At 42.2% G+C, this 72,089-nt stretch overlaps 1 protein-coding gene across 1 annotated transcript; it reads right to left on the bottom strand.

The window, feature by feature from the left end:
• Positions 1-33,727: 33,727 nt before the first annotated feature.
• On the bottom strand, positions 33,728-71,290 carry cyp26b1 (cytochrome P450, family 26, subfamily b, polypeptide 1). The gene is made up of 7 exons (XM_086276016.1): positions 70,018-71,290; positions 52,101-52,325; positions 40,403-40,521; positions 40,006-40,162; positions 39,489-39,644; positions 37,642-37,926; positions 33,728-36,707 (listed from the first exon to the last, which is right to left on the bottom strand). The coding sequence occupies exons 1-7, from the start codon at positions 70,219-70,221 to the stop codon at positions 36,315-36,317; spliced, it is 1,539 nt and encodes a 512-aa protein (XP_086132142.1). The 5' UTR covers positions 70,222-71,290; the 3' UTR covers positions 33,728-36,314.
• Positions 71,291-72,089: the final 799 nt, after the last annotated feature.

The raw sequence follows: 72,089 nt of genomic DNA, 5'->3' as shown, positions 1-72,089 counted from the left end.
ACAAAGCAAACCAAGCTTGAAGTAAACAGGGAGTTAACTTTAAATAAATTCACAATGTACTAAAAAAGAGGAGCAAAAAAAGGTTTTATAGATTAAACGGATACAAATAAATGCACTGGGCATTTAAATTTGTAGCTGGTGTCTCCAAAATTCACAGACATGGAAGAAAAAACTTGTGTGTGCAGTAAACTTTGCACTTGTGGAAGATTTTTAAGCTGATTATTTAGAGCAAACAAGTAGCCAGTCCAGTAGGATTCCTGCCTCCTGGAATCAATGTTGGGGAGAGCCTTGGGCAGACCGTGGTTCAGCACCCTGGACAGCGGTCATCATATAAACTAAATATTTTGGAAGGTTTGGAAGGATTTCCTGCTTTATTTGTATTTTTTATTTGTATTTTATTTTATGCTGTCCAATCTATGCTTTTACACACACAAACCTGCATGTTATATTTAAATACCCTCTACCCTCAGCCGGTCACCGCAGACAGCCGCCTCACCCTGGAGCCTGGTTCTGCTGGAGGTTTCTTCCTGTTTAAAGGGAGTTTTTCCTTCCCACTGTTGCCAAAGCAAGTGCCCATAGGGGATCATCTGATTGTTGGGGTATCTCTGTATTATTACCTTACAATATAAAGCACCTTGAGGGGACTGTTGTGAATTGTGATTTAGCACTATATAAACAATAGTTTAATTAATTGGAAATGAATTGGAAGAATTGCTTGACTTAGCACAGGAACAAGATCCACTTAAAACAGGAAGATTAATGCTTAAAATGTTAACTAATAAGCTTGTGCCAATGTAGTAGGCCACAGTGTTGTTTGTTTGTTTGTTTGTTGGGTTGTTGGGCATGCTACACTAAGCTAACCAGATGCTGACTGTCCAGTCTTATTGAACAACGTGAAATACAAAAATGAGAGAGAAGAACTTCATGACTGAACACATCATTAAAATCCTTTAATTGCTGTTATCAACACTACAAGAAAGAAAGAAAAAAGCCTTACTGTAATAGTTCTGCTAATGGCAGTTAAACATTAGCTAACTACTTCCTTCTCATTACAGAGGCTTCCATTCAAGCTGTCTCTCTGCTCTGTTTGTGTTGGCACGGATGCCAGAGGCAGCACAGATGCAGTGAAATAAATTATGAACATGTACCTCAGTGACAAGCTTTCAACACTTGGCAGTGTTAAGATCTTGACTGCCTGAAATCTACATCAGTGAGAATCGTCAGTTTCATCCATTATAGGGTTCAAATTGATATTTTTTTCTTAAAACTTACTTGGCTTGTTTTAATTTACCTGGGCTGCCCGCCTGGATATTAGCCCTGTATGGGAAGCCCTGGTTTTGTAACTGAACTCTTTAAATGTCAGCACATGACAAGCTTACACATGAGGGTGAGATTTGTCTTGGCATAAAGTCAGATAAAGTTAAAAGACAAAGACTCTTCTTTTTGTAACAATGACACAGTTTGTAGATTTTTGTAATCTTCTTTAATAACTGGCACAAATTTGAGGTATGATACAAAACTATGGAAAACCACTTGGCACTAAAAGTTAAGTGAAGATGTTTTAAGAAACTTGCACTAGCTTACATCATTATTTGGTATCGCAAACCTTATCTTTTGAAACAGTCTCCTCAGAGCTTGCCAGATTCCTTCTTGGCAGAGTCACTCACTGTGGTGTTTACACCAGTAATACACTTCCGTGATTTTTCCCTTTGAGAATCCTAAACATCTACATTAAATATAGTTTTTGCACAGAAATGTACATCTTTGAATCAATCTTAATGCCATGTGGGACTTCACCAGGAAAATGACAGTGGTGGTAAATTTTTCACTAGCAGCTGCTGTTTATGTAGGCCACCATTCGCTGTTGTGTGAGTAGGTGTATGTAAAATGTTTGACCTTTTCAAAAAGAAGGCGGTATCGCCAATATGTCAACCAGGAAAGTGAAGGAAAAGCTTTCTGCAGATGGGGGAGGTTTTGCTAAGTAATATATTTTAACTTAAACCATGATATTCTCCTAACCTAAATGAGGAGTTGTATTGCCCGAATCTAAGTAAACAAAAGCTGAGATTCGCAGTAAACCATCTGGAAAAATCAAGAAAACTGAGGAAAAAAAGTGAGCACTCTATCCACAAGTCAAATAATAGAAACTCATTGTTTGAGGATGCTGACAAAAACAGAGCAACACTTCAACGGAAAATCTTTGTCATAACTTACAGCGTAACTGGAAACTCCTGACGCTGTAACCTTCCATGTAACGAGATGTGCCCCTCCTGAAAAATTCAGCTGGGGGTTTCCAGTTACTGTATAAGTTCCTCCAGAAGTCTAAATCAAGCTTAAGTCTTCATGTGGGTCTGAGATCTGATTATTGTTTAGCGTAACACTAGATATTAAGAAACATTTTGTTTTTTACATTCATGTTTGTCGTAGGGGCAGCACGGTGGAACGGTAGCTACTACGGTGGTACTGTTGCCGCACAGCAAGAAGGTCCTGAGTTCATTCCACCATCAGGCCGGGGTCTTTCTGTGTGGAGTTGCATGTTCTCCCCGTGTTTGCGTGGATTCCCTCCCGGTGCTCCGGCTTCCTCCCACCGTCCAAAGACATGCAGTTAGTGGAGATAGGTTAATTGGTTAATCCAAATTGCCCATAGGTGTGAATGAGAGCGCGAATGGTTGTCTGTCCCTGTGTGTTAGCCCTGACTCTCCATACTTGGCGTTATTTGGTCAGATAGTCAACATTTACATTTACCTGGCAATGAATGCCATTAAAGAAAGGTCATTCCAGATCAAATATGACATTTGGTGAGTGCTAAAAAATCACAGCTAGAGGATGATCCTGGTAAGAAAGAAATGAGACATTTTAAATGTTATAACTTGTTCTGAGTGCTCTCCTGTCCCACGTGGTGATATGGCTTTTTTCTCCCATAATCACATTTTTCTCGTTTTCTCTAGTGAATTCTCAGGACATAGATAAGCATCCAGAGACTGTGATGCTTCTTTCCATTACTCTGCATTAACTTTATTAACTTTTTATACTGATGCCTACAGTTAGTCATAAAAAATGCTTTGGAAAAAAAGAGAAGAAAGATTTTGGCTTTAGATTGTGACACGTTGAGTGGGTTTTCAATTGATTTAGTTGCTGGTTTAAAGTAGGGTTAAATGTGGTTTGCAGCCCTTAAAATTTGATTTGGCTATAGCCCCAGTACTTCAGGGATCACGAGTGCTCAAAAATGTGCCAAATTTCAACCCACCACTATATATTTGAGGGCCTGTTACTTGGCACAGCTTCATTATATATACTAAAGTTATTATACAAAAAGAGCAGCGGATTTGAAGGGGCTCAGGTGAGAAGTGTTCACTGATTTCTGTGGTATGATCACTTTTTATGCCACTCGTACTTTCCTCCCTTGCGAATCTAGGTTCCTCTTGATTCATTTCAGAAATCGCTTATTAAACATAGGCTTGTTTAATATTCTAAGTCCATGCTATTAACTAAAAGTAGAAAACTCTTCAAGTTCAAACCCTTAAGAGTCATAAAACTGAAACTGTGGAATAGTGAGCAGTTAAGATTTTGGCTGAATACTAAGCTCATTGTTAAGATAAATGTGGAACACATGTAAAAAATAAATAAAGTAAAAACTCTGCTGCTAGTCATAGCAGCCCGTTTCTATACATGTTTCCCCTTCCACCATGAAGTGGAGAATTTACATGGCTGTGCTTCAAAAATTGCCCAATTACCAATTAACGTTGCTCTTTTTTAACTTACACAGTACTACAGCATAAATTCTTAATTACTTCAAAATGCAAGAATTTGATGCACAAGTTTGAATTTATTTTAGATTTTCTCGTATCCATACATGGTCAAAAGTATAAATACAGACTCAAGCATATACATACACCCCCTCTTATATTTGGTTAAATATCCTTTAGTCAGTTGCAACTTGACCAAATGCTTTTGGTATCCATCAACAAGCTTCTGGCAGTATTCTGGCTGAATATTTAACCACTTTTCTTGGCAGAATTGGTGGAGTTCTTTTAAACTAGTTAGTTTCCTGGCACAGACCTGGCTTTTCAGTAGGGTTGAGGTCTGAACTTTGGGAAGTCCATTCCAGAAACCTAGTGGGCCATTTCTAAACAACTGCACATTCCGATGTCATCAGTTCAAAGAGTTATTCGAATGTGTCACCACTTTGCCATGGTCTGCTAGAAGACCCAAACTGTCACCCTCAGATGATAGAAAATTGGTTAGAGTGTTCAGAAACCACCAAGGCCTGTCATGAAGTGGAAAGTGCTGGAAAACAGTACTTTCCAGCATCACTGTCCACAGTAAAGCCAGTTTTGCATCATTGTGGACCAAGAGGGTTCCAACCAAGAAATTTTAAGTGACATTTGTAGCTGCCCACATGGACAAGGCAAATATAGAATATTTAAATATGAAAAATGTTAAAATCAAGATTAAAGTATTTGGCCACCATCATAAGAAGATAGAACTTCTTATGAACTACTTCAAATTCTTCAACTTCACCTCAAATCATTAGCAAAATGGTTGAAACAATTGGGTGTCCCAGCAAACATCTGGGATGACTATCATCCCAAAGCCCTGACCTCAACCTCATTGAAAATTTGTTGATTATGTTTGAAACCTGGGTTTGTGTTAGTAAACCAAACAATTTAAATGAACTCTGCTGATTCTGCCAATTAGAGTCAATTATATTCAGCCACAATTATCCCAGGAGCTTATTGATGGCTACTAAAAGGGTCTGGACCAGGTGCAACTTGCTAATTTAACCAAATATCAGTATGTACAGTATATACTTGGACCTATATGCATACTTTTGACCCAGTCTGGACTAGAGAAATCTTTTAAAAAATTCAAGTTGTGGACCCAGTTCTTGTTTTGTAAAGTCATTAAAAGAAATGAAAGCAGTTCAGCTACTTTCTGTCATTCTTTTTTTTAGCCATGACAGGACACGTGGCTGTCAAAAAGTGCATTCAATCATTGGGAGTTTGCCCATTTTAGTAATCCTCTTTGTCCTCAGAGGATTACTCAGTAATTACTTTTGTAATTTTACTTTTTTCGTAGAACCAAAATAAGATTCTTAATTTATTTTTTTTTAAATTGTCTGATTATGTGTGGTTAAATGGGAGAGGAAGACGAAAACATGAATAAATCTCCTAAAGGTTGCCAAGTTTGTCCAGCTGTCAGAAGGGCAATGTTGCGAGTCCAGACCAGAGCTTGATTCATTCTCCATCCATCATCGTAGTATTTTCTTGTTGGGTAAGACTGAGGTTAAACCGTGTGGGAACCACAAATGAACCGCTCCAAAGTTTGTTTATGACTGCACAGAGACCACTTCTTTTAAAGGTTCTTGAAGCACTTGTTTAGGTCCGCACCCAACTCTGAGACAGCAAGACTAAACAATGCTGGTTTAAAAATACCCTTAACCTGGTTGTAGTCCAAACCATGTCCTTCCCTTTGGGGTCTACGGTAGCATAGTGGCTAGTACTAACTCTTGATGTTAATTATTTTGTCAACACAGACAGGTACAGGTGGATCTCAACCATATTTACTGCCCTGTATGTATGCTGGACTATGCAACAGTTGCTCTTCAGCCCTCGAAAAGGCAAAGTGTGGGAATTAAACATTTTTTTCTTTTATTCGTCATTTTTCTTCTAATGAACAACAGTGCTGCTCTTCTCCTTTTCTCCCCTTCTGCATTTGTCTTTCTCCCTCCTCCTTCTACTCATTTTCTATCTCTTTTTCCTCCCTCTGTGTCTTGTTCTCTTTTCCATAATAATTAGCTCCCCTCCAGCCTGACTTCAAACCCTGTGGTCGGAAATCTGCATTCCGAGGCTGAGGAAGACGAGAGGAGAAGGAGAGAGTTGGACAGAGAGAGAGAGAGAGGGCTGAGGGCTGAAAGAGGCCATTGTTTCTTCATAAAAGCAGATAAGAACCCAGGAACTAGAGGGCAAGTGTAGTCAAAATAGTCCATGTGTGTGCATGATGGCACTGATAAAGAAACTGACTTTTCCTCAACAATTTAGATGTTAATGGGTTGATGTGGAGGTTGCTGACAGGGCCAAGACACAAATTTGATACACACCTCCTGTTTCCTGTATTTTTGGTCATCTTTTCCCTCTTTTTCTTATTATTGTACTCCTGTTTTATTTTTTCTTCGTGTCTCTTCTTGCTTTGCCCACATTATTCCCTTTCTTTTGCCAGTTTACGCGACTCTTTTTTGCTACTCTAGTTTCCTTCCCTCTTGATTCTATTTTCTCTGGTGTGTGTGGACTTATATAAGATATCTGTAGCTGTCATGGCATCAAAAATTGAGTTTGACATTTTGGCCATTGCCAGCATGCAATACGATATTTGGGAGAAAGGTGAAGCCACAGTATCTGTAATCTACAGTGGTATTAATTAGGATGTTAACTACGACTTTCAAAATAGAAGTTTAAAACAAGACATGCATGGCTCCGACTGAGAAACCAGGGGCACTCAAACATTACAGTAAATCATACCCTACTTTGTCATTTGTTTCACTCTAAATGAGACCACAGTTTAATAAAATGTTCCATGTGCTGTATAAAGAATACATGAAATTTGTTGTTTTAAACCCAAACTATGATCATTGTGTCATTAAATATCTGATGTTTATGCTCACAGTGGGTATTGACACTTCTTAGAGATAGAGTCACATACTGGATGCTTAAAAGCTTTAAATATTTAACCACAATAGAATCAATCTCACTCATAACCGTGGTTTGTGTTCACTCTGCAGTTTTCTCCGCCTTCCTTTTTGTACTTTCTTACAACCTGTTTTCTATATCATGCGTCATCATGTGTTCTTTTTATTATCTTGTTATATCCCCTTCTCATCAACCTTCTCTTCTCCCTCTCTTTCATTTCCCTCTTTTCTAAATCCTTCTTTTTTTTGTCATCTTTTTGTCATCTTTTGCCGTATCGTTTGCTTCTTCTTGCTTCTTAATTTTCTTTGACGTTTTCTTTTTCTCTCTGTAATTTATAACCAAACTACTGTTCCCCCGGCTTCATCTCTTCTCTCACTCCTCCATAAAAGAATAGTTTATTAAACATTTAATCTATTTTATCTTTAATCTAGGATGCATTTTAAAATTTCAGTGCTTATTTGTTTTACAGCATGTATTACATGATATAGAGTATTAACCAGCAGCTTTCATTGATCGGTGCTACAGTCGTCTCCCTGGTGATATCTTAGTGGTAAAACAATACCAGATTCAGCATTTTATTACTAACTTGCTCTATTGATTATGGATACATTTGACTTCTCTCTCATCCTTTGGGGTTCCAGTAAGACTGTAAAACAAATCGTTAAGAATATTTAGAAAGGGATCATGTTTCTTTTAATGGGTGGCAATCAGTCATCACTCATCATACAGCTATGAACCGAGACCATCCAAAGATTAACTTCTTTATATTCAGTCCATGTCAACCCATATTAAATTGAATTAAAAATGAAAACATCAACACTACCTCCTGCTCTGTCATGAGTATCAAATGGATATCTTGTTTGGTAAATGGTAAATAGCCTGTATTTGTATAGCGCTTTACATAGCGTGCGAAGCTGGTGATCATCAGGCAGGCCTCAGGATTTGGAAGGTTTTAAATTAACCTACATATCTTCATAGAGTCAAGGTTTTATGATTAAAGAGGTGACAACCCCTATCCCAGCAACCAGTTTCACCAACCTAGGATTGATTCACCAAGGCCTGCAGATGCACTCCAGACTCCTATGTGGCTCTTCCTGAGCTTGGCCAAGTCCCATGAGCCAAGGCCTGGATATGAAGTGCTTCCCAGCAAACCCCTTCCTGGTGCCTGACAACACTGATCCAGACCAGGTAACTTGTTATAGCTTTTTGTCAAAGCAGTCTTTTTGTCAGGGTCCTGGGTCATTTGACCCAGCTTTTTTGTGTTTATCATTATTATGATATTATGTTCTGGTTTATTCTGATTATGTATTTGGATTTAGACTTAGAGTTCTTGGGGTTTTGGTTCTGTGCTTCCTTTGTGTGCCCGTGTGTCCCCTCCCTGTTGCTATGTCTGAGGTCTTCTGTCAAACTCGTGTCTGTGCATACCTGTTGTTGTTTTTCCTGTTTTACTTTGATAGTCTCTGTCCTGTGTGTAGTGTGTCTGGTTTTGCTTCCCCTTGTCTCATCAGCTTTGGTTAGTCCCAGCTGTGCTCTCCTTCTGTGTCTCATGCCCTCGTTATCCCGTTTTTTGAACAATAATTTTTAAAAATATTTCGTCACGTCATTATTCGGGCCGCAAGTAGAGGTGACATGGTCCACGAGATTGAGATACAGGCATTAGAGCCTCTTAATGTGTGTTTTGTTTGGGTTTCCACTAGTGTGGACTTATTAAAAATAGAGAGGGGACAGCCTAACATATGAAATAGTAAAATGTGTAATCCATTTATTTCAACAAAGTAACTGTATTCTGAATACCACCTTTTTAAAAGGTAACTGTAACGGAATACAGTTACTCATATTTTGTATTTTAAATACGTAACGGCGGTACATGTATTCCATTACTCCCCAACACTGGTTATAGTTACTAGTTACTTCTTCAAAAAAAGTAGTTGAGTTAGTAACTGAGTTACAATATTATAAAAGTAACTAATTACTAGGAAAAGTAACTATTTTGTTACTTTAAAAAATGTTTAACCCCTTAACCAATCATACCCTTCGACTACTTTTGATTTTACCACTTCACCCTTAAAAACTGTTTATCTTACCTTGTTTGGTATCATTCTCTTCAGCACAACCTCACATGTCTGAAGTTATGGTTATTTTTTCATTTTGACACATTGTATTAACACAATTGATCTAAAATCAGACAAAAAAAACATAAAATCAGAGTAGAAGAAAGTTATATTTTTTACTGTAAAAACCACAAACATTAGCAAATCATATTTCATAAGTTGAAATGCAAATATAAATTTTACATTTTAAATACCTATGCACAAGTTTTGCAAACAACAAATTTATATGCAGCTATTTACCCAAAAAGGCAACCAAGGCATTTTTTAATAAACATTTCAAACTATGTACAGAACAATCAGGCATTCTGCATCAAATAAGATGCCAAAAACTAATTTCTGGCCACTATAAGATAAAGGAGCACATCACAAGCCTGATACCTGCAGGCCTTAGTAACTTTTTGGCAGCAACTGTGACATTCACTATTAGAGTTTTCTTAGAAACCGCAGTTTTTACCATTTCTTTCTGCAGTAAACATGATGATAGTATTCAGGAGAAACACTGCATATATTTTTAATCAAAACTCTGGTTTTACGTAGCCTATCAATACAATTTAAACATAGTTAAACATAGTTTGAAGTTCACCCTTTTAACACAAAAATGGAGACTCGGGTTGTCTTGGGTTGACATAACATCTTGTTGCTATGTCATTTTAAATTGGTCATGGGATTGGTTCACCATAACTACTTTATTCTTCCTCAGCCTAAGGTCCCAGTAAGCTGAAGACAGTCTGCGTGTTGAAAAATAAAAACGCACCCTTAACCGCATTTTCTTGTTAGCAAAGGTAATGGCGTTGTAAAGATCGAAACTGTAATTTATTAGATTACTAATTACTGTAAAAAGTACAGGCATTAGTAACGTCATTACTTTTAACACTGTTATTCCCATCACTGGTTAAGATGCCTATAAAAAAACCTTTTCTCCATATAGTTTATCTATGGATTCACTACACATAAACCTGTAAACAGATATGCATCCATATAGCAGATTTTTTTTTCCACTGATCAATAGTGTGATGACATAAAACTTGATACTGACTCCATTACCACCTTCATCAATAATTCATCATCGACCAGCAGTTTCTTGGTGAAACCGTCCATGTGTCTCTTTTTGTCTTGCAGATGTCCAAGATTAATATACAGTAGACTGATGCTTATAAAATAAACTTCTTCAGGAGTTCAGGAGTTTTTGTCATTATATAAAAGCTGTTTTGGTTTTTTTTGTTTGTTTTGTTTTTTTCTTTCGCCTGTCCCGTTTGGTTCTTTTGCCATCAGAATTCTTGTCTAAAGGCAAAGAAAGATGCTCTTACTTTACCAAGTGGACCATCCCGGCCTTGCCGTATCAGTCCATTTGATTGACCTTTGTTTTTATTGTTTATTTTATTTTATTTTCAGTTGTTACATACGGGACAGACGTGACTGGGGGAAGGGAAAGGGGGGAAGAAAGAGAGGAAGGGAAAGAAAAACAGCAGAGAAGAGGAACAGTGATAAAGGGCACAAAACAAAAATAGAATAGAATAGAATTCAACTTTATTGTCATTGCACATGCACAGGTACAGGGCAACGAAATGCAGTTTGCATCCATCCAGAAGTGCTTTAGTGATATAGATATATTACAATATATATTAGCAATAATATAGATATGTAAGTATATTACAGAAATGGGTCTATTATGGTATGTTATAATGTACACGGTATGAAGTATGTTGTGAATATTCTATAACTATAGGTATGTACAGGCTGTAAGCTATGTACAGGTTATGAACAGGATATAAATATGAAAAACTATACAGAATATGAAATAAATAACTTTACAGACATCTGAGATATGCAGCTATACAGAAATGGGAACTATGCAAGTTGTAAACAGTTGTAGGGTTAAAAATTATCGAATGTACACAATGATTATTTACACAGAGCTATACAGTAGTGCAGTTAAGATAAGTGAGATATAATTCCTACAGAGGCTATATAAAGTGCTAGTGGTTGTGAGTGGTGGTTCAGTCCATGTTATTATTGTGTGTTTGAGGGTACAGTTGTCCATTGTGGGTGTGTGTATGTTCAGTTCATGTGTTAACGTGGGTCAGATGTCAGGAGGCAGAGTTCAGGAGTCTGACAGCTGTGGGGAAGAAGCTGTTCCGGTACCTGGTGGTCTTAGTCCGGATGCTCCTGTAGCGCCTCCCAGAGGGCAGGAGGGTGAAGAGTCCATGTGATGGGTGACTGGGGTCTTTGATGATTTTCCCAGCCCTTTTCAGACACCGCTTCCTGTAGATGTCTTTTATGGCAGGAAGTGGTGCTCCGACGATGCGCTGGGCAGTTTTCACGACCCTCTGCAACGCCTTCCGGTCCGAGGCAGAGCAGTTCCCGTACCAGACTGTTATACAGTTGGTCAGGATGCTCTCGATGGTGCAGCGATAGAAGTTCACCAGGATGTCTGAGGACAGGTGGTTCTTCCTCAGAGTCCTCAAGAAGAAGAGGCGCTGGTGAGCCTTCTTGTCCAGCTTGGAGCAGTTGGTCGTCCAGGTGAGATCCTCGGAGATGTGGACTCCCAGGAACTTGAAGCTGCTCACACGCTCCACAGCCGTCCCCTTAATGTGGATGGGTGGATGTGGGTCAGCATTCCTCCTGTAGTCTACGATGAGCTCCTTAGTCTTCTCGGTGTTAAGCAGCAGGTTGTTTGTGTCGCACCACTCAGCCAGACGATCCACCTCCTCCCTGTAGGCGGCCTCATCGTTGTCACTGATGATGCCAATCACCGTGGTGTCATCTGCAAACTTAATGATGGTGTTGGGTGGACTGTCCCGGGCTCTGTGGGGCCGGGAGGCGCTGCTGCACTGGGCCCCGGTCTGGATGGGCCTGGGCCCCCTTTCCCTGGCGGGTCGCGGAGTGTGGGAGTGCCTACTGGGGTCAGCGGGGGAGCTGGCCCCAGGGATGGGTTACCTGCCCCTCCCTTCCTTCCCTCCCCATCTCCAGCTGCCTCCCTCTTCCCGCTCCACCACAACCACCCACACATGCAGGGCCTTGGAGTAGGGGTATGTCACCAGGGTGCAGAGGAGGCTACTCCCCCTCTGTCCCCTTCTGGCTGCCTCTGCCTCAATTTTATCCCACAACTTAGACATTCACATTATTCACACTCTCATAAAACATACATATAGGATCTTGGGGGTGGGCACAATCACGGAGTCCAAATTACCATCAGGGTGTACACCTCACCCCTGGCGTCGTTGCCCACCTCTCAATTTTAAATACACGTAGACATTGAGGGCTATCAGGAGGGACCATGCGCTTACCTGCTGCTCCTTGGCAGGTAGCTCCATGCCCTCCTGGGTTTTAATTGCACCTTAGAACACACATGCATCAACACTACAATGAGCGGGTGGAGGGAGGTTTGGAGTCTTCTCCCACCCCCATTCTCTGCGGCCTGCTGGAGCGGGAGGGCTAGGTGGAGTTGGCCGTCCGACTGCGGTCTGGAGTGTGGGGCCTCCCTGCTGCTGCGGAGTCGGGGTGGTCTGCCTCTCCCCACCGCAGGGAAAAGGGTAACACCACCTGGGTCTGGGTGCAGTTCCCCCCTCCAGGGGCAAGGGTACCTAGACCCGGTTTGTAGAGTACGCTTGGGGAGTGTGATCGTGTGTACAGCGTCTCTTTATGTCTGTCTCCACGTTGGTTGAGTGTGGAGTGAGTGCATATGAGAGCATGAGGGTGGGAATGGATGTTTGTGTCTGTGTGTGCCTGTATGTCTGTGTCTATATGTCAGGTTGGGTATCAGACGCCACCTCTCTGGGGACACCTCAGGCCCTCCAAGGTTTGGAGGCCTATCTCCACCTACCACCACTTCCCCTGCCGGTGGCGGACTCCCTCAGGTGTCGGTGCATTGGTGGTTCTTTGTGTCTGGGGGTGGGCGTCCAGGTACACACCGGCTCACTCCTTGGTGGCCGCTCGGGCCCCTTCGGGGGTGGGGTGCCCCCGGCCTCTTGGCCTGTGGCTCGGTCACTCAGGCACAGCTGGCGGCCGGCGGAGCTCACGGGCGCGTCACTGCAACTCCCCCTGGCTTCTGCTCCGCGGCTGCTGAGTGAGCCCTCATCTGGGACTCTCCTCAGCTCTTACTGGAACAGTGGCGCGGCTGCCCCTCTGTTAGTCTTCCATGGTCTCTTGTGTTCTGGGGGCCTCTGGATGTCTGGAGTTTTGATCTCCTCCATACCTGCTTCACACCCTGGAGGACGGGGCTGTGGCCCCCCCACACTCCCTAGCAGATCGTTACATGGAGAAACCTTTGGAATACAAGCGCGCTGATCCACACAGGTATGCACACGGGTGTTCACTGCTCGTAGACCCAAATTACACCTTTCTTGGCTGCTACTTCGAAGCACATCTGTCCTGCGTGCTGCACAACAACATTGAATATTTAGTATTTACTGCTGTTTACACTTAGCTAGATTAATGCGATGGTGTTGTGTTTAGTATGTTGCTTTGTTTGTTTTTTTTTGGTCTTTTTTTGCTTGTTTTCTATTCTTCTCTCAACAGGTGATCCAGGAGATTTTTATTTTTTTTCTCCCCCCCTTTCTCACTGTCCCTCTCCCCTTCTGTTTTTCCTTTCCTTCCTCTTTCTTTCTCCCTTTCCTATCTCTCACTCATGTCTGTCCCGTCTGTAACATCTGAAAATAAAATATAATAAATAATAAAAACAAAGATCGACCAAATGGACCAATACAGCAATGCCACGATGATCCATTTGGCAAAGTAAATCCATTGGGTATCCTTGTTGGTCTTCAGACAACAATTCTGATGGCTAAAGAACCAAATGGGACAGGCAAAAAAAAAAAAAAAAAAGATGGTGTTGGAACCATCAGCAGGTCTGCAGTCGTGGCTGAAGAGGGAGTAGAGGAAAGGGCTCATCACACAGCCTTGTGGTACACCGGTGTTCATTGTGATGGTAGATGAGCAGCGGTTATCCAGCCGGACATGTTGGGGGCAGTTGGTCAGGAAGTCCAGTTACCATTTGCAGATGAGGCAACTGATGCCCAGGTCTGTCAGTTTCCTGATGAGTTGTGAGGGGTGGATTGTATTGAATGCTGAACTTAAGTCTATAAACAGCATTCTGGCGTAGGTGTTGTTGTTGTCCAGGTGTGAGAGGACAGAGTGCAGTGTGATGGAGACTGCATCCTCTGTGCTCCTGTTCTGGCGGTATGCGAATTGGTGGGGGTCCAGGGTGGGGGGGAGACAGGATTTGAAGTGTGCTAGGACCAGCTGCTCTAAGCACTTAGTGATGATGGGGGTGAGTGCTACTGGGCGGTAATCATTGAGGCAAGATGGGTTGGAGTTTTTGGGTATCGGGACGATGGAGGTGGATTTGAAGCAGGCCGGTACCACAGCGTGGGCCAAGGACAGATTGAATATGTCTGTGAGCACTCCTGCAAGCTCCTCAGAACATGCTCTGAGAACATGCCCGGGGATGCCATCAGGACCTGCAGCCTTGTGGACATTGATCCTGCTCTCTCCCCCACATCACACAGTGTGCTTTGAGGTGTAGTTTGTGTCTGTGAGCACCCGTGTGTACACCTGTGAGCATGAGTGCGCTTGTATTTAAAAGGTTCCTTCATGTAATGATCTGCTAGGGGCCACAGCCCCGTCCTCCAGGGCATGAAGCAGGCATGGAGGAGATCCAGGCTCCAGACATCCAGAGACTGTCAGAGCACAAGAGTCCAACACAGGGACCAACAGAGGGACAACTGTGCCACTCTCCCAGAAAGAGCTGAGGAGAGCCCCAGATGAGGGGTCATACAGCAGCAGCAGAGCAGAAGCCAGGGGGGGTTGCAGTGACATGCCCGTGACCTCCACCAGCATCCAGCTGTGCCAGAGTGGACCGAACCCCAGGCCCAGAGGCCCCGAGCCACAGGCGCCGGGCCCTGACAAGCAGCCACCGGGAGTGAGCCGGTGCATACCTGAGCTCCCAGCCCCGGACACCAAGAACCACCAATGCACCGATGTCTCAGGGTGTCAGCCACTGGCAGGTGGAGTGTTGTTGGGGGGGGGGGGTCCATACCTTGGTCCATACCTTGGAAGGCCTAAGATGTCCCCAGAGAGGTGGCGTCTAATACCCGACCTGAGGTGGCGTCTAATACCCGACCTGACATATAGACACAGACAAACGGGCACACACAGATACAAACATCCACCCATGCACACATATGCAAATACTCAGCACTCACCCAACGTGGAGACAGACGTAAGTAGACACTGTACACACAATCACACTCCTCTGTTTTCTGAAGTTTTACATAAAATAGAGTTACATGGCACTGTTCATAACATTTGAAAGGAAGCCTGCATTATGTCAGTAGTCTGAAGTGTATTACCCACTGTGAGATGATGGATCACAGTTGGCTTTCATGTCAGGTCAAAGGGTTTTTTATATGAAAGCGTCATCAAATCTTGAATACAGGGAGTGCAGAATTATTAGGCAAATGAGTATTTTGTCCACATCATCCTCTTCATGCATGTTGTCTTACTCCAAGCTGTATAGGCTCGAAAGCCTACTACCAATTAAGCATATTAGGTGATGTGCATCTCTGTAATGAGAAGGGGTGTGGTCTAATGACATCAACACCCTATATCAGGTGTGTATAATTATTAGGCAACGTCCTTTCCTTTGGCAAAATGGGTCAAAAGAAGGACTTGACAGGCTCAGAAAAGTCAAAAATAGTGAGATATCTTGCAGAGGGATGCAGCAGTCTCAAAATTGCAAAGCTTCTGAAGCGTGATCATCGAACAATCAAGCGTTTCATTCAAAATAGTCAACAGGGTCGCAAGAAAAACCAAGGCACAAAATAACTGCCCATGAACTGAGAAAAGTCAAGCGTGTAGCTGCCAAGATGCCACTTGCCACCAGTTTGGCCATGTTTCAGAGCTGCAACATCACTGGAGTGCCCAAAAGCACAAGGTGTGCAATACTCAGAGACATGGCCAAGGTAAGAAAGGCTGAAAGACGACCACCACTGAACAAGACACACAAGCTGAAACGTCAAGACTGGGCCAAGAAATATCTCAAGACTGGTTTTTCTAAGGTTTTATGGACTGATGAAATGAGAGTGAGTATTGATGGGCCAGATGGATGGGCCCGTGGCTGGATTGGTAAAGGGCAGAGAGCTCCAGTCCGACTCAGACGCCAGCAAGGTGGAGGTGGAGTACTGGTTTGGGCTGGTATCATCAAAGATGAGCTTGTGGGGCCTTTTCGGGTTGAGGATGGAGTCAAGCTCAACTCCCAGTCCTACTGCCAGTTTCTGGAAGACACCTTCTTCAAGCAGTGGTACAGGAAGAAGTCTGCATCCTTCAAGAAAAACATGATTTTCTTTTTTTTTTTTTTGTTATTCTCTTTTTATTAAACAACCTATATAAACACAAATAATCCAAAATAAACATATAATCAAGAACAGACGTAAATTAAAAAATAAATAAATAAAAATAAGAAAAACAGACGGGTGTACCCTCTAGTGTGTATGTACTCGCACACACATATTCACTCACACACCCATATTCTTAAGCATACATACACATACCTACTTACATATGTGTTCACTTGTAGTCTCATACATACTAACATATACATATAAACACATAACGATTCAGAAATGTGGCATATATAGTTACAGAGATTCAAACAAGATCGGGTCTCCTTAACCGGATGTAGTGTTTCCATTTACCCCAAATTTCACTAAATATATCAAACTGGAGTCTTTTAATGAAGGTAATTCTTTCCATTTTAAACATCCCATGTACAGTCTCATGCCAATCACCCAGTGATGGAATTTTCGCACTAAGCCATTTCTTGGTAATAATTTTACGGGCAGCCAAACTCAGGATACCATACAACTGCTTAGACATTTTATCTACATTTACTGAGTATAAATATCCAAACAAAAGTTCGTCCCAATTAAAGGGAAGCTGCATACCAAAAATAATCTGCAACTCAGAGTGGATCAATACCCAAAAAATGTTGATCCTTGGGCAAGACCAGAACAGATGAAAATGTTTTACTCCTTGGGCCCCACAATTTCTCCAGCAATTAGAGTGATTAAAATAATGTTTACTTTGTGCAGGGGTAATAAAAAACCTACAGATACTCTTCCAACCGTAACATCTCCATGTATTAGAACTAGAAATTCTCCACTGAAAAGCGCACTGCTCATACCAAATGTTATCTGATATTGCTATATTTGTTTCATTTTCCCATTTTTTTTTGATGTAGGTAGTATTCCACTTCTTAACCTCTTGTATACCCTTGTACAATCTTGAAATCACCTTAAGGCCTGTGTCATGTGAAAAACATGATTTTCATGCAGGACAATGCTCCATCACACGCGTCCAAGTACTCCACAGCGTGGCTGGCAAGAAAGGGTATAAAAGAAGAAAAACTAATGACATGGCCTCCTTGTTCACCTGATCTGAACCCCATTGAGAACCTGTGGTCCATCATCAAATGTGAGATTTACAAGGAGGGAAAACAGTACACCTCTCTGAACAGTGTCTGGGAGGCTGTGGTTGCTGCTGCACGCAATGTTGATGGTGAACAGATCAAAACACTGACAGAATCCATGGATGGCAGGCTTTTGAGTGTCCTTGCAAAGAAAGGTGGCTATATTGGTCGCTGATTTGTTTTTGTTTTGTTTTTGAATGTCAGAAATGTATATTTGTGAATGTGGAGATGTTATATTGGTTTCACTGGTAAAAATAAATAATTGAAATGGGTATATATTTGTTTTTTGTTAAGTTGCCTAATAATTATGCACAGTAATAGTCACCTGCACACGCAGATATCCCCCTAAAATAGCTAAAACTAAAAACTACTTCCACAAACATTCAGCTTTGATATTAATGAGTTTTTTGGGTTCATTGAGAACATGGTTGTTGTTCAATAATAAAATTATTCCTCAAATATACAACTTGCCTAATAATTCTGCACTCCCTGTAATCTTCTGAGCCAAAGTGAATATGCTATATGTGCAGTCAAGCTACTGTACTGCACATGAGTGCCGCTGTGTGTGTGCGCCTGTGTTTTGCTTCTATCTTTCTGAGGTCCAATTTGTGTTTTAGATCCTTTTAGGACATTTTACTTGCTTTTGTTTTCGAGGATTAAGACTTAGTTTTACAGTGACAGACGTGATGTTCATCTAGGGGGATGTTTTCTATAATCACGGGTCCCCACGAGTGTATAAAGCCAAAGATAGCTGTGTGCCTGAGCTTGTTCTTTGAACTCAGTTTGACTCTGACACCTGCTGAGCATTAGACGCATCATCACGAGTTCACCTGGAGTGCATGACCCCACACATGTGTACACACCTGCAGTAATCCCCACAGTTTATCTCCCGTTTGATCTTCCCATCAGCACCCACGCCGCTTATCGCATTCTCTTTCACATTTTCTTTTCATTCATTAAATATTTACTTCCTTCTCATTCCTTATTTTCTATTTCTAAATCTATCTCTCCGCTTTGTTATACTTACTGTACCAGTCGATCACGTTATGCAACAATTTCTTCTTTCTGTCATTGTTTTGTTTCTCGATGAGTCACACCTCTTCTCTCACTTTCTCTTTTTCCACGACAGTAAAAAAACGGATTAAATAAACCAGGGAATTTAACAGAACCCTACTGTAGTATGTGACCAATGTCAAAGTGAAAGTAGCTTCTTGATGATATGTGTGGCCAGTTTCGACACACTGGAACTTTCTAGAAGTCAGCGGCCGGGCTTCCTGTGGTCCACTGTAAAATGGCACACAGGAGTATCATTTTAGGAGCCTATGAAAAACAAATGTTATTGTATTGCAGACAGGAATAAAATTGTTGTTTAGTTTAATGTTGACCACACAGAATGTGACTCTCACTGGTCAGTTTCTTTTTTTAATCAACCCACCACAAATATTTGAATGACTAGTGGATGAACTCCCCTGACTTAGTGCAAGTTCACTGCTCAGTAAAATTAAGAAACCCTTGATCATCCCAGTGTAACGCAGAGTCAGTTAAATTTCAGGGCTATAAATCTGTCTCTTCAGGAAGCATAAATCACAAAAACATCAATTTCAGCTGACATGTCAGCAGGTTCACTCGAGTGCCAACAGCAAGACAAACCTATGTCCAGTCAAGATTGCTCTCTTCTTAGCTTGCAGCCCATTCAGACCACTTTTTTGACCAAACTGTCAGAAACAGACTCTATGGGGTCAGCGCAAGATCCCAACATCCTTCACTAGGACCTCTGCTCAAACTCCAGAACTGACTTGTCTGTGATTGGTGCCCATTCTCTTCACAGATGAGAGCAGGTTCACACTGAGCACATGGACAGATGTCACAGCCACCTGCAGACTCTTTCACCTGTGCGAGTTTCTTCAGTGAACGTTTGAAACGTGGCACTATGTTGTGTTTTATTCCCGTAAAGCCTGAACCATGAAATCATTTTCTCTGTTTATTTTAAACAAACAAAAATATATACAGCAGGTTGGATTAAGGTTCAAAAACACAGATAATTACACTGATGATGTACAGGTATCAGATATTATACACTTGGCATTACAGGCTTGATAATGCATTTAGCATCAATGAAGGGAAAGCATTAAACTCAGTGAATTCAGTCTTTGTTATAATCAGTCATATGCCTTTTTAAATTCTTTATATTTTAAATAGCTGGCATGAAATGCATCATTTAAATTTGAATACAGTGCATTACTATCAGGACTGAGTCAATATTCCAACATATCCATGGAAATGACTAACCGTCTGAGGTCAAAGTGGCAACCCTATTCATTCTTAAGGCTAACTCTAACTCTAACCGTAGGCATTGAGAATATGAACTTTTTTTTATTGTTATTAACTTGCTCTCCCAATTCTGGGTATTTTGGGAACAAAACGTATGATGACTTAGACATCAGAGGGTTAAAACATTAAGAGGAAAGTGAGGAATTCTACCAAATTTTCTGAAACCATCACATATAAATTGGTGTTTATGGGCGAAGGAACTTGACCTCTATTTTTAAAAGTTTCTTTGATTTAACTTGATTAGAAATTCTCATTACAACCATGGGTATAATCCATATTTTATGCAGTGGAACTGGAAAAGAAAATGAAGTGAGGGAGTTCTGGCCCGTGTACACAGAGCTGATGAATAGAAAAACACTGGGTGCAGCCTTCTCAGATGGGAATTTCTGAAGAAAAAAATTACGCGAATAAACCTGAAAGTACAAGACGTGCAGAACCCCAGGCTGAATAGGGCGAACTGCCAAATAACTTCCTCCTCATTTCTTTCTACACCATTTACAGAAAGAGCTTCACCTTCATGATAAAAACAAAGGGAAAACCGCAACGTGTCAAATCTATAAATAGTCTGATGAGGTACCAGTGTTCAGTTGCAAGAAGCAAGTTTCTCTGGAAGCTCTTCCCACTCCAGCTGGATGTGCAGGACTTGCTTTGCCAGCCCAAACTCTTGGCTCGCTGTGGACAGTTTAAAAAAGAAGTGACAAAGCAGGAGCAGTTCTCACATGTTTGACAGGCCATCACGCAGGGAAACCCCACATTCAAGCAAGGAGGAAAAACTCACACACCTCATACATACCAGAATACATGCCAACTGACAATTCAGCCTGCCAGGAAATATTGACACTTGTTCAAACGCACGTGCCCGCACAAGCAGAATCACATGCCTAGAATTAAAGAGAGGCCTAAAGTGTAATTACACCCATAATTTCTTGTTCACCTTATTTTCCACCAAAATGTCATTATTCGCTTTTTGTCACCAACCACCAATTTAATTAAATCTCAGTCACTACAGATGTCAGTATTTGATTAGCTCTTACATTTCCTCTTACCAGCCAGCAGTCCCGTACAAACAAGTCCTGCAGCTTCCAGCTGCAGACTCATTTAGTTTCTAGTGAAAAACCCCTGAAGTTTACTGGAAGCATTGCTTGCAAGAAACTGGATAAGCTAAATGTGATTTTTCTTAACCCCCTACAGGATGTGTCACTTTATAAACTTTGACAAGCAGTTTTGCCCTGGGCTGTACCTTCTCACTTGAAGCTGCTGATACCTGCTTAAGCTTATGTGTGTTTCCTGCAAATTAACATAGTGATACTAAAGTAATGCTCATAGGCTACAATCTCTTTGCTGGGCCACATCAACTCGTTTAAAACCATTGCTGAGCAACATTAAAACATTAAAAATTAACCCATTATCTATTAAAATAAGCCTCCACTTTGCGTAGTTTAACTCTGTGCTCTTCGTCATCCTCCCAACACAACAAAGTGTGTAACAGACATGCCGGTCCACCTTGTCCTTTTAATGCTTTGTGTCTCCAAAGGTGAAATGTACACGCATGCAGAAGTTGCAGTAACAACCAAGGCAGATATTTTATTTCAAGCCAACATGAAAATGGTCACAGGAAAGTGTTTAAACAGAGTGTTTATTAACACATTTACATCTATATACATATTAGCCACTTAGCTTAATCCAGTGGTTCCCAAACTTCTTTTGCTTGGCCCCCTTTGTTTTACAAGAAAATCTTCGTACCTTTGTTGTTGTAATTGTTGTTGTTGTTTTGACTGTGTAAGAATATTCGACATTGCTATCAATACATTTTTTTTAAAAATGCCTCTCTGTGCAAAATGGGTTTAAAAACATAAACAACTGTGGGATACTGTTTGTCTGTGACTTAAACAGGGGGAACAAATTGTGGCAGGATCAGCCTGATATTATTTGTATGCCACTGTAGCTTTGCTGTATAAAGAGCAACAATCGCCAAACTTTCATTATAGGAAGTGTTTGTGAACTAAAAATCAAGAATGTGGGGTACTGTTTCCCAGTGATTTAAGCAGCCCAGCGCGTGCTCCTGACGCAGGGGAAACAAATTCTGTCGGGGGATACCTACCTTGGCACCACCGTTGTGCAGGTGAAGCCAATTGCAAGATATGCTTCGTCATGTTTTCTAGTCTTTGGTTTGGATGAAGTTGGTTTGGAAGCATATTTGGCGATAATTCATCTTCTGCTTTGCATTTGTGTGGCAGCCCCGTTCATTATGCTAGCACTGTTCAAGCATTCTTTTTTTTCATTCATACCGCACCCTCCCTGCAATGGCTCTGCGTCACCCACTTTCGGAACCACTGGCTTAGTCGATTCTGACGAAAAAGACTCTGGAATGTACTTCATACGTTCTTAGTTCACTACTAACTTTGTGGCTTTAAATATATTATCTCCCCCTACTGGAAATGTACACAGTGGACCAGTATGTCTATTACACATTTGGCCATGATACTGGATTGCATTTGATCTGACAGCCTACACTCATATGACAAACGCCGGTCAGAGTGTCTGAGGACAATTGCAAAGTTTCCCAAATTATTTACTTGTCACCTGTCCACTTTTTGGACCTACGATGAAGCAAAGGATTCAACTACAAGTCCAGTTCCAACCATACAGTAAGTTATGATCTGTTAAGTTACTTTGCTTTGTCAATCTTTCCATCCACCCCTGCATCGTTTCTAAGCAAACTTTATGCTGCTGTATGTATGTTAACTGATGCTCACATCTAAAGGCAAAATAGAAAATTTGCAAATTACTACCACAAACCATAAATGATGGGGAGGTCAATATGCATTATGTTTGATCAGAAACAAAAGTAAACATTGAAATGTGCATAAGACAGCCCGGCACGAAAAGTCATTCAGTCACAAACTTTGTCTTTATCTTCAACTTTGTTTGTGGATTGTCTTAAAAATTTCATCATCCAACCTACAGAATCAGGATTTGTCTTAAAGTCCTGCGCGAAGTTCATCATTGCTGTTATTCAGTTGTTTTAGCACATGATCCAGTCTTGACATGGGCGGTCACTCTTTCACTTTCACAGCACTCCCACTCTGTTTACTCAGGCTATGCACTAGCTGGTTGTTGCCCGTTGTTAGTATTTGTGATGATCCGTCATACCTGCAGCTAAGGATTCAGCTGTGTGCTGCCACATCCTGTCCACTGGATAATAGCTGAGGTTTAATCCTCAAGAAAAGATGAGAGTCACAGCTAAGAGAAGTCTCCCTTTCACCCTGAATTTTCCGTATTCTGCCATTCCCTCTGTTGCTTTCTCTCCAACTTGCATTTTAGTTTGCTGTTTCTTTTACCCAGCAAGAGACAGAACAGACATACATTTTATTCAGGAAACCAGACACAGGGGAGGTGCAGCTGTGTTATTGCAAATCCAACCAAACCAAATCTTTTCCATTGAGGTGTGTAATATCAAAAAATTGCTCATATCATAAGTTTTGATGATTATTAAGTTATTTTTAAATGTAATAATAGCTATAAATGTAAAGAAAATATATAATTTCCATCCTGGTTTAGCCCCGTTTTAAATTATTATTTTTTATTTAAATAAATTTCTTTACACACCAGTCATGGTAATTAGTCAGAAAAATTCCCAGCCAGGGGATTGCAGTTTGTGTGCCATTTGGAATTATTTTTTTTACTTGCTCATTAGGCTTTGCTCACTTTTTACTTTTGGTTTTACAGGATCAGTGGGTTTAAGCACAAAAACATTCAGTCACAAACTTTGTCTTTATCCAGGATAAAACAGGATTATTGTTGTTTATGGACCATTAGCATTATACTCGGATTGTACCATAAAGTGGCACAAATGTCCAAAATAAGGCTGTGCCACAATCGTATCATCCATGAAGACACCCATAATAATGTTTGCACAATAGGAGAGTGTCATAGTGTTGCTATAGTAATGCCATGGGTTTGTACACCTCTGCCTCCAGAACCGAGTTTCAACCTCTGATGAAGATTTATTTGGCAAAAACGCACCATGCAGTACAATCAGGCTATGTAGGCACATGAGGAGGAGATGAGAGGAGCTCCTGATGTGCGGCCCACGAATAAACAAGTGGTTTAACCAGGCATCACTGGAGCATCAGCAGCCAGCACGGGGAGTGCTAAGACATGGGAGCGGGGAGCACAAAGACACGGACTTTTCAGGGAGGACACGACACGGGAGTCAGGGGAGAGCACGGGGATTTATTGTTGTTTTTCCATTCACTGTGAATAAACGCACTGCTGATATTCAGAGCTCCGCGCCTGGGTCCTCCTTCCTCACTTCCCCACGGTTGGCCATCGTCAACTGTGACAGCATCTGGTAGTTAGACTCTGTAACACAGGAAGAGCAAATGATGGATACAAATAAATGATGCAGGTGCATAATGGACAAGCAGGACTTCAGGCTGCTTGACCCAAGATATAACACCACAGGTGTCTATAAATGGTAAAATTCAATGCATGGTAAAAATACGGAAAAACATCCGTAAATAACCGATAGGGAAAATTCTTTCTTTTTAAAAACGGTACATTGTACTGTGTTTTCTTCTATTTGAAATCAAGATCAGAAAAGTCCAGTTTAAAAATATGTATCTCAAAGTATTTATCAGATATTTGTACTGAGCCGGTACAACTCCCAGGACGTTCTGAATGGATATTATTGTCATTGGTCGTAGTCATGTTGAAGAGCAGGTGTGCTCGAAACGCCTTACGCTACTCCTCAGTCTCTCAGAACCAATGAGACATGGGGAGTGGTTGCTCCATGATCGGAAGGTCGGGGGTTTGACTCCACTGAATGGGTATCCTGAGGTTCCCCTGACCAAGATACCGTCCCTACAGCTCCCCGGTCGCTGCATTGGTGGCTGCCCACTGCTTCACTGGGTGAATGGGTTAAATGCAGAGGAGTTATTTCCCTACGGGGACCAACACACACACTTGCATCCTTGCAGATCCACAAAGTGTAATGCTTCCTTTTGATCTATGTTTTTGCCTCTTTGCACATCTTTTTACATCTTAATGTCCCCAGAAATAAATCTTAAAATGAATATTACCTACAGGTCGCAGCACACGACGAGCACATGGCCCTTCCACGAGCCTTTTTATGCTGGAGGTTTCTTCGTGTAAAAAGGGAGTTTTTCCTTCCCACTTTCACCAAATGCTTACTCATAGGGGGTCGCCTGATTGTTGGGGCTTTTTCTTGGTCTCTACCTTACAATATAAAAAGGCTTGAGGTGGCTGATGTTCTGATTTGGTGCTATGTGAATAAAACTTAGTTGAACTGATACAACACACAAAACCCATGTGGTTAGGTTCAAAAACAATATTATGGTTTGCACATTCGAAAAATGACGCTGCCCAGTACATTTTAATGGGACGTCACTAGTACCTTGTGTATTACACAAGTCTAGTCACCTTGTGTATTACAGCACTGATGCCAAAGGACACCTTGTGCGAGACGCTAGGGGTTTTGACACAACAACAGGATCTGACGCCCTGGGAAACTGTGCAGTTTTGGAAACTGAAGGAGAATGGCTTCCAGGTGGTGCAGAAGACTGGAGAAAAAGGTTTTAATGTTCGCAAGCTGATTTTTTTCTTTTCTTTCTGTTGGAAGCATTTTTCAAAAACACTTTACCTTTTAAGCACCGCATTCACAACACTGTGTAATGGTATAAAGACAATAAAATGAAAAACAAATACAGATCACAGAACTTTCCTCCATTCATGAAAGCCATCAAATTATGTCCACACAGTCTGACCAACAGGACACAGGGAAACACACACACACACACACACACACACACACACACACACACACACACACACACACTGTTCCCTTGAAGTGGTTCATCTTGGAGTACTTACTGTGGCAAACAGACTCTCCTGGCAGCAAAACTACAAACAAACAGAACCAAACTCCTTGTTCTTCCCACAAGCTGTGTGTGATTTGATGCGTGTATCCCAACTGTAAAGCCGGTGTTACTTTCAGTCATATGTCATGTTGTTTGTGAACATTATCATTTTTTTCCAAAACTTCCTCGTACACTTGTGTGTTCTTCTTTGGTGACCATGTAAGTGTGTGTAGCTTGCATCTCTCCAACCCTAATGTCTTTGAAGTGGGTGTAGGTTTTTACATGTGGACTTATTGTAGTAGCTTTCTCCTTGTCTTCCTCTCTCTTTCTCTCTTCTGTCTTCCATCAAGCCAGAGAAAAACTCTGGTTTTTTCTTGATGTTCACAAACCACAGTGATCTGCTGGCAGGGGAATAAAAACAGATATGGAAGCAGTGAGACGTCACTCAATCACACAATCACAGTGCTGAGACCCTGAACCAGATCATCGTTTTCTGTGTGTTCCCCAACATAACAGTTCTCAGTCCCACTGTTAGGCCCTCTTTGAAGAGTCCAATACTGAAGTTGAATATTCACAACAGAAGACACACAAGAGATTACAAAAAGCTTTACTATTTAATCTAGTGGGCAGCTAAGCATTGCTTCCCTGTGGCTTTTCAAATGAGAGTCAGCTTTTCATGGAGCATGTTTACATGTACGCGGGAGATCTGACTCTGTTTTCTAGTTCCAGTAACAGTTCCAAGAACAATGTTCAAGGAAAGAGCCACCATTCATCTCTGCATCAAGAAAGCGAGGCTGCTTAAGGGAACGTTCGAGTAGGGTTTAATCAAGTCTGCGGTCTTTTTAATGTTGGGCGTCATTTATTTATGAAAGCATCCAGCTTGTTGACGATTTGTTACCAACAGTATCGCGTTTCACCCATTAAGCTGCTCATTGCTGCTTTCACAATGCTTACTTAGCTAAAATCAAATGAATCTTTCCTCTAAATAACACTGCGGTCCCACACTACACCCAAATTTGATTTTTATTTAGATCTGACAGATGTGAACACCAAAAAGGTTCCTGATGGAAAGGCTAATCCCCTCTTTCTAATCACTATCACTTATGCTGCCTTCTTCTTTCTCAAGTTCAAGTTCAAGTTCAACTTTATTGTCACTTCAACCATATACAGTTTAAAAATACACAGTGAGGCGAAACAACGTTCCTCCAGGAACCAAGGTGCTACAAGACAAGTTAGTGCAAAAAAAAAAAATAATATATAATATATCTAGTAATAATATTGTGCAAAAGAGCATTTACAGGTTGGTGTGTGCGATGGTTTGGTGGTGTAGGTCAGTGTGTTTGCGCTTGTGTTGGTTAGTCAGTCCCGTCTCAATGTTTTGAGGTATTTGAGTTAAGCTGAGTGATAATGTTAGTGTATGTGTGTATGTGCGTGTTTATCAGTCAGTCCCTTTTTGCTGAGGAGACGGATGGCTTGTGGAAAAAAGCTGTTGCACAGTCTGGATGTGCGTGCCCGAATGCTTCGGTACCTTTTTCCAGATGGCAGGAGTGTAAAGAGTGTGTGAGAGGGGTGTGTCCGATCAGCCACAATGCTGGTGGCTTTGCGAATGCAGCGTGTGGTGTAGATGTCCTCAATAGAGGGTAGAGAGACCCCGATGATCTTCTCTGCTGTTCCCACTATCCGCTGTAGGGTCTTGCGGTCTGATATGGCACAGCTCCCAAACCAGACAGTGATGCAGCCGCTCAGGATGCTCTCAATAGTTCCTCTATAGAAGGTGGTCAGGATCGGTGGTGGAAGCCGGGCCTTTCTCAGTCTTCTCAGAAAGAAGAGACGCTGTTGGGCTTTCTTGTGCAGGGAGCTGGTGTTGAGGGACCAGCCGAGGTCCTTCTCCAGGTGTACGCCCAGGAATTTGGTGCTGTCAACGATCTCCACAGAGGAGCCGTTGATGCTCAGCGGTGAGTGGTCGCCTCGTGTCCTCCTAAAGTCAACAACCATCTCTTTTGTCTTGTCAACATTCAGAGACAGGTTGTTGTCCTTACACCAGTCCGTTAGTCTCTGCACTTCCTCTCTGTACGCTGACTCGTCGTTCTTGCTAATGAGACCCACCACAGTCGTGTCATCAGCGAATTTAATGATGTGATTTGAACTGTGTGTTGCTACACAGTCATGAGTCAGCAGTGTGAACAGCAGAGGACTGAGCACACAGCCTTGTGGGGCCCCAGTGCTCAGTGTGGTGGTGCTGGAGGTGCAGTTCCCGATCCATACTGACTGAGGCCTTCCGGTCAGAAAGTCCAGGATCCAGTTGCAGAGGGAGGTGTTCAGGCCTAACAGGCTCAGCTTTCCGATCAGTTGTTGGGGGATGATCGTGTTAAATGCTGAGCTGAAATCTATGTACAGCATTCGGACGTGTGAGTCCTTCTTGTCCAAGTGTGTCAGGGCAAGATGGAGTGCAGTGGAGATGGCGTCGTCCGTTGAGCGGTTATGGCGGTATGCAAATTGCATTGGGTCCAGTGAGGGGGGCAGCAGGGTCTTGATGTGTCTCATGACGAGCCGTTCGAAGCACTTCATGATGGTGGGTGTAAGTGCGATAGGGCGGTAGTCATTGAGACAGGACACAGAAGACTTCTTGGGCACGGGGACGATGGTGGTGGCCTTGAAGCACGTGGGGACAACGGCACTGCACAGAGAGATGTTGAAGATGTCGGTGAGAACATTTGCCAGCTGATCAGCACATTCTCTGAGCACTCTGCCTGGGATGTTGTCTGGTCCAGCAGCTTTACGTGGATTGACTCTGCGTAGAGTTTTCCTCACCTCAGCTGTAGTGAGACACAGGACCTGGTCGTTCGGAGGAGGGGTGGTCTTCCTCGCCGCCACGTCGTTCTGCCTGTCGAACCGAGCATAGAAGTTGTTAAGCACATCTGGGAGGGAGCCGTCACTGTCACAGGCAGGTGGTGTCGTCCTGTAGTTAGCGATGGCTTGTAAGCCCTGCCACATGCGTCGTGTGTCGCCGCTGTCCTTGAAGTGGTTGTGGATTCTCTGGGCGTGTGCGCGCTTCGCCTCTCTGATGGCCCGAGAAAGTTCAGCCCTCGCTCTTCTAAGCGCCACCTTATCTCCCTCTTTGAAGGCAGAGTCTCGGGTCCTTAGAAGTGCACGCACTTCCGCAGTAATCCACGGTTTCTGGTTGGGTCGTGAGATGATGATCTTGGAGACAGTGACGTCATCGGTGCACTTGTTGATATAGCTGGACACTGATGATGTATACTCCTCCAAGTCAGTGAAGTCGCCGTAAGTTGCAGCCTCTCTAAACATGTTCCAGTCAGTGCTCTCAAAACAGTCCTGAAGAGCAGAGATGGCTCCTGCTGGCCAGGTTTTCACCTGCTTCAGAACCGGTTTTGATCGCCTGACGAGTGGTCTGTATGCTGGAATTAGCATAACAGAGATGTGGTCTGAGTAGCCGAGGTGGGGGCGGGGCTCTGCCCGATATGCGCCGGGGATGTTTGTGTAAACAAGATCCAGCGTGTTTTCTCCCCTCGTTGCAAAGTCCACATACTGATGGAATCTAGGAAGCACTGACTTGAGATTTGCATGGTTGAAGTCCCCAGCAATAATAAACAGTCCATCCGGGTGTGTATTTTGCAGTTCACTGATCTTTGTATACAATTCCCATAGCGCTTCCTTAGCATTAGCGCTAGGTGGAATGTACACTCCGATAATGAAAACAGTGGTGAATTCCCGTGGTAAGTAAAAAGGTCTGCATCTAACAGTCACAAACTCTGTTTGCCACAGCGGATCATCTGCTTCTGTCTTTCTCCGGCTCTAGCATCTAACTTTGTCACAGCAACCCTTTTGCATGACTTCCTTCACTACATCCATGCTCTAGATATGTCCAAACCATCCCAGCCATCCCTCTTTGTCTTCGAGCTGCTCAACCTCTGATGTATTCCTGTCCATCGTGGACACTCCCAATGAAAATCTTCAAACCTGCTACCTTCAGCTCAGCCTCCTGTCTCTCTTCATTACTTTGAATGGTTGGCCCTAGGTATTAAAACTCATCTTTTACTACTGCTACTCCTTGCACCTATACCTTTCCACCTCCCTCCATTTCATTCTTTCTCAATTTAAATCAGTTTTCAAATCTGTTTGATGAACTCAAATAAGTAACAAAGTGTAACAAATATGCTAAAAAGGGGCAAATATTGTTTCCCAGCTCTGTATCAGCATTGATAAGGGTGTATTAGACATCCTAAAATTAACAGAAATATGCTGAATGGTTAAAATTAGGTTGCCGTGCTGATGTCTAAGGAATGGTGATGCTTTAGACCTCAGAGGAATAAATTCAGGTGTCTCTAATGCCTTGAAAAGATTACCATTCACTTTTACACACTTGAATGTTAGCTGGAGTTAGATTATGGGAAACAAATGTGTATTAATTAATCAACTAAAATGAACTCAATCCCCCAAATCAATCAACAATTGAGTTTCTTATGCGAATGGTGCAAGGTTTAGCACTGCTTGCCAAAAATAATTTTCCCATGTAGGACAATACCGTTTTTTTATGGAAGCCCGTTTCCTCCACAAAAAAACCAATAGAATTAGATCAGGTCAGCTGTTACGCTCACTAAGAAATTACTAGAGAAAACCCAGAGGGATCGGGTGACTTCTTGAGGCCTTGTAAATAATTGCTTTTAAAATCTTAAACCTTCTAACCTAAAAAACTGAGCTTTCTAAAACGTGTTTAACATTGTAATGAGGGTGTATTTACGAAGTGAAAATGAAATGGTCTATTAAAATGAAAGTAAATGGCATGTAAAAACAAAGGTCAAAACATAATATGAAACTAAGATAACATGGGAGTTTAACTCTGCTGAGTGAAACTGTTGTATTGATGTATAACACTCCCATAGTCATGTATAACAGTCCCATAACGTCCTGATGTGAACTATTGTTGTTCTTTCAAAGGGGAAACAATGACTGGTTTTATTTAAATGACAGAAGCCATCCCAGCAGGTGGGCGTATTTTCAAAAAAGTGTCACTGATGGGATTGTGAGCGTAAAAACAAAACTTAACTCAAAATATAATATGAAACTATGATTACATGAGGGTTGAACTCCAGTGTCATGGGTGAACTTGCTGTACTGACGTGTGACACTGCCACTCCTACAACCTTTTTACATAGACTTCTTTTGTGCTTTCAAAGTGGAAACACTCACGGGTTTCTTTTTTAGTGGACAGAAGCCACTTGAGCAGATGGGTGAATATGTCATTCATGGAGCTGGGATTCATCACAGAAACCACTACTATAAATAGTTAACTTAAACTGACAGAGAGCACCTGGTCCTGCTTGTTACCCTTCCGCAAGATTTCCAACCTTTCTGATTTACAAGTTCGTGCTTTCAGTACTTCAAGCTTGTTAGCATGCACAATACAGGTGGCCTACCATCTGTCTGACTTGCTTGCTGGCTGCACTTTTGCACATACATTTGTTTTTGTTTGTGTGCCGGTTTCATGTGGCTTCCAAAAAACTAACAAAGTTCTCATGCATGCTCTTCAGAGTCTGGATGTAATTTGGTTATCTAGATTGTCACTGCATTAACACCTTATATAAAGATTTAACTTCATCTGAATACAATACACAGCAATGCTGCATGGCAAAGCTGAGTGTAGGGTAGAAGTTGTTAATGGTTGATCTTTGAATCGGTCAAAAAGCTGGTTCACAGATGTAACCAAGTCTAGGTTTTTTCTTTTCCACACAGCTTTTTTAGTTAGGATTTATTTACTTTAGTATTCTGGCTAAGAGGTTAGGGTTATCCCAGCTGTCATGGAGGGTTGGGCGATATGACCTCTAATCACAATAGCAAATAACTGAAGATTTTACCTTGTTTGCTCTGCAAGCGCTACCACACACACGCATAACAAATTTATAAGACCACCACCTATTATATTTTAGAAATCTGCCAAAACATGTTTAAGACTAAAAATTCTAAAATTTGCAAAGTTTTTATACCTAAATTTGAGCCAGTACAGTGGACTGAAAACTCGGAAAGTAATAAAGTACAATGTTCAACCATTAAATGTTTTTTTTCTCTTCAGGAATGCAAATAAATAACTGTAATTATTTACTTATAAATCTGAAAATTAATGGATAGGGACCAGTGTTGTTCAAGTTATTTGAAAAAAGTCATTAGTTACTTATTACTGATTACTTCTCCAAAAAAGTAACCCCGTTACATTACTGAGTACTTATTTTCAAAAGTAATTAATTACTTATTACTTAGTTACTTTTTAAAAACATGATACACAACCTGAATACTTAATAAAGCAATAGACCTTTCAGCCCAATTCTATTTTTTATGCATAATCTATCATATAAAACTGAATCAAATGGAAAAGTCTCTTTGTAAAATTGTTTTATTAGTTTTAATCTTTTAAATTTATGCACATCAAGCAAAAAATTTAATTATAAGCAACAGTCTTTCATTTGAATACACTTTTTTAATATTTAAACCCATTTTCTGCATATTCCAGCATGTAAAATGAAATATGTTTTTGTGTTTCACTCACTCTTTCAAATAGATGCAAGTAAAACAGCAAAAAATAAACAAAATCCAAGATTTAGCTACACTAAGTCCTGACTCTCTTAAATCTGTTTTCACCTGTTTAGCAGGAGTGGGGCAGGTGGAGGTTTGCCCAGTGCCGCAGCGGTCATGTCAGTGGAGGGATCCGGGGGTTTCTCTGTCAATTTCACATTCCCGTGGCGGCTTGCTCGGTGCTTGCTCAGATTTGAAGTTTAACTTTTCTTCCCACGTAGAGTGTACAACGGACGCTAATGTTTCTGTCACTTTTTACAGAATAAAACTTGAAGTAGAGTAAGCACTTCCACGCTTTTAGCGCTACATGGTTGTACTCTCTCCATTGTTGATCTACACGTCTGTTGCTGCCACAGACGTTGCACGCGCTTACATCATTGTCGTGAGACACTTCACAAACAAAATCACGGTTTAGTAACACAGTAACGCAGCATGCTTACGGGAAAGTAGCAGTAATCTAATTGCTTTTTTGCATTAGTAATCCGTTACATTACTCATTACTTGAAAAAAGGAATCAGATTAACGCGTTACTGCCCATCTCTGATAGGGACAATGATTGTATTTTAGCTTTAAAATATCAAAATTTACTGGGAGAGTACATACTGTAGGTTGTATTGAGAGAATTTAAAAGCAAAATGTCAGTTCTCATTCATTTAAATTACTGCCCAACCCTACACCTTGATGAGGTTGTCAGGTTAGCATGGGCCTAACACAGAGACCCAGCCAGCCATTTACTTGCACAGTCACACCCATTAAGCTAACATGCATGTCTGGACTATGAGGGAATATCGAGTATCCAGAAAGAGCACGTGCAAGGACCAGTGAAGGAGACCCCAGCCAGGATTAAAAACCAGGACCGTCTTGTTGTGAAGGTAACACAGTGCTGTCCAATAAAAACTGCAGTTTCTCTTTGCTAGTCAAAAGAAAGAGTGGTCAAAAAATTCACTTTTCAGATATCTTTTTCACTTTATATTTTATTACAGGAGTATATTTAACAATCATAGTAACAAAAAGAAAACAAGGAAAGTAGCACACGACATTCATATTTAACCTAAATGATTTTTTTTTCGTATAAAGAAAGGCAAATATGTACAGAATGACGTAAGACAGGTTCAGAAACCAACAGGTGAGAGAAAAAGGAAGTGTAGTCGCATGGCACTTAAAAAATAAAACATACCTCACAAGTGCTTTTTTGTTTCCCATAATTAATATCAAATAAAATGCAGTGATAATAAGTCTGAATAACAAAACAAATAATAATTATTACAGTAATCAAATCATCAATATTAACATTTTAAACACTGTTTACAATATAATTGAAATACATAACATTCTAAATACATCCAATATTTACCAAAGACCTTCTCATTTAGCCTAAAAACTCTAAATCTGTAATAGAATAAAAATAGCATTTCAAATATCTTATAACAACAATATTAATTGTACAATAACATTAATATTAGGTTATTAGTTTATGTAAATAGCTGATTTTCCCCAATGGCTTGCTAATGAAAGGAATATTGTACAAATTAATATACACTATAACCTGTTAATGCTCTTTCTGCTTTCACAAAATATTTTAATCAGCTAAATCATTATATATATATATATATATATATATATATATATATATATATATATATATATATATATATATATGAAGGAAAGAAATAGCAAATCTCACTCGATACAAACTATTGCAATCTAGAACTCTCAATTAGAAAATGTACACAAGAAAAGCAGCAAAACCAAAAACAAAAATATCTACGTTCATATTTTTTCATCATGACGAGATCAGTGGTGTGGTTGGCAGAAAGAGTGAACAACATCTGGCACAGGCAGGATCCATCTGGAATGTTAGTGGACAACAGGATGGTCCAATTAGATATCAAATTTTATTTAAAAATAAACAAAAAAACTCTGAGTGCCACCCTGTCCTCCCCTAAAACCTCATTGGTCCTTCTCTCCCAAGCTCAAAACATAGAACTCTGTCCAAGGAGCTCAGAATGTCCCAAACAAGTCCCAGATTTCCACTGTTAGAAGCTTTCCATATATGGGAAAAAGAACTGGATGTTCCTTTCCAATTATGGAACACAAAAATCTCCAAGAGTTCTGATTGTGCAATCACCTCGAGCAATAAATCTCTTTCAGCTCATAAAGTTGCTTAAACCGTGGAATTACTTTTGTTTTTGCATTCTTAGTGTTGATTGGAGGAGCAGCAAGACAGAGCGTCAATTTTTTCCGCAGAGCTCAAAATGGCCGCCCCAGGGAGCCACGCAAATAAAAACAGCACACAAATAAACAAACGCAGAATGACAAAGCAACATTCAAGCAGCATGTATGTAGGACTTCTCTCCACCTCCGCCTTACCCTTCTGTTTTTCACTGCTCTCTCTCTCTCGGAGCAAGTCCTTAAAGTTACTTGTTTCCTTGTTAGCGGGACAAAGTGTCCACCCGAGAGAGAGTACAATCTCAATGCAACTTGGTAGTGTGGTATATAAAAAAATCAAATCAAATCAAAGCACAGGTTCAGAGAATTTACAAAGCAGACCTGGACCACGTTACTTTTGACCTGGATTCCATTGCTTTTATCTTGTGTGATGCCGAATGGGAATTCCTGTCGGTTGTTTGTGCTTCCACCAACAAAATTGTTTGCTTTGGGGGATGCAAAATGGTTGCAGAAGGGTAACATGTCAAGTAGAAAAAGAATTGCTGTTTGAAGTTGCTCACCCTCACCCCATGATTCATCTTCTTTTTTTCTTCTTTTTGATTTGGGCAAAAAACATCAATCCAGCTCTGAAGTTACGGCGGCAAGTAAGGGATAGTCCTGTTATGTGCAGTCATAGTTAAATATTAAAGAAGGCTTCTCATTTCTACACCATAGTGCCTAATCTGCACCTGAGTTTATTCACTTTTTAGATAATTGAGGATTTGTATATATGGGCAAGATTCTGACTTAATGCAGACGGGCAACCTGAAAACAATCTCAAGGTTCAAAGTGGAATTAAGGAAGTAAGGCTGTCTTTGAGCTTCTCTTGAACTCAGTTCCCATTTTTAGGGCTTTTTAAGTGGAATGTTAGAGCCAGAAAGCACATTGTCCTTCCAGCATGATTTTATTCTTTCAAGATATATCTCAAAGAGTTTGAGGCTCCCTAGTTCCTCTCTTTGCTGTGATTGCAGCTGCACTTTGCATTAAAATCCCCCCTCCCTCCTGGATAAAAGCTCTGCAGCTCAGCCTTTATGTATGTGTTTCTTTGCGATGCTAGTACTTTGAGAAGCTTATTTTACTTTATGGTGCACGAGTGGAGGTAATATGGAAACTGTTAGAGGCAGATAGGAAAGGCAATGTTGTCATAAGAAACAAATTGCCCATTTACATCACTTCAGTGTGGTTTGAGTACTGCCCCTCAACTTAGCCATCCAGCGTATCTTCCCCATTAAAATACATTCTTCATTGATACTTGACACTAATTAGCAGTACAAGTTTAAACCACTCAAAAGTATATACTGCATCATCATACAGTTAATGGTATAGAGCTAAAGTGATGCACAACCTGCTACCCAGTGTGCAACGATCCTTTAGGGTGCATCCGAGTGCTAGTAAAGAACTTGAATTGGAAAGAACCCAAAAAAAGCTACCACTACCATACACTAAAAAGACATGGATTAAATTTGGAGGGCACCACTAAGAAGGAAATGAAAAAGACTAAAGGATCATGAAACCTGAAATGTTTAAGTCTATATATCCATCTCTCTTACCCTGCTATACAACTGAAATGGTTCACTCATTTTTTGATTAAGCACAAGCATAAATGCTAGAATATCATATTTGTTCGTCCTTTACCCTGTTTCATCCATCTCGCCTCCCATTGACAACCATCTTTAACTTTTCTACACTTCATTTCACCAAAAGTACCACCACAACTCTCTTTCTCCCTTTGTGCACTACCCACATTCTTTTTCAAATTATATTACATAGCTTTTTTGTTTTCTTTTTTTTGTACATACTTTTTGTGTTATAGTTCTTTGTATAGTATAGAACTCTAGAACTTTTTTTGGCAGCTTCTTTCTTTCTTAAAGGAAAGTCCAAATCATCAGCTGTAGCATAACATTAAGACTTCTCCTTCTTGGCTGAAAAAAAAGGTGGAAAGGAAAAGATAACTCTAAAATGTATTCCTTCCTTTCTCAAATCTTCTCCCTTACAAATCTGCTCTCCTCCCCTACCCCCACTCATCAACCCCTCCACCCTTTTAAACTGTCGCTCCCAGGAGCTCTTCGGACTTGGCCATGATCTCATTTTGGTTGGAGTCCAATCCATAGAACTTAACCTTCAGCCCATCGACCGGGTGGACAACGGGCACCGTGATCACGCGGGGGAAGTTCCGCGTAGCCAGCTCGAAGCGGCTGGTGCAGGCCAGCTCAATCGCCAGGATGCGAAGGAAGAGGGTGGCGAGCTGCTTTCCCAGACAGGACCTGACGCCGCCACCAAAAGGCAGATAGTGGAAGCGTCCTTCTTTGTCTTCACTCCGCTCCTGACTGAAGCGGTCAGGGTCAAAGGCATCCACATCTTTGAAGACGGCAGCAGTGTCGTGGGTGTCCCGAATGCTGTACATCACACTCCAGCCTTTGGGAATCTGGACTCCCTGGAGACAAAAGACCAGAATTCATAACAATGAACACACATAAAAATAATTGTTCACTTAGCCACCATAAGCACATATGACCAATTAATTTGGATAACAATCTGATTTCTGTTGTTGTATCCCCAAGAAGTAATTGTGAACTTTTCTGCTAATATGTGTTCTTCCATATTCAAACCATCTTTTCTCTGTTCATACCAGAATACAGCAATATGAGAAGCATTTAGGGTCCTTGATCGGTCCTTGATCAATCCAGGAACCCATTGGAATAGAATAGAATAGAATAGCCCATTACTGTCATTGTACGTGTACAATGGAAAGAGTCTGTTGATTTAACATCTGGCTGCAACACCCATTTTTTTCAGGCGTGCAGAGTATCAGAAGATATGTGGGCTAGGACCTTCTTTTTCTATCCAGTGGTCATTGTTAATGAATGCAAATACATTAAAGAAGCAAATAAAGTCAAAATCATCATAAATAGTTTCACTGCTGAATTCATCTGTGATGGTGATCAGGACATTGGAACACTTTTTGTACCAAAATTCGTTTCCATTGCCAGTGGTTCTCTCTTCTTTAAATACAGATAGCTATTTAAAGAGGTCCATCCTTGGTAATTTTCCTCTAAACCTCCCCTTCCCTCCTTTTGTGTGATGAGACTCTTGGTACTCTTGTAATGATTCTTGTAGTGTCTGCAGGTTGTGAACCAACACCTACACCATTCATTTGAATGGTAACTCGATGGTTCTTCTAGTTGAGTCTCTGACCTTTTGGGTAGATTTGATATGACAGAACTACCACTGCACAAAAATATAACGGGAAATAAAAGCTGACATTGAGTACCATTGATTTAAAAAAGAAAATTCATGTTAATGCAAGCATGCTGCACAACAAGAGGTACATGAAGATGTGAAGGATGTACTGTTCTAGGGACACTTACGTCCAGTTCGAAGGTCTGCATGGCGGTTCGGTAGGCCCCAGAAACAGGAGTAAAGAGTCTCAGCACCTCCTTGATGACACAGTCCAGGTACTTCAGGCTGATAATGGTGTCGAGCCTCAGTTCTGCTTCTGGGCAGAGGCAGCCGTTGTGAAGGAGACCCCTGGATCTCAGTTCCTCCCTCAGGCGCTCAAGGACTTGCGGGTGGCGGAGGAGCTGCATGATAAGGGAGGTGCTTGCGCTGGCAGTGGTGGCAAAGGCAGCAAAGATCAGCTCAATGGTTGATTCCTGTGGGTCAGCAAACAGATACGATGGTGTATTAGTGCGCTACTTGGGTCTTGTTTGGTTAACAGTTTTGCAGAAAAACACATTTATCTTGCAACCCCTTGGAGGTCCCGAGCTCCCAGGGTATCAGTCGACCCTATACATTTTTCATCTTCTCCCATGGGGGAAAAACTTTTATGGGTTTATAGAATAGCAAACAGCTTTGAAAAAGAGTTCCTATCACTATTTACAACAATAACTAGGAAAGTAAAGACTCATTCTTGAATGATCACAAGCATTCATTGAGTACTTGGCAGTACTGAGGGTGTATCAGTTGACTTGTCTTTACTTTGAGAGCAAGCCAACTATAGCCTCATTTCATCTCTGATTGGTTAATTACTTGTTGTTTTAATAAACAGTTTGCAGAGTGGAAATAAAGAAGGCTGAGGGTGAGCATCAGCCAAATGCTCAACCAGTAGTCTTTCATAGTCTTTTTGAGCTAGAAGTAAACCCAGAAACTGCTTGTTTAACAGCGGCATGTAGGAATATTATTCTAAAAAATGTAAAATTGTTCTTTCCACTGAGTAAAAACAGAGCTATGTGCAAACTCAACCAAAATTTGGACACAAATCCATTACCCCACACCTCAAGCTTGCCATTTGTTTTGGAACAATGTTGGACCAAAAGAGAGAGAGGAGTTAAAAGTCAATACATAATAAAAGAATGGTGTTTTTAATTCCTGAAAAGTAGTGTGTTTGGAAATATGAAGGTAACATCCAATAACAAACTCAGTGTGCACTATGCTGGGCCCCTTAAGGCCTTAAGTCAGTGGAATAAATAATAGTGAGGTCCTCCTCGCATCTACCAGCATATATATATATATACACACATGTGTGTGTGTGTGTGTGTGTGTGTGTGTGTGTGTGTGTGTGTGTGTGTGTGTGTGTGTGTGCTATAAATGCATGCGTCAGAAAACTGCAGGAGAAAGCGACAGGGCCTCCCCAGTTCACTTTGTGTGTGTATTTAAATATTTGTGTGTGAGTGTGTGCGTACAGGAGGCCTCTTTCAGACCCCTAGCAGGGGGGGAGTGTTGACTTATTTTTGGCCCTGGACTTAACCCAGAAACCACAAAGTCCGAGAGAGAAGCAGAGAGTCGAGTTTCCACAGAATTCCTCTGAATTACTTTAATAGGTAAACAGAGGGTGTGCCTGACCATGAGTGTGTGTGTATGTGTGTGTTATGCTGTTCCTGTCAGCCGATAGGTATTAACGCAGCTTGCTTTCATATTTCACATTAGGGTGTGTATCATTATCCCCATTTGGTACTTATGATCACTGGCTGATTTGTCAGAGAATTATGATGACTGTTTGTGTTTTCAGTCAGCCCAGACTGGTTCCCTTTGGCAGCTCTCTGCTAGGTAAATAGAGATTTCTATGTGTGTTTGCACCCATACGAATCAGTGTGTATCCACGTGCTTCTACATGCGATTGAGTGACTTCTTGTGGTTCTGGCTTCTTTTCAGCGCATGCTTGCACTACCCTACCCTCTTTCCCAGGTGGCTGTTTTTTTGTGCTTAGGTATGTTACCTTGAGTTCTTGCATGGTGAGCTCGCTGCCATTCTCTTTGGAACTCTCCATTAGGACATCCAACGCGTCACTGTAATCTTTGCCTTGGGTGCACATGGGCTTCTCCCTGATGGCTTTCTCTATGCTCTTCTGAAGGGTGTCTCGTGCACGGATACCCTGCAACAATGCACAAATTAAGTCCTTTTACCCTTAAAATGTCCTCTTTGATGCAAATTCAGTTTAGCTGAGCAACAAGCACCCCAAAATGCTTTGTATTGTAAGGTAAAGATCCTACAGTATTAGAAAGAAACCTAAACAGTTGCACAACGCCCTATGAGCAAACACTTGATGACAGTAGGAAAGAAAAACTCCCTTTTAACAGGAAGTACCATTGAACAGAACCAGGCTCAGGGAGGTGCAGCCATCTGCAGTGACCAGTTGGGAAAACACTTTTATTTTTGGGGACATTAAGATGTAAAAAGATATACTAAGCTCCAAAAATACCAATGAGAAGGAAGTGGTCATATGATACACTTACCCTTCTGTAGCCACTAAATGGCAGGTCTATGGGCAGACTGAAGAGGTTGTTAACAAAGTCCTGGAAGGTTGAGAACAAATGCTTCATTTCCTCCTCCGTCACCCTGAAGCCCAGCAGCACCCTGACAGCCATGGTGAAGGACAGCCTCTGGCTCTCCCTACAGAAAAATGACAGATGACAGAATATTAATTTAGTAGCCCATTGAAGCAGCCTGTGTTTTTGAACTGTTGTATATTCTGAGTTTCTACCACTGCTGATAACGACTCTGTGTTGTCAGCGATACTCATCATAAATACCTTTCTACCTGCATTCACCTAGGATAGGAGCGCTGTTTTAGTCTTGCTCCCAGATTTTAGCTACATTAACAACTGTCTCCACTGTCCTTTCCTGGCCGTACCTGTAGACGTTGATGGGCTCAGGCGTAGAGCTCCACACTCTGAGACTCTCCTGGATGACCTGCTGGATTTTAGGGAGGTACGACTCTAAGGCCTCATGGCTGAACACTTTGGCAAACACCTGGAGGGACAGAGAAATGAGCAAATAACATCAGTCTCAAATGCAGAATGCAACAGCGCCCAGCTGTTGGAGAAGTGCAAGTCAAAACAGAGGACAAATGTCCACAGATTATATGTTGTAATCCCCTCGGTAAATCCTGACTGACAGGTATGTGGAAAGACAACAGGAAGCACAAGTTTATTCTGCAGTAATGCTGGTATTCACTGGGAATTTATTGGGGTGTTTTGTGTCTGTCTCTTGGTTTGCAGGGCATCTAAAAATGTGCACTTTACAAGTGAAATTTGGTACAAAGTTCTACAGTTGACCATGAAAGAGACAACTGGTTTTTGGTAAAGGATAAAACATCTGGCTGTATTTTTGTAGCCATTGTCTTGGCCTCTCATATTTCTCTAAATTGTCTAACCATTGATCTCCTTCTCTCTTCTAAATTCTACCTAGGCTGGACTTTCCATCACGTGTTCATTCATTTTTTCATTTTCTATGATTCCCGTTCCTTATTTATCCCCAAGTTCTCCCTCTCTCTGTCTCTCCCCCCTTATTGCTCTTGCTTGGTCTTTACAGAGACTTATACATTGTGGAGGTTTTTCCCCTGTAGTCAGCAGAACTAGAATGACAGACAGAAAGAGCACGAACAGAAAGAGGGGGAAGAGCTAAGTTCTTTCCTGGCTGCACAGAGTATTTCTTAGTATGAATCAGTCACCAGTCGTCAGTGTTGTTTGGACAAATAATATTCCATCAGATTTAAAGTGCAAAACTGCCCATGAAAGAGTCTTGGGAATGATTTAGAGGGGAGAACACCGAAGAGGAGAAAAAGGAGAGGGAAATGGACTAGAATAGAGCTTTTATATTAAAATGAGTCAACTACCCATGCTTAGTTTTATTTGAACTAATAAGTTTCTTGTTCCTTTAACGGTCGGACATTTTCCTAATTATGTAGATGAGTGAAGAAGAAAAAACAAAGTTAGAACCAGATGAACTGTAGCCGTTAACAGCCTTAATTGTTTTCTCAAAACACTGAGTGAAATCAAATTTTGTAGCTGTGTTTAGGATTTCACCTAAAAAGAATATGCCAGAAGTGAGGTGCAGTTCCTTCAGTGGCCACTTGAGGCTGATTCCAAAAGTTGGTAAATGCCCATAGAGCCCCATATTAAAATGCTCCTACTTTACAACAAAAATAAACATGTTCACAGGCTGCTACAAAAATTTCTCTCTTAATAGCTGTACACAGTTACTATTTTTAATATTGTTCCCTAATCTAACCAAGGCATGGCTGACTTGTTGGGGCTTTTTATCCTTTACATCCACTGATGCAAGTAACTAAAGTGGACACTTCAAACATATTTGGAGTATTTTAAAGCAAATATTGTTTGTTTGTCCGACATGTCTGCGCTCTAGTATTGTTATACTATTTAAAAATACTAATAAAAATAATAATAATGAAACACTGTTCTGCCTAGTAGTAACTAACTGTGTCTATGCACTCAACAATCACACCTGGCTCCAAAACAAGACAATGATATTAGAATGGTCACACTGAGACTTCAAAAAAAGACTGTCATATTTAATTTGGACCACCCTCTAATCAGTACATCTTATAGGTTTTACTGAATCAGAAATCAAAGCTGAATGAGCTGAGTTTCCATTAGAAGTGGAAAACTTCTAATAAATAGTGGTCATTGAAGCCTTACAGTTGTTTTGGAAATGTCTCCAATCCAGCAGACGTTAAGTGGATTTTTATTATTTTTTAATGACTTTCGTTTTTATTATCTAAAATACACATACAAAACTTCCAACTGCTACTTGTCTGTGGTTTTTCTCTGCTTTATTTAATCACTGTGGTTTCTTTTTATGACTTTCTCCTTTATTAGACCCTGCAGAGAAACTAATCTATGCTAAAAAAAAAAATCCTGTATAGGTATTGTTTCTAATAGCAGCATGTTGTAAAAGAAAATATATGCTTAATCTCTTTGATAATGGCTTTTGTCTGCAATCATCCTTAATTCGTTACCACCTGAAAGCTGATGAGGAGTAACCTTTGAAACCCTTTTCTTAACTGAGTGGTTTCTGTCATATTTCAGGGCTTTTTACATAACAAAATGACTGGTTGTTCATCAAAAGTTGGTGAGGTTGGTCTCTGCTTATGCAGCTATCCTTGGAGAAACCCGGAAACTATTCTAATGGTGGTCAAAACACCTCTTTATTGATATTGTGAAGTGTCAAAACTCATCATTAAGGGTACAGGGGAGGCTGTCAAATGTTGTCTGTATGGGGGAAAGAGTTTTTTTTTTTTTTTTTAAAGTATAACAGTATATGCTCGTAAAAACTGTATTGTGTCCAGATTCTTAGTTTTACTGAAATATGCACAAACAAAGTGCCTTTATTGTTTATTTTGGAATATATTTCCCATATGTTAACACACCGGAGGAGCCAGTGGAGTGTTTCTGCTTCTCTTCATTGACTTATTGAGAGGGAAGAAAGCAGCTTCTAGTGGGATCTGAACCAAGGCCAGAGAGGGTACATGTGGTTCTTGAGGTTGATGTTTCAGCCACCAAAACATCAGTTGGGCGCTCATACTCTTATTTTGCTCTCTACTTCATTTCCCTCTTATTTTCTGCCGCTCTTCTCATTCCTCCAAAGTCTGCTTCCCTCCCTACGCCCTCCTGAAAATGAATGAACAATAGTCCACTGAGCTGGTGCCGAGTGCACGAGTGCGTGCATGCGTTACATGTGCGCACTGTACGGGTACATACGTATGTGCTGTGCGTTAGGGAGTGGTTAGTGCAGATCACAGAGCCCTCTAAGACCTTAGTAGCACTACATTTCCTCTGCTGCCGCACCCTGGGACTGCTGGTCACAGATCAGCTTACACGACCTGCTGCCCAACCCCAACCACAGGAGATTACACACAATATCTGAACTCAAAAGAGCCTGAGATACTGAAACTGCAGTGACGTCTTTTGTTCGTCTGCTACTTTGAGGGCTGTCAATGTTGGATTAATCAGTCATTTGTTTGTCTGTTGCCCAGGAAACAGTGGACACCACTGATTGGATTTGGATGAAATTCGAAGGATTGCGCATCTTTAAACTGCTTTCCACTCTTTTCATAATGACATCGATTGTCCCGTGAGGGTTGCTGAGGTTGTGTGGTAAAACAGGGTTGTGGTCAGCCTGTTCCCATTCCCATGGTGTCGAGCGCTGCCAAAGTCAAATTTGTCAAAGCTGTCAGTGTCACACCAATCATGGCGATAATGAGACGAGTGTTACGCACGTATCAATGCTTGTTCAAGACAACTCGGTGTCACATTGAGTGCCATGTACCCTGCTTATGTGCAGGGCTGCTGTTGTGAAGGGGCATATTATAACAGAGCCATTTTGTCTTACATCGAACAAAGTCCTTTTTGTGCTAACCAATCAGTGAATGAAAACAGAGCAAAACAAATCACAAAACACAAAGCTCCCCAAGGGGATGCAACAGTCTTCTGGCTGGCAGCTTTGTGCCTTATACTTCCACCAGCCCTCATCATGTCTCCTCATGCTGAGGTTTTGCTTATAAAAACTAGGTTGTTAGTTTTCAGCATACCTTCAGATAAGAATGTGTTTCAGGTGGTTCAGGCATCTGATTAAGATACCTCCCGGACACCTCCTGGTAAGACGAGGTGTTCCAAGTATGTCCTACCAGGGTGAAGCCCCAGGTAGGACCAGGACAAACTAGAGAGATTACATCTCTGAGCTGTCCTGGAAATATCTTAATGTAGAGAAGTATGGATGGATACGACCACAGTTTACAATTTAAACATCACATTGGGCTCAGTCAGTCTGAAAGCTAAAGTCTGAGACCTTAAAGAATATGAAAAGTGTTGACTATGAGTCGGAGATAAAATAATTTTCCAATAACCTTCAACGCTACCCGAAATCTCTTCACAACCAGTGGAATCTCCCTCTGCTGGCCGTTCAAAAGAATTCAGGTTTAAGGCACTTTTTAAATCAAGAAGCTCCATTTATCTTTTATATACAATATCCAGTACATGCAACGCAAATATGTTTGTGAATCATCATGAAAAATCAGCAATAAAAACCATGCAAACACACACACACACCAAGCAGAGACTGAACGCCAGAAACACTAGTTAGGCCAAATAAGGCTGTGTAACATTGTGAATTTAGCCATTTAACCCGTCTGCACTGGATTATGCATAATTGGTCAATCTGGTTGAGCACTTTGTCTCTTCCAACACACACACACACACACTCACTCACACACACACACACACACACACACTTTTAAGTACAGACAGAGCAGAAAGGTTGAGCTACTGTAGGACCCGTGAGTCAGGCAGTCAGTGTGTGAGCAGGCAGACGGGAGACTCTGAAAGGTAACTACAGGTCAGACAAACACACACACGTTGAGAAACACACACACACAGTTTCTCTGGCTGCCAATCAAACACAGTTTTTTATGTAGTGTCACTCTGGGACGTTCCAAGTTCCACACAAGACGGGAGTTTGTGTGTGTGTTTTAGTGGGGGATTGTTCAATACAACAGTCATTTTGCTGCACCACAAAAACGTGACTGTCTTCTGTAGCCTGCAGCGCAAAGACACATGCTTAAAGACACACTCACTCCTGTGCTCTCTCTCTCTCTCACACACAGATATAGTCAGACACACACTCGCACACACAGTTGTCCTAATAACGTCCATATGTCTTAAATTATGTGAAAGTGCTGCGAGCTGCTGGTTCCACAGACATGTAAAGACTCCTTTATTCTTTTCTCTGCCCTCCTTTCCCTCCCTCTTTCTCTCTCTCTCTCTCTGCTCCCACCTCTTCCTGGCTCTCCCTGCCCCTTCATCCATCCTTTTTTTCTAAACCATACTATTTATTCCTTTTTACTCATTTCTCCTACTTACAAAAGCAGTCCCTGTGTTTTTCCCTGCTTGTATTGTCACGTTGAATCACAAAGTGATTGCTTTGCTGATGAGGGTTAAGGTCAATATTAAGCTTAATATTTCACCCCGTCATTTACTTTTAGGAGGAAGGCACGTAATAATTTAACTTTTAATTATTTAACAGAATTTGAAAATATAGAGCGGAAAAACTAACAGCAGTGCACATGTTTAACGTGCAGCTACAGCACTGTATTCAGGAACACATCTCTATCTAATTCAGGGTAATGGGGTGGCTGGAGCCCCTCCCAGCTGTCACTGGGTGGAAGTCAGGGTACACGCTGGTTGCACAAAGAGCTTCACACCTTCGGCTGATTTAGAATCACAGATGAACCCAACATACACGTCTTGGACTGTGGGTGGAAGCTATCCTGCAGGAAACCACGCAGGCACAAGGAGAAAATGCAAACTCCACACAGAAGAAGCTCCTAGACTCAAACCCAGGACCTTCTTGCTGTGTTGCAATAGCTCTAACCATTGTACCACTGTGCTACTGTGTATTCATGTCAAGTAATAACAAGCTGTAATGCTGGACTGCTGGATTTTTACTTTCTGGGTATTGTTGAGTATTACTTTTCTCAAAACTAAATTATCTTTCTTGCATGCAGTATTTCTAAGACAGTATAGTACTGTACTGATTTTAAACTTCCACTGGATCTTTAGAAAATATGTATATACACTTTTGAAATTTTTAAGAGGTCAATTTGATCTTAGCAATGATAAAACCTGGATTTTAAAAAAAAGGGACGCACAGAGTGGGCTTCACCTCAGTCCCACTTTGCAGTGCCCTCTACTGGTGATGAGCAGAAGCACAGGAGGCTGAGACAAACATACAAGGGCTCCATGCAAAGAATCATCACCATCGCAGCACTTTCACAGCCATCACATCTCTCTGATTTCACTGTACGCTTATTTAAAGCAAGCGTTTATGGAGTTCCTCGAGAAAACCCCGGCAGCAACCGAGAAAAGGTGTTAGATCGAGTCAGATTCTTGTCCATTCTTCTCTCTACATCTCTATTTTTTCTTTGTCCAAGTTTGGTTTTTTCTAAATGTAAGGATCGGGCAATGTTTCCAAAAGAAAGAATAACAAAGGGGGAAGGAAAATGTGGAGAAAAACTGGAAAAGAAAGGGATGGTATGAGGGAATGTGTGGGCGGCTGTGGGCTTAAATTGAAGAAGTGAGAAGTATCTCCTGAAGCTGAAAATAAAAGTAGTGGCTGCCACAGTCAACAGTGTTTGCACAGTGTTGTTCCATCACAGAGGGAAACATTTCCACTGAGAGCCAAGTAGGACTCTCTAAAGAAGCATGTTTATAACCATAGCCTGCTTCTTTAATCTAGCCCCAACCAGCTGCCTCCTTCCCACTGTCACCAAGTTCTTGCTTATAGGGGCGTTACCTGATTGTTGGGGTTTTGTCTGTATTACTGTGCGGTCTTTACTTTACAATATGAAGCACCTTGAGGAAACTGTTGTTATGATTTGTTCAATATAAATAGAACCAAATTGAATTGAATTGAAAACACTGATGAATGCAATGTGTCCAAAAAAAGGGGGGGAAAGTGGTCAAAGCTAACAAATTGTGTAGCATCTTCCCTGATGTGACAGTGGAGACCAAAAACAGAGTTACAACCTCTAATTATTGAACTTCAGTTTTTTTAAGCTGGAAATAAAAGAGATATATCTCTAAACTCTGATTTTTGATTCTGGCCAAGAGTCATTAACCTAATCGAATACCTTCGTGGAGTTTAAGCAGTCTTGCCGTGCCTCTAGTGTTTGCACAGATCTGAAAAAGACATATTTCATTGGAAAGTCTGATGTCTACATGAGAACAAACACTACGCTCAAACCCATCTAGTTGTTCATCCAGCAGGAGCAAAGATCTTAGCCTACACAACTAAAACCCACCAAAATAAAAAAAAGTCCTTCAGTTCGCAGCAGAAATGCAAACGGTATGTTCGATGTTGTTTTCAGTCAAGGATGATGTGTAAGTCCTGGCTGCCCTTGTTAGGCTCTGATTGGCCCGTAGTGGAAAACCAGTCTACTGTGGTTCTTTGATGGAGTTAGTTTCCTAGCTTAACACGGGGTTATATGGAAACTGGCTGGCTCTGTTGATCCACCAAAAAGGCTAATGTCCTGTGTGCAGATTGTTTTTCCATATGAAAACCACAGACACACACACAGAGGAGACACTCTGGTCCAGCTGGTCAGACAGTAAACCAGTTTCTTATTTTTCTCTCAGCTGATGGTGTTTCGCTTCTTTCTGTTGACTTAGCTTTATTATCGAGAAAAACAGGAGGGAGCCCGCACACACACACACACACACACACTCTCGTTTAAGCTGCTGAAAAATGGCTAGCTGACCTCTGGCTCTCCTTATAATATCATTCATTCTGTCGGCCCTCCTTATATTGAAGTGATGTGTCTGTAAATACCACAGCAAGCTGAAAGTCAAAGTGTAAACACGCGTATATTTGAAGGAAACTGCAAGCCACCCGCCTCTCTGCACCTGCCACAAGCTCAGTCTATTGGTTTTCTGATGGCTCTTTAAACCTACATGTTCACTAATAGCTCTCTTGAAGTCTTTCTAGTTCTGTATCTGCAACAAGGTTTAAACAATCCCATAAAATGTTGTTTTTTTCAGGGGTAGCTGACTTAAGTGCTCATATATCCATATATATTTATCTAGCTAGAAAGTGACTAACTTGGCAGCAGTGGTGGGTACTGATCCATGATGGGATTGGTCCGCACTGAAGCTAAGACGATGTACGAGGTGGCGTGGAGGCCCACAAAAATCAAAAGTCTTACCTGAACTTGGCTGATTTTCTAGGGCAGGGGTGCCCAATCCCGGTCCTCGAGAGCTACCGTCCTGCAGCTTTTAGATGCATCCCTACTCCAACACAGCTGAATCAAATGGTTTGATTACCTCTTCAGCATGCCATCGTGTTTGGCAAAGGCCTGATAACAAGCCATTCATTTGATTCAGCTGTGTTGGAGTAGGGATGCATCTAAAAGCTGCAGGATAGTAGCTCTCGAGGACTGGGATTGGGCAGCCCTGTTCTAGGGCATGTCATGACAGTTTCCAGGCTGCTTTTAGATCTCCCTGAAAGTCCTGAAAGTTTTGACCACTTGTGCTCTGTGATCTTACCACAGGCTCGAAACTTGTGCAGAGAGAGCAAACATCCTCTGCTGTTTCATGTAGAAGAGCATAACCGGTGACCAGAACCGGGTCTGCCGCCACGACTGAAGTTTTTAGCTCATCCCTCAGAATGAGACTGACACTGCAGAGAAAAAAATACTGTCTCACCCCAGAAAAAACACAGCCAGGACTGAGATGCTTGTGTGCCATTTTTTTCCCTCATCACTATGCTCCACGTGACTTCATCAACTTGAGGAGACTCAAAAAGGCAAAGGGGAAGGACCATTAAGAGATCTAAACATATCAGTCGTGCTAAAAATGATCCAGAACTGCGGGTTTCCCGATCATAAACAGGACAGTAGACAAGTTGAAATCAGGTTAGATGCAACAGTCGAACATTCGGGGACAGCTTGGCTGGAGTCGAGGCCATGATAATTTTCCGTTCTTTCCCTAAATAAGTTAAAGAAATTGTGGAATTTTGTTGTTTTAATCATTTTTTCTTCATGATTTATTTCTATCAGAGAAAAGGCTTCAAAGACAAGGATTTTCCTCTTTGCATTCAGGTCAAAATTCTCTCTGAACTCGACAGTTTGACACCACATTGGCTGATCTACTTAGGAAGGATCTCTTTTTTTTTGCCTATTATGGAGGCCAGAGGTCACGAGTTTGAGTTTTGAGTCTTGCTCAGAGGCACTTCAGCTTAAACCTATGAGGCTAAGCAACTTTACTGTGTGTGTATCCATCCAAGGCAGCGTTCAGGTGTGTGTGTGTGTATGTTGGGCCCCCACAGAAAGCCCCTCTTTGTGCCGTGTCGGAGGCAGCCTTCCTAATCAGGGGTCATTACATGAGGTTAGTGCGGGGGTCTCCAGGGAGAGGAGAGGGGATCAGAGCTCAGATTAGACCCGACCAACCCCTCGCCTGTCCCGGGGCACGGCAGCAAGGAAACCCGACCCCGCCTCCAAACCCCTCCAAAAAAACCTAACTGTGTCTGCAGAGAGAAAATGAGAGACTGATTTACAGGAAAACACAGGGAGCTCTACTTCTTGTTTTTCTCGTTCCGATTCTTTGTGCGTGATGTTGCGTGTGCATTAAATGTGTGTGTGTGTGTGTGTGTGTGTGTGTGTGTGTGTGTGTGTGTGTGTGTGTGTGTGTGTGTGTGGAAGAGAGAGAGAGAAAAGAAGGTTTGTGCCCTGGGGATAAGGGGATAATAGGAGGGAGAGGTAAGTGGCTGATTACCTGAAATGGTCTTGGCACAGAAATGAGAGAGCCAGAGAGGAAGCAAGAGACAGAAAAGAAGAGAGAAAGTGCACGAGCGAGAGAGAGATAATAATAATAGTCAGGGGGAGAAATGACAGAAAATTTAAAAAAAAAAACAGAAACATGAGGGCTGTCTCTCGCTCTCTCACTCGCTCTGTCCGAAGGCAGATGAGAGGAGGAGCAGGAGAAGATGGAATGATGGAGGGGTCGTTCTCACGCTTCAGCAGCCAGGATGCTGCTGATAAGAGCGAGCGGACAGGATCAGCTTTACACCGATACTCTGTCTGTTTGCGCGTCCTGCCTCACCCTTTGTGCAGAGGACTCCGAATGTGTGCACGTCACTGTCTGCCACTTATTCCACAGCATGAATATTGATGAGCGTTTCTGCATGCAGTTGCAGCTGCTGCAGGTTGATGTGCACATAGTGTGCAAAGAGATGAAGAAATCAACAGAAAATAGGCTGAAAACTTGTTTGGGACTCGATCAAAGATGCTCGTCACTCCCGAGTCCGATGGTTGCCTTTGCAAACAAAAATAATGTGCACATCCCAATTCCCAATTTTGTTTTCACTCAATCATTAGGAATTAAAAAGTTGATGTTCCATCTATTAATTGTTTGCATTTAAATTAGGTCTGCTTTTTATTTTCTTCATCGATTAAAGCGCAGTGGTTCTGCCCTTGCTCCAGACTCCTTGTTTTAAGACGTTGTGCTTGATGACGGGTGGATTTTTCACGGTTCTCTGGCAGCTTATAAATGAAATGACTAACAGATTAATATAGAAATCCTATAGGTCTTAAGAATTAAGTAATTTTTAGACATGAAATTCAGAGTTTATTTTTGTTTGCATGTGGAGACAGATCTTCATCTTTGGTAAAAGTAAAAGCCGACTATTTAAGATGTCCTGGTGATTTTATATGTTTTTACTGCCTCACGTTTCTTTTGCCTCCGAGAAATGTATTCAAGCATTGTCTCAGGGTGAGCATTTGATATTCTCGTGCATGCTGCTGCATGAAGATGCAGTTCATATGATTACATTCAATTCCACACTTCAGCCTCGTGTGTTACAAAAACAAGGTACAAGAGAAAAGCCGGTAAAAGTTGGGACCATTAAACCTCATCAGGCCAAACAAGACAAGAGTTGAATTATCTTTATAACTTGTGTAATTAATCTTATGTCTCTTTTGTGTTGTATTTTGTGTTCTGGGTTTATATTTGTGAATCCAGGTGGGTTTAGCCGCAGACATTTCGAGGGAGACAGATCCTTTGCTGTTTGAACCATCCAGCGGTGAGTCTTTCTTTCAGAGTGCTGCTTTTAGTTCATACTGAAGCTTTGTAAGAAAGCTGGTACGCCCTGATACGATAGCAAGCGTATGCTTCCTACTTCATTCTTTTCAGTGCTCTCAAGGTTGTCCCCTTAAAGCGTCATGTGACGAGATGATCAGTTTCTACCTAACATAACGTAAAAGGGAATAAAGGACCTAACTCAGCGTTTCTGTCGATATTGAGTCAGGGCTGGAGTTTATCGTCAGAGTGCAGTTTTATCATTTGTTGCTAATTATTTCGAGGAACTGTTGACGATGTGTTGCAGGCAGCTAGATTTCTGAAGCCAAATATAAGCCGTACTTACAAAAAAAAAAAAAAAAAACAGTTGTGCAGATTCAGGAAACACTTGAAGGTATATTTTCATTTAACTTTTTTTTCTATTGTGTCAGGTGAGTACTCTGGTCTCCAAAAAGTTCAAATATTATGCCTCAGTTTAAAACGGTCTTTTTAGCTCCTTCTACTATCGTGTTAGAATATCAAAATAAAGTTGGCAGCTGGTGTTAACCTTCTCACATTGAAGGGAGTAGTTAGTTGTATCCAAGGGCAGAGTCATTAATAATGATTGCATTTAAATTAAATCAGTAGTTGCATTGTTATATTTAAGTCCGTATCTTTCCTCTGCCTGAAGTATTGAAATTATAGTGCTGCCTTTTTTTTTGTGCTGCTAAAAATATAAGACAGAGACTGAGATGTCTTACTAAACACTTTGTATAGTCAAATGGCTTAAAATCAAAATATCTACATCCTGAAAATATTTTACTTTTGATTGGTTTAGGATGTAAATTTTCCTTGGTCAAGTTGAGTCTTTGCAGTTAGCACAAAGTGAAGCATTAAAAGTAAAGATGAACACACAAATACATGCGTTCGGTATCTCTGTATAGTTGTGTGTGTTTGCGAACTTAAATTAACACGTGTCCTGACCTTTCTCCTCTTGCGGTGGATGTCTCCGATGCTGTTGGCCAGTGAGTTTGGTCCCAGCAGCGTGGACGTGCTCTGAGGCCAGTCCACCGCCACCAGAGTGTGCTCGCCCATCAGCACCTTGCGCACGTTCTCTGCGCCCGTAACCCGAATCACAGGACGGCCTAGCAGGTGGGTCTTGAACACGTTGCCGTACTTCTGTCTCCGTGATGCATGAAAGCTCGAGCCCTGGACAAAGAAAAAGAGAGTAAGCACAGAGATCAATCACAGATCTAACTTGTGATGCTGAAGACACAACTCACGAGAGTCGTTTTAAGATATTTTTTACAGTAGAATGAGCGACAGTTCTTTAGTCGTGCTGGAGGATTAATTATATGAGGCAGTATGTCAAAAATCCATATTAAAGAAACTAGTTTTGCTCATAGAAAAATAAACCTGGTGCTTTTCCATTCTTCCTCCTTCAACATCTATAAGAAAGTCGAAATTCTATTAAGAAAGGAAGAAGAGAAAGATGGGTAGTTTTAGAGAACACTGTTGGGACTGAATGCTGGAGTTCCCCTTTGAGAGAAGCAGGTGTGAGGAGACGGTAACAGAAGGAATTCCCCAAACACTCCTCACCCTGTTTCACGGAAATCAGAGGAACCTTTTCAAATCCTGCTAATGGAGATTGCCCCCATCTCCACTTCTAAATCTTTCTTAATATCTGCACTCAAAGAAATCTTTTATATTGTCAGCAGTTTAAGGGTTAGTGTATTCTTAACATGAAATTCCTTAAAATTTAGTGATTCTAGCCATCATCATCACTGTCACGGAAACATTGTGAGACGAGGTTTTAATCATGCAGAAATCATTTTAAAAACTGATGAAATATTACAATAGACAGCCAGCAGTTGCTGTCCTCAAACAGAAGATGGTCAGATCCAAAAAGGCTCCTCAAAACAGTGATACCTCACCGAACTGATGGGGCCTACTCTGAAAAACGCTCTCCTTGCCCTCGACCACCGTTAACAAAACATGCTAGTTCTTCATGCTTTTTGCACTTTCTAATAATTTAAAACAGTCTTTAGGATCCAACCTTCACCCCAGCTTTTGATCTTCATCTCTAAAAGGTTTCAGTAAGTACTTTCTACTCTCTCTGTGGCTCGGGGCCCAAACAGACTGGTGAGTTCTCCACATGCTAAAAGTTACTGAGGTTTCCATCATCTCAGCTCTCAGAGAAAAAAGTAAACTTAAACCAACTGAAAGCAGAAGACTGCAGATGTTTAAGGAGCCTGTATACATCAGGTTAATGCAATGAAAACTGATTCAAGTTGCCTTTAGGGCACAGGCAGAGATCAGTTTTAACATCGGCCCACGAGCGGTGAGGTTAAAGGTTCTCAAAACATTTGCAGTTCAGGCTTAAAATACAGTAAATGAAATTTCTCATCCTGATGAAGAAGACTGACAGGAGACTGCTCGAGGATATAAGAAGTTTCAGCCTCAGACTGCTCATTTTTGGCCACTGCCACTTCAAATCTTTTTCTCCTCGTTCATCAACTGAGGTGGAGCTCCAAGTTGTCAGGCCTGGGGAACCCAAGCCCTAAGATGAATGGACTATGCCGGCAACCTCTGACGAATGGTCATGGGAATCTACATATTAACAATCATGCAACTGAGCTCATGGCTCATTGTTAGGCAATGTTGCTAGTGTCAGTCATGTTTATAAGGTCAGGGAAACCGGCAGTCACTTGGAAAACTGACGAAATGTTTCGCCAGTTGAAAACGTCCAGATGAACGGGATCAGTTTACCTGGATTATTGAGGAGGTCCAAACGTCCAAGATGTAGTTTAACATGTAGCACATTAAACTACGTCTTTCTTTACAGGGTTGTCACTATTTAAATCACAGAGGGGATTCCTCCTTCTCAGATTGTTTTATTTGAAGGCAATCAGAGAAAGTGAATTTTCCCTTTTTCTATAAGAAGCATAGTGCTTGCTAGAATTACAGGTAGAGCTTCCGGTTTAACTCGAAAATAGTTCTTAGAAAAAGTGCAAAATAATTTTTTTAGTGACAGGTGTGTGATTTCTTTAAAAAAAAAGAGAGATTAAGGTTTTATTCCTATAAGCATCTAGATAAGCGTTGTTACACCCCATACCTGCAAAACTGGGCAGTTAACACCAAAACAATGTAGGTGCATGAGCAATACTACGAGCCACGGAGAAAAATTAGAATTTCTTGCTGGAGAATAAAAAAATAAACATTTGTCCCTGTTTTATGTTTCGACCCATCACGAGGAGCCACATCGCCACATTTCAGGGCCCCTGTCCCACAGTTTGGACAACCCAAGTTGCAAGCACAACCCCCAGAGGACCAAAGCTGGAGTCAGTTAGCGAGCTGACCTGAGTTCAGCTTTGACGTTGACCTCTAAACGGTCTGGGTCACAGCAGAGTGAGAGGGAGCCGACCCCAGAACTGTAAATGGGCTGTTTGAGTGAAAAGAATATATAGCCGCCTGAGAGGCTGCTTACTGTGTTACACACACAGACACACACACACACGTACACGGGACATACACACTGAGTCTAACAAGGCATTATTCAAATGCAAGTATTAACACACATGTGCATATAGACTTAAAAACACACTCTCACTCAAGATTACTAAAATAAAACGATCTTTAAAAACTCAGAAACATGGAAAGCAAACAAACATGCGGAGGCCCAACTGCAAATTGCCGTGACAACACTAACTGGTTTGACCCCGGTTTACTCAAGGGAAAAGAGATATTTATGACTGTGAGGCACACAGACACACACACACAAATATATATGTACGCATATATATTTGTGTGTGTGTGTAAACATGAAGGCAAAAGGACAGCCTGTAAGGCAGTTTATTCACACATCAACACAAAACAGACAAGGAGAGCATTTTTATTGTGATTTTTGTTTAAAAAAGATCAGAATAACTTCAAACCTTCCTGACACGAGCCAACATTAAGATCAGCTGTAACACCCGACACTACAAAACAGTCAGCATGTGTATGAGTGCAGTTATAGGCCGCATGTTTGTGTTTGAATGCGGAGCTCAGAAACTAATTTTAGCAAGTAGTTTGTTTCCTGGTTGAGGGCACACCTCTGGCAGCGGCCGCGGTGCTTTTTGTTTGTGTGCGAGGGCTCAAAATGTGTCCGCTCACTGATTCCGGTCAGCGGTGTGATTACTGGCTCACAGCCCTACAGTGAAGCCTCGATAGATTTACTAAACTCCCAATCAAAAACACCCCGCTTGGCCAAGAGGTTTCAAAGCTGAGGAGGAGCTTATGGTCTAAATTAGGAGTGACTTTAAAAAGTGTGTGTGTCTCTGGTTGGGTGTAAATAAGTGTTTTACATTCGGTGCATAGATGTTTGTAAAGGGGAACTCAGTGGAATTAGTAGTGCATGTTTATAAAGTCACACATTTTAAGAGAATAAATTACCAGAGGCTGAGATATTCCTGCTTTTAGTCCCTATGAAAGGTTCAGCTCCAAACACACTGGTACATGTTAAAGACATGTCTAATTATCAGAGACATATTGCTCACTTGTGTTTGAGCAGCGTGCGGGGGACAACCATGGGAATAGATAAAGACTTTGAAGGGGGCTAAAAGAGGCAATGTAATAAATGCAATCTCAAAACTTTATATGGTCTTTCACGTATTTAGAAGAATGAGCCGGATAAAACTGAACCCCTCCAAAATTACCATCAACTAATAAGAGGGATATCGGTTTTTAATTAGCTGGTTCTTTTGTATTACCTCTCACAACTAGCAAAAAACTGGTGGACTCCACCTTCAACCACGAATGAAATATATCTTGAAGGCGGAGACACCAAATCATATTAAACAGCTTGAAGCGAAGGTGGGTAAAATAACCACTGGTGACATGAAGTGGGTCAATTGATGGAATAGAATTCAAGTGAAGTATGCCGTCGATAGCCATGTGGCAGGGTTTGTAAAAATATTAGAGGGTTACCTAGGCAACCAGAAGGCTACCAACCATCAGCACCAAAGTGATGCACTTTGTGTATGGAGCCCCTTTGAAAAAAGCAGCTACTGTCAGCTGCTCTGTTATGCTGCTCTATTCCATAGTGTGCTGTATTCAGCATGCTTTTGCCAGTACTCCTTGGATTTACATCTTTGCAGGAAAACCCACGACCCTAAACGAACACAGCTGACACGCAGGTGAAGCTCCTACTCCTAAAGACTGGTAACAGACCAGTTTCAATCCCAGTTTCCACCCACGATGAAGTTGCTGCAGTAAAACTGAGTCATTTTTGCAGAAACTAACAGCCATGTCATTTTGATTCCTACAGCTCAGCACGGTGTTAGTTCAGGCAGGCCAAGAAGCTAAGCTGAGCCTTTTACACGATGTCCTTGTACACATCCAGACGTGCTATGTATCAATGCTCCTTCTGCAAGCCACATTTCAACCCACCTCCACCCCCAGCACCTCCTTTTCATACCACCTCTTACATCTCCGTTGTGTAATTGGTTCCTGCTGCTGCTTTCCATTACCATATCACCAAATATAAGCTGGAAATAAGAGTTGTAATTAAATCGTTTTTTGACATCAGAAAGACAAACAAGACTCAAACGGTTTCTGTGGCAGAGGATAAAGATGCGACGCAAAGCACCTGCTGAACAGCAACCAATGACGATCAAGAGGTGATTGAAGCTTCCTTCTTCCTTCATGACTGCTTATTAATATCAGTCATTCATTTCTTTCTCTCGTCATCGCAACGTAGCTGACATGCTAAGGTTTCTCTGTGTGAAGTCGACCTAAATTGAGCACAGATGCTTTTGCCCTCTCTGTACGTCTGGCTGCTGTTTTCGTGCTGCTTTGAAAACTCTGATTGCCAGACTGCTTTTATAGATGAAAAATCCTGTTAATTAGCATTCAAGCTCCTCACGCCCCACTGTCCCACCCTGCCGTGTTTCAGAGTGTTCACTCGAGCTCGAGGTGCTGGCGTTATTTTATTCACACTGGGTTTTATCCTGCAAAGCTGTCCGACAGCTGCCTGATTCCTGGTCGATGTCGTCCACCTGATAGTCGGCTTAAAACTGTAGAAACCATCCAGTTTCAGTGTAGCTGGGACTGAGTTGTCTTTAAAGAGTCTATTTTTGAAGCCGCATCCATTCATTCATTCATGCACCTTTGCAAATTTTGGGGGTTTCTTTTTCTCTCTGTCGATGTGTCTGGGTACAAACCGTTGGCCCGAGCTGTTTTCACAGCTCCTGTACACTTCCTGTTTTCACTGCAGCACACACACATTAACAAACACACACACCAGGTCGACCGGCTGGCCTCTAGAGCCCTCAGGGTGTGTGTGTGTGTGTGTGTTTGAGTGCGTAAATGTGTGTGTTAGAGCAGGGTTGTTTTCCAAGCTACATTTTGCTGCCACATGGATGTAGAGTGGTTTAGTATGTCTGCCTGGCAGGCCTGCTGACACACACACACACGCACACACAGTCCAATTCAAAGGGAGTTCCTCAGGCAGCCAGACAAGGCTCCCTTTCACCCTCCGAGATACAGCATCAGATTGGGACGATTGTGTACTTTTTTTGTGCGTTCTGTGCGTTACGACTTCTCTTTCCATTTCTCTGTGTTTTCTTTTTAGAAACTCGCACACATTTTGGCAAATGCTGAAGGTTTTCTTCTGTCAGATTCTCTGCAAGAAAAAAGTGTGTGTGTGCTTGAGTGTGAGCATGCGCCAGGGGTGTGGTCTGGGTGACATTTAGCTTAAAAGGTGAGAAGTGTACAGCCCCCGTACCCCCACCCCATCCCTCCCTAACCCCACAACCTCCCCGCCGCTCTCAAAACTGGCCCAACACACACACACAGGGAGCAAGCATGGAAAGTTGTGATGTAATGACGCCACAGTTCTTCTGCAGGAGAACACGTACATAACTGTGCACACGCACACACAGATTTGTAAACGTAGCCGTCGCGTCTGCAATCACCCTGATTGGTTCAAACACTCTTTCCCTCCAAACTCTGGCGAGGCGAAGCAGCCGTCGCTGTAAACACTCACACACAAAAAACCCCAAACCAAAATTGGTCCCACAACATAACGGCTGATTTTACCATCGAGGTCACAGGCAACAAACTCTGATGTGAGCTGAAAACCATAAAGAGGTTTCTCTTAATGACAGTGGGCATAAAGTTTTTTTTTCTTGTTACATAGCAACTGGGGGAAGTACAAGCTGGCTATGGGAGCCGAAAACGGGTTTTATTTAATTTTATTTTTATTTTCCAGCACCGTGCAGTCAGAAGCTGTGAATAACACTGGAATCAAGCCAGAGAGCTCAGGGTGCAATCACACCCCTGCCGCCGCTTCACTGTTGAACGGCGGCCGACTTTGTGAAGGTTTTCCAGCACAAGCTGAAAGAAATTCCTGCAATTACCTGCAACGCCGTACGCCAGTTGGATGCTTTATGAAAAGCAACAAAACTGACGACATGTAGATTTTATTTTGGATCTGCTATAAGTAGCCTGCTGTGATTAGATAACACAGCTAATACCAGCGAGCATGGCCTCGAAAACATTCACAGTTGATTTTAACAAGTATAAATAACCACTGGCCACTTTTTCTTTTTTTTAGGTATTTAAAATAAATTCAGGTCCTTTATTTGACTTCTCGCAGATCATTTTAAGTGGGTTAAATTTGTTTCTTTTGGTTTAAATTAATTCCTATTTGAACTTTACTGCATATTAGCTCCATGCATTTAGCAAATGGACAACAAATAAAGGTGCATGTGTGTGTGTGGCTTCACTTAATTCTGCAAAATGTCTGAAGTGCATTCTACTCTGACTCTTAAGAACAAAATAACGGCGCTTTTGCTGTTGTTCGTTGTATATAATAATATGGAATAAACAGCAGCGGTGGGGCCTGGACCCAAACTGGTTCACAGTGTCATTAATAATTCTAATTTATTACTGTTGCCATGGCGATGCAAGCAGTTTAAAATATTTCTAGACCTTGACAAGCTGTTTGAATCCAAAACTCTCGATATGAAGGTTTCGTGACTTTTGCGGTTTGGTGGCAGCGGGCTGATTGCATTTTGTTACAGACATTTATCATGTGGATCGATTATTTCAGGGGAACATCTTTTCTAAAAAGAAGGGAATCTGGCGGAGGTGTTTTTATCATAATAATCAACAAAATTTTATGCACACTAGTCTGTGTGTGTGGTCAGTGAAATTCCCGTCGATCTTCTCGTTGTAACAACCTGTACACCGACATTTTCAGCCATTCTCCCTGTTCTGGATTTGAAAGGAAGAAGTGGGTTTCCTTCAAAAACAAAACTTTTCTCGACTTAAAAGAATTTAAAAATTGATGCTTTTTTCCACACGCTTTTTTCCATCGGTCTCACCCATAAACTCCCCGTTCACTTTAAGATAAGAACAAAAACGCTGTCGTTAGGTTTAGACAGGCGAACACAGCTTCAAGCTGGACCCTGAGGTGTGGTTAAAGGAGGGTTAAAATAGGAGGGTTAAAGGTTTTATACACACAATGGGAAGGGGACAGACTAAAGGAATGGCCTTGAAAGATTGTCTGTGCGTGACTACAGTCTGGACAGCGTTCTCGTAGCCGTCAGTGTCCGCTTCTCTAGAGTGCTTTTATCAGATTTTTTTCTCAATAAAGGAGAGCTACACACTCACATTTCAACAGAATTTCTCACAAAAACCAGCACAATCACAAAAGATGTCAAAAAATCTCAGTTTCTCTTCTTTTCTCTCTCTCTTACACACACACACACTCACTCACACACACTGTCCCGGCAAACCCTGCTAGCACGCCGGCCGTGCTAAAAATACCCCCGTCTGTTCTGTTGGGGTTGGCCTGGGGGCGAACCTGGGCCCGGGCTTATAAATGTCCTCTTTGTAGTGCAGTGGAAATGTCTAACAAATGAGTCTTTTATTAGGGCAAGACAAAAAAACACAGCTAATTATGTTTACTCAGATCAATCCACACACACACACACACACAGACACACACTGGCTCGCTGACCAGAGACAGTGAGAGTAAGTGTGTCTGTGTATAAGTGTGTATATTTAGAGCGTCTATGAAATATAAATATTGGGGTGATGGTTAGACGGAGTAGAGAAACAGACAGTTGTAGGAAATTCACCAACAAACCCGGGGAAGATTTTTTACCAGCTGCAGAAAAAAATGAGGGAGATGGAAGCTTTACTGTGTAAAGAGAGAAAGCAGCTGATATAACAACAGCAAATATTTCAAATTAACTTCAGGGAGTGAACCCAAACTTGATGTTTTGGGGGATCTATCAAATATATAAATTACATCTATCTTTTTCAAGGCATTCCCAGAGCAGTTGAAGGTTTCCTTGAATGAAAATGTTTGACTTATTAACTCGGTGTGAAGTGCACACGATGCAGTCGACATACACAGATGCTATACTCCGATTTAGACGTGCTCGTAAGAGTGTTGTTTTCTGACATTTCCTGCTAAATTACCAGGAAGAAAGAGTGCATCCTGAAGACTTTGGTCTAAATTCTTGCTTTGCATTTATTTTCTGTGATTTAAACGCATCCGCGTTTTAAAAAAATCTTTATAGTTTCTAAATTAATGGTTAAAAAGTCGTTTTTTTCACATCAAACTCCAGTCACTTTACAGCTTTGTGTGAATTAGCAGGCTCACACTTTAAAATGCTTTAAACGTTTTCTTTAATCGAGGTGCGTGCACTAACATTTTACAAGAAAGCCGAGTATGAGCCCCAAAATATTATATTTTACACAGTGACATTGACAGAAAACATTTTACTTCGGAAAAAACAATTTGTAGTAAAGCAGTACATTTACCAACGCGAGTCGTTATTTTAAATACTTATCAAAAGAAGCTGTTTGGCTTTTGTTTTTAATTTAAAAATGTAAGTTAAATATAATAACTTGAATATTAACCTTACATCTAACAAACTTAAGAAAGCTCAGATTGAACTTGTTGACCACATCCGGCTTCAGCCTCGCCTCCTTTTTACCGTATTCTGGTTTTGCGGTTGCTCGGTTGTTTTGTTTGTTTGACGCTTTTAATCACGGCTCCTTTCAACACATTCGAGGCGGCTGGTTTCCAACAAAGAGTATGTTTGTATGGGACGTGAGACACGTCAGTAATAATATAGTCAGAAATTTCAGTATCGATATTTCTTAAAAATGAAAGCAAACTGTACATGTTAGGTTTGTCACAGCATCGATCGTGTGATGGACAGAGCTACGATTGTTCTCATTGTCTTCGTGCATTCACGAATTACCGTTTTCTGCCCTTGTAGCTCTTTTTTGTAACCCCAAAATCCCTGTGAAACGTGCATGTGTGTTCACTTTGCTAAAATGGAGCCAATCAAAATGTAGGACATTGCCTCGGTGGTGTAGGGCTGGGGAGGGACGGGTCACGCTTTCTGAGGTGCGTGCGTGCTGCTGTCATTGTGTTGGACTCTGTCGGTGGCGTTTCTCGTTAAAATGTAAATGTGTGGTTGTCTTAAGCGTTGCGCTTGCATTTATCTGTGCTGTAATTTCTGAGAGGAATGGATATCCATCAGACTTTAACTCTTTATTGTCTTTGCACATGTTTGTACACAGGCACAGTGAAACTGCAGTACGGTTGTACATCGGTGCTAAAGAGGAAGCAAGCGAAACAAATGTACGAGGAAACAACGAGTTTAATTCCCTCTAACTGAAGAAATGACAGGTACTGAGTGCCGGCCTTCACCCTCCTCTTCAAGTCTTTGCAGTTTGTTAAAAGGCAACCTTTAAGACGCAAATGACGACATGAAGCGATGTGAGGTAGCTCACGGTTAGCTTGATGCGCTAACGTTACTAGAAGTGAGAAAAAGAGAATCTAAAACCCACAAAAGTCACAGGCGAAGAAGCAAAAACATCCACAAGATCTCTGTCCGTATGATGCTTGACTGATAGGAAGGGGAGAATATATAGTCTGGAAACACACAGACACATACAAAAAACCCACTTTTATCTAAATCAAAGGTTAAAAAATGAAAAGTGAAAATGCTGCGAGAATAACTGTGGAAGTGCGAGGCAGAGGAAACGAGGTCAAAGGCTGCAAGGGAATTCCTTCTCTCTTTTCAACTGTCAATCATTCAGCTGGTGCCAGAGATACCAAGGAGCCAGTGTGTGTGTGCGAGGGGGGGTTTGTGCGTTTGAATGGTGCGATAGGTCCTCAACTTGACAATGAACCCCCGTCCCTTTGCAGTCACGCCACCACATCAGAGAGAGACACCGAGAGGAGGAGGAGGAGAAGAAGAAGGGTTAGGAATGAGGGGAGTGGGGTGGAAGAAAGAAGAGAAGGAAGGAAACTAAGGTAAGAGGAGAGGAGGAAAGATAAAGAATGAAGGTGGGGGGGTTAAAGAAGGAGGGAGAAAGTGTGAAAGGGGACTGAGCGTGGCGGAGGAGGCGGGGAGATCGGGATGGGTGCTCGTTTCAGAAAGGACGGATTAAGGAAAAAAGGGCTACGGATAGTTCAGCCAAAAAACGAGGAGAATAGAGCGAGCGAGCAGGAGAGAGAGGGAGCGGGTGGGAGAGAGAGGGAGAGGCTTGGCCCCTGACCCGGGGACATTATAGAAAGGGAGATTATGGTTGTTTAAAACTCTCTAAGCGCTAACCCCGGGGACCCGAGCTAATACCCTGACACACAGACGCACCCCAACTACAAGCCAACACAGACACCGTGTGAAAGTCCACCAATATCCTTCAGCTGATATTCCCTCTTTTTCCTTCTAAATGACCAAAACCAACAAGGACTTGATCCTCCTAGCAGCTGCCATCTGACACGTCCTGTTCCTCCATTGTTGTCCAGAGAGTTAACTCTCATTTCGCTGAGTAATGGAAGGTTTTTACAGGAGGCATCAGGCCACTTTTCTCCTGCAACCTCTGCGACCTCTGAGCCTGAACTTGACTTCGGATGCTGCGACTGGAACCCAAACAGGATCTTGTTTGCACTGCTTCTCTATCTTCTTCTGGAAAGATCTGCTTGACTTGGTCCCATTTACAAGCACCAAATAGTCATTATAGCACCAACTGTAGATCAAGCCGCTGCTGAAAATAGTTCCTAACACTTTTAGCGTTTGCTACAATGCCGTGCTCGTCTGTTTTTTAGGAGCAACTTCCTGATTTCTTCCGTGACGCTTGACAAAAAGTGGGGAAAGCGTTGTGAAAAATGCAGCAAGCATTGAGCTCTTTGGTGGGAGTTGTGCAGCCAATTTTTTAACAATGAGAAAATAAGAGAATGAAAAAACTTCCTGATCTTTTAAAAACTCGAGCTCTCTGTGACACACACACACACGCACACTCATTGAGAAAGGGAGATTAACACTGGCCTCTATACTCGGCCCAGGACAAGAGTGTTGAAGGAGGGAGCAGTGTGTTCTCGGGGTGAAAGAAGGGGCAAGGGACCTGCTGCCAGTACCTCCTGCTAATCTGTACAAGAGGAGGGAGGAGGAGGGCATGGATGGATGGATGGATGGATGTAAGAGTGAGGGGGGGAAAGGGAAGAAGAAAAATAGTGATGAAAAATGTCATTATTGACTGGGGGAAAACAAGAAAATGGCAAGACGTAGAGAAGCAAAGGCTCGAGGAGACAGCAGAGAAAGAGTGGGGAAAAAATTAGGTGAGGCTATTTTTGAAAAACTGAAATCCAGAAAGTTAGAAATGCCTCAGATATTTGAAGAAGATAAAAAACAGAAGGCTGCAGGGAAGCAGCACTACGGGTCTGAAAAGCTGGGGGGGGGAATTATATAACGAATCACGCAGAGGATCATTAAATGCACTTAAAATGTAAAGTCGACTATATTTACACTAGACGGTGACAGGAGGTTTTTTTTCATTGTTAAATTTAAGAAAATTGAAAAAACGGGGAAAAAAATACAACGAAAAACAGAGAGGAGCTTGAACACAGTTTAGCGGGGTGTGAGAAGAAGAAGCGTCCTCGGCGGTTCAAGGGTCCTGCCTTGAATGTTAACACTTTTACCCCCTGTGTCCGCTCAGTGAACTATGTATCTCTTACCCAGTGAACATGCACTTGCCAGCTCCCTGCCACGCCACACAAGAAAGACAGAGAGAAAGAGTGGGTTTATGATCTGTGTGTGCTCACACACTGCTGTGCATGTGTGGCCAATTAATTGTGTCTTTGCATGTGTGCTACATCATCGTACTCTATATGTGCGCCTGCTGCATGTTATATGACTTTATGCACACACAGACCAACACAGCAAATGGAAAGACTCTGAGTGTGTGTGTGTGTGTGTGTGTGTGTGTGTGTGTGTGTGTGTGTGTGCGCCTCAGGACTGTGTAACCACAGCTATGCAGCACACAGCGGGCTGGACCGCAGTAATGGAACCTACTATAGATGAAGCCACCAGTCCTCACAATCCCCCCTCTGTCTGAGCTGCTTAAAGGAGCAATTCGGCTAAAAAACAAAAGGCCTCACATGCACTACGAGGCAGAGGAGCTTCGAGGTGGTCGTCTGCCGTCGGCATGAGAGAATCTTGCGTCGTATACGACTGAATTTAGAGTTTTATGATGACAATTTGTCAAGATCTGTGAATCTCTGTTAAAATTTGTACAATTGTTCCCAATTTTAAAAAAGTTTAGGAAACATTGTTTTTTTAACAACAATCTTTTTTTAAGTTTCATTGCATTTGATTTTTTTTAAATCCAGTGTTTTTTCTAGCATGTTGTGCGTCCTCACTTCCAGCTCCTTACATGCTGACGTTCGGTCAGGAGCCAGAAGCTTCATGTATTGCTCCAGACAACATGACACATCCCCCCACATGCCTGGCACAGCCGTGAATAGATAGCATGGTTGCTGGTACACACACCGTGAAATGACCACCATGCCGATTAGGCAAATGAAGAATAAGCTTATTGAAGAGGAGATACGTAAGTTTTGTTCAACGCTGAGAAAAGAGGCGTCTAAACCCAAACACTGACCTTTTCCCTAACGCCAGCGACAAAGCAACAAAAGGAGCCGTATTTATATAATTCTTTTCTGCTCTGTTTGGGATTGGCTGCAGCTCAGGAGGTAAAACCAGGTCATCTGCTAATTGGAAGGTTGGCGGTTCGATCCATGTCTAGATATGCTGAAACATCCTTAAGTAAGGTAACAGGTTGCTCTAGAAAAAAATGAAAAAAGTGCTTGTACGAATTGGTGAATAAGGCATGTTGTACAAAGGGCTTTGAGTGCTCAGGTAGAACAGAGAAGCACTGCATATGAATCAGTCCATTTACCAAAGCGCTTTCTTACTACAGCCTTCATTCATCCTTTCACACTCACATTCTGATGAATGCATCAGTGGAAACTCAGTATCTTGCCCAGTGATGCTTCGTCATGCTGAAGGTTTTCCTCCACATCCACCTCCTACTTCAGACTTCTGTATTTACTTATTTGTCCTCACCAAGCCAAAGGGTATGCTGGCACACTGAAAAACGCTGCACAGCGGGCTGCAGTGAGACAATATGGACCTGACTGAGCATCAGTGTCATCCATGTAGCTTCTTAAGCACTTATCCAGGTGAGGATTGCCAGACGAAGCCAAAGCGAGATAAACCCCAGATAAGTCGCCAGTCCGTCGCAGGGCCAACATTTAGGACCATTTAGGAATGACCGGTAAACCCAAACGTGCACGTGTTTGGGCTGTGAGGAAGAAACTAAAGTAGCCTTGTTAGTCAAACCTTCCAACTTTGCACGGCTGATGAACACTTCTCAATTTTGGTGGCTTTTTCCTGCATTTATCTGCAAACAAGAATTAAAAGTTGCTTTTAAAGGCTGCTTGGGATGTTGTAAAAGTTGACTATATGAAAAGGTTGGGTTCAAGTCATCAAAGAACACAAACACCTGATGACACCAAATACCATCAACAGAAACAGCCATCACCTGCCGAGGATCTGTAGCCGTACCACCATAGAAGAAGACAACAGTGCAGGTGCAGAAGAAGAAGAAGGCGCAAGCTGTAAAAGGAGGGAGGCTGTCGTCACTGTGAGCCGCGAGAGAGTGTTTGGGCTGCAGGATTGTCATTACTCTGGCCACCGTCATTTACACTTCATCACAGCCGAATAGACAGAAGGCAGGCAGGCAGAGGGTACCTCATTAGTGTGTGTGTGTGTGTGTGTGTGTGTGTGTGTGTGTGTGTGTGTGTGTGTGTGTGTGTGTGTGTGTGAGTTGATGTAGCTCCATCTGAGCTGCTGGTTGCTATTTTTGACCAATTATGCAAGCCAAAAATGACGACACAAAACATTTGGACCTTCCACTCTGTGTGTGCGAGCCTCATGTTCATTTCTTCTCATCTGACCCAGATTCAGTCCAGTGAGGCTGCTCCATGTACATGTTTGTGTGGTTTGTTTGTGTGTGTGTGAAAAAGTTATGAGGCTCTGACCCAAAGAAACTGCATGAAAAAAAGGAGAAAGGTTTACCTGGTTACCTAGCAACAGTAGATTTGTTTTGTCAAAGGAGGAAAAAAATGTATTTAAAAAACTTCATTGGTTCGACTTATCGGTGTTTCCGATGTTTTTGAATTCACTTCTTAGCTACCAAAATATTTTCTTGGGATCCTTGTGGTGTGGTGACCCCTAGTGGTCGTGGAAGGTAACTGTTAACGAACTTCAACCAAGTAGAAACCCAGCAACATGCGTACAATATTTCAGAAAAAACTTTAAAAGATGAAATGGGATCATTTGCATCCAGCAAAAATTGTGAGGAGTGGAGTGATTAAAACAAAGTATCCAGATCATCTAACGTGAGACAAAAATGCTACAAGTCTACGGCCGTACAGCTTCACTCAAAAATAAAAGTTTGTTATAAATTATATGTTTAAAGGTAACTCAGAATCAACATGCACTTATGGTTTTTGTACCATATTTTCTCTTCATATATGTGTGTGCACAGAAAAACATTTATGTCGATGTGCAAAAAGATTAGTACATTATTTCTGTGTGCCTGTATGTGTGTTTGTGTGTGTGTGAAGCCTCAGTAGCGCTCCTGCTTGGCACCGTAGCTCCAGAAAGCTCAGGCTCCTAATGAGAGCAGACAGGGCTCTGGCAGAGTGACCACAGAACTATTTCTAACTGCAGATTGCTTTAAAATGGATCCGTCACAGAAATGTGCTGCGTGTGTGTGCAGGGTAAAAATATACCATGTGTATATGTGTGTATGCGCATAACTTCACTGTTTTTACGCTCTCATAGTGAGAAAAAAAAATCAGCAGCAGACAGGCAGATTTACCAAATGGTGACTGTGTGTGTAGCTAAAGTGTGAGGAGTGGGCAGCGACCGACGACAGAGCTAACACAGAATGCTCAGAACCTCCAAATGCTGCTTCTGCTCTGCATGAATTGGTTCTTATGATCCCAAGTGATCAAAAAAAAGAAAGTTGAGTCTTTAAAAAGAAACCAAACATTGAAACAGGAAGGAAGTTCTGGATGATGATGCCTCACATAGCTCAAACTCTGATTGGTAGAAGGAAGATGACCACAACAAGTATGGTTGATCTCTAGGAGGAAGAAGAGCAAAACAAAAAACTACATCGCAGTAACGCAGTCCCCCAAAAATGTTCTAAGTAGCACAAAGTCAACCTCCGCAAGCCAGCTTTATGTCTGATGGCCAGCAGGGGGCAAAGTCAGTTTTAATTAAACCTATAGGAAAACAGTGCTAGTGCTTCTTCACTAAGCGCTTTCCTGGGCAGTTTATGACCTCATTGTTCATTTCAAATCATCGTCAGTGCAGCCTTTGTTGTGTTGTTATGCTCCCATTTAGAGAAAAATATGCTTGGGGGCGTGGCTTCCTTAGCGCATGGGTGTGGTATAGTCTCCTGTGGCTTGGAGACGGGCAAAGTACTCAACCTGAGGCTTCCAGACAGGATTTCACCAGCCAGTGAGTGATGTCACAGACATCCATCCTCTATCTACAGTCTTTGGACTGGACACGGGACACACACAGACTGTAGTGCATGCACCTTCTTTCTTTTTCTTATAATCAAAAAGATGTCTGTAATGGCTCCTGGTACACTGGCTGCTACTGTAAACACAGGACACGTATTACTGATACCAGTGCTGATACTACTACTTGATGAAGGCAGCTCACGTAGAGGAGAGCAGCGAGTCATGATTTACGAGATGAATAGTAAAAAATTTGCAAATTCCGAACACTTGTTACCAACCAAAAAATCACTCTGATTCTTACTCTCCACAATAGTTAGTTAACACAACAAAACACAACTTTCAGCATTTGGTGTTTCTTGAATGTAAATGTGCCTGCCTATGAAGCACTTTGGCTCAACTTCTGTTCTTTAAATGTGCTATAAGCTATAAATGAAACGGGCATGACAGGCAACACAAGAATGATCCTAAACCAATACCAGCATACGATTGATATTAGGATCGACCCGCCCACCTCTCCTGACTGCGCTGTTCTAAAACTTCACTTTAAGGTTATAAATCAGGTCTGAGCCCTGCTTGTGGGGACGCGGGGTCCTCATAAGTACAGACAGCCTCTTATTCCTCCTTCTGACTGACATGCCTCCCCCCTCCCCTCACCATAAACTTGGCCGTGGTTCCCGCTTGCATTCCGGGAACGCGTCTCGCTCGGTGTCAGATGTAACGCAGAGGAGCACCGCGAGTTCAAGCCCCGCACGCGGCCAACGTGCCTCCGCTCGTCGAGCCTTGCTTCCCTTTCCCTCCTGTCTCTCTTCTTCTTCTCTCTGTTTTATTAGCTGTCCCCTCAGCTGGCGCGCTCCCGGGAGTCCTCAGTAGCGGCACTCATGTGCACCCTGATCTCCTATCACTCACTGGTCCAAGTGTCTCGTTTTTAGCCTCAAACATTAAGATTATCTGCAAATTTTATTGATAAGGGTGGATGCTGGGGGGGGGGGGGGGGGGGGGGGGGTTTAGACTGTGAAGCATCTCACCGATTAAGCGAACCTTCGGTAAGCTGGATCAATACTACGCATGGTGCAGGGCTTTCCTTTTTTCTGCAGGAATCTCTGACCAATCTACTGAAAACGCGGCGTGTCGGGAACCTTTCTGAATGCAACCAAGATTTTAAAAAAGAAGAAGAAAAGGAGGAGGAGGAGAGCGTGTCCAGAGACTGCACTTTACCCTCGATTTAACCCTTTCACACAGAACTTCCCTTTTCTCATTCCTTCTCCGAACAATCAGCACAAAACACAATCTCTTTGTGGACACGAGTGTCCTCCTTCTCCGTCAGAGACATGAGTCCCCACGGCTCAGCCTGGACTCGCCACCGTATCAGATGTGATCAATAGACTGTGACGTCGCGCCGCGACTGGCTGATGCGCTCCTGTGTGAGATAATGAGGGGAAAGAAGAGTCTGTGCGAGCCACCGCTGGAGTGCGGGGAGAGATATTACAGGGCTGTAAACTAATAAAAGATGAAGCGAAACTCTTTGATTCTCCTCTGTGTGTGCGTGTTCACTGTGCATCCCATTCACGCAGGATGGAGATGAAGCAGCAGATCAGTTTTGTGGGTTTTTTTGTTTTAGAATCTCGATATTTATGAGTTTCTGAGTTAATGTAACATTGTGCATTATGGGATATGGAGTCCAATTAACAAAGGCTATAAAAGAACGAGTGTGAGGCTTTAAAAACAAAACAAAAAAGTTGCGTTCTGGTGTTTTTTAAATGAGTTTTCTCCTTTTGCAAACAACAAAAATGTGGCTGGTAAAAAAAAGGCGCAGATGTTTGCACAAATTACTAAAGATGTCAATAAAAAAGCGCAAAACGATCTTTGGGGAGGAATAAATAATTAGATGAGACTGATATCACCTCACAGACACGGAGACCGGCGCTGACCCAGATTCTGTCTCCCTCCACCAAACTCATCCCCTCTCCCTCCCTCCCTCGCTCCCTGCCCAGAGTGCGCTCTTACCTGCAGGAGCCAGTGGCAGGTCTCGCCGATGAAGGGGAAGCCCATGGATCCTTTCGGCATGGGCAGCTTGCAGTTTTTATCCCGCGTGGCCGTCCAACGGAGCTGCCACAGTTGCTGGGACACGGCGAGGAGCAGGGCCATGGACACCAGGCAAGCGGCCAGAGTGGCCAGAGCGGAGACGATGTCGAAAGTGTCGAACAGCATGGTGATGGAGAGCCCGGTGATCTCTGCGGAACTGGGGTCGACTTTCAGAAACTTTGGAGAAAGATGCGCTGAAACTTTTGTGCTCCAAAAAGGGGGCAAAGTAAATCTTCGTCAAACTTTCAAAGTTCTTTTTTGCGTAAAATAGCGCAGCGCTCTTTTTACGCGCGCTGGAGGTGTCAGGAGGCAGCGGCTGCTCTGCTCTGAGAATGAATGAAGTGTGTAAAGTTCCTTTCTGATTTCGTGGGTCTGTGTTTTAAAACAGTCACAAAGTGGCGTCTCTGTGCCTCAGAGGTGCGAATCAGGCTCGGCTGAACTGGGCAGAGACGCTACAGGTGAGCTCCCCGCGTCTTCAGGATCACGCCTCAGCTTATGAAGTGTGGGGGGGAAAGTGAAACTATTAAAACTCGCTTTGTTTTAATGATTGAAACATTTAGGACACTGAATTCTCTTGGCTGGGGTCTGTCCTGATGTTTGAAATATCATTTTTAGTCTCGTTTGTGAATTACTGACTAAAAATAAAAATAAAAAAGGGAGATGGAAAAAATTGCTGAAGAAAGAAAAAGAAAAAAATGATCTCTAAGGTGACACGTGTATTTCAAACGCCGGGACTCCCGGGGAAACGTGGAAAAAGTGAAGCCGAGCCCTGGAACTGACGAGGGCTTTTTACTTTTTAAAACTTCTCGAGGGATGGAAAGAGTTGGTTTAAGGTGAGAGAGGAAAAAAATAAACGAAAACTCTTCCAGGAATCGCGTCTCCTTCAAATAATTTTTAAAGAGAAAATCAAAAGGCGTCTTTGCATTAAAAAGTCACGTCTCTGTGGCGCAAACACGAGGAGTAGAAATGTTTAAGATCCGTGAGCGTACAGGGATGCGTGGGTGCGCAGGAGATGCTCAGGAGCTGCCGTCCTCCTTCTCCTTCTCTTACTTTCTGACGTCCACTCTCCTCTCTGTGTACCTTTCTGTTTCTCAGAGCGCTCTCTCTCCTCTCTCTCTCGCTCTCTGGCTGCCTATACAAGTCACCCTCAGTGTGTGTATTGTGCATGCGTGCGCAAGGAGTGTGTGTGCGTCAAGCCAGAGGCACCAATGAGTGTTTATATAGTGTGGAGGCAACTGGAAGGCGAATAGGCGGCCAAGGGCTCCCGTCGCCCCCCTCCAACCCAACTCTACCTCACTCCAGCGTCGGCTCCACCTCTTTCGGGGGCACCCCCTTCTCCATCCTCCCTCCCACTCTCTCTCTCTCCCCTCTCAGGAGAAGGGGTGGTGTAAAGTGAGCAGCAAGCGGCGCAAGAGGAGAAGAGGCTCGGAGCGTGCTGGACCTGGCGGGGTGCCAACGGGAGGAAAAGTGAGAGAGAGGGGGAACAAGGCTCGCAGTTCTGACTTGTGTCTCCGTGCAGGACGTGCGCACTATAGTACGAGTCACCTGCATCAGGACTGATGAGACCTCTTTGTGTTTCTACAGAAGCGATAGAGTCCAAACTGTTAACAGATCATGTCGCGTTTGTTTTAAAACGTGATTCTCAGCTGCGTGTTTACTCTGAGACGCGTCTTTACGCGCAGGCTGTCTGGAGCGAGCTTCTTGTTTCTTTCTGTTGCGCATGTCAAAACTTGAATCACTGAGCTCGCAGGTGTTTTAGTGTCAAACAGAACTGATGTAAACAGCGTGGATCTGATGTATGCTGACTTTATTTACAGAACATCCCTTTATCCATCCCATATTCTACGCACATCCCGCGCGCTTCATCAGAGTGACAGATTAGGTTCTGTCTGTTTCTTCCCTGATATTTTTTTTTATTAAACTCGTTCCCTCACTTTCTCTGATTTCTCTCAGTGTTTGTAAAGAAATGAGTTCAAGTTTAGGACTGGGAATAC

The sequence above is a fragment of the Aulonocara sp. 'chitande type north' Nkhata Bay genome, linkage group LG3 (genome assembly GCF_057382095.1).
Source record: "Aulonocara sp. 'chitande type north' Nkhata Bay isolate Kocher_YH1m ecotype deep benthic linkage group LG3, A_spYH_male_GT1.1, whole genome shotgun sequence".
Taxonomy (NCBI): domain Eukaryota; kingdom Metazoa; phylum Chordata; class Actinopteri; order Cichliformes; family Cichlidae; genus Aulonocara; species Aulonocara sp. 'chitande type north' Nkhata Bay.
This window is presented reverse-complemented; position numbering and strand designations above follow the sequence as displayed.

Excerpts from the sequence above, each read along its gene's own strand:
- cyp26b1 (XM_086276016.1), bottom strand. The coding sequence starts at position 70,221 with ATGCTGTTCGACACTTTCGACATCGTCTCCGCTCTGGCCACTCTGGCC. Across the intron at positions 52,326-70,017 it reads CCTGCCACTGGCTCCTGCAG|GGCTCGAGCTTTCATGCATC; the intron begins GTAAGAGCGCAC and ends TTCTTTGTCCAG. Across the intron at positions 39,645-40,005 it reads CATTTAGTGGCTACAGAAGG|GGTATCCGTGCACGAGACAC; the intron begins GTAAGTGTATCA and ends GCATTGTTGCAG.